This window comes from Zingiber officinale, chromosome 7A (assembly GCF_018446385.1).
Source record: "Zingiber officinale cultivar Zhangliang chromosome 7A, Zo_v1.1, whole genome shotgun sequence".
In the NCBI taxonomy this organism is placed as follows: Eukaryota; Viridiplantae; Streptophyta; class Magnoliopsida; order Zingiberales; family Zingiberaceae; genus Zingiber; species Zingiber officinale.
This window is the reverse complement of record NC_055998.1, coordinates 85188846-85260934: the sequence shown is the minus strand read 5'-3', so window position 1 is coordinate 85260934 and position 72089 is coordinate 85188846. Positions and strand designations below refer to the sequence as shown.

The window sequence follows — 72089 nt, the reverse complement described above, 5'->3', positions numbered from 1 at the left end:
GGAATGATAGGTCAAAATCACATCTATATTAACTCTCGATAGCCAAAGCTAACTCGAGTTTTAATATAAATGCGGATATTGATTTTATAAACAAGAGTTGCATAGAGATGTAATTGGTAATCGTTACCTACCGATCATACTAAGCCTTGGGCGTATTAGCCAAAGCTAACTCAAGGGTTAGTATGATGTGGATCTTGTCCCACAAGAATTATAGAATTCAGTGGGAGCATCATTTAATTAAAGGCCTAATTAAATGATTTTAAAAGAATATGATATTTATTTCTGCAAGTTTTCTATTGGAGATAACCATGACGTCGAATACGAACTCTTTCTCCCAGCGTTCTGTCCTTAAGAAGGACAAGCTGGTACAGGAACCTGAGAATAGTTCTCACTCAGGAACGTAAACTGTACGTTCTGGAGCAGCCCATTCCGGAGGCTCCTCCTGCCACTGCCACGCGAGCTGACCGGGATGCTTACAAGAAGCATCAAGATGACGCATTAGATGTGTCTTGTCTTATGCTCACAACCATGAACTCTGAGCTTCAGAAGCAACATGAGTTGATGAGCGCTTACGATATGGTTAAACATCTTTGTCACCTATATCAAGGACAAGCAAGGCACTGGAAGAGGAACTCCAAAGAATACCTGGAAGATCTTACGAAGAAGAGAAATAAGATTTCTACTTCAAGTATACATGTTATAGAAGTCAACCTCTCTATTTCTTCATCGTGGGTATTAGATACCGGATGTGCTTCACACATTTGTACTAATGTACAAGCGCTGAGAAATAGCAGGGCATTGACGAAGGGTGAGATAGACCTACGAGTAGGCAATGGAGCATGAGTTGCTGCTATTGCTGTAGGAACTTATCATCTATCTCTTCCCTCTGGGCTTGTACTAGAATTAGATGATTGTTGTTATGTGCCTGCCTTGACTAAGAACATAATTTCAGTTTCTTGTTTGGACAAGAAAGGATTCTCGTTTATAATAAAGAACAAATGTTGTTCTGTCTATTTAAACGATATGTTTTATTGTAGTGCACCTCTAATAAACGGACTCTATATTCTAGACCTTGAGAGCCCTATCTATAACATAAATACCAAGAGGTTCAAGTCAAATGACATGAACCAAACCTACCTCTGGCACTGTCGCTTAGGTCATATAAATGACAAGCGCTTATCCCAGCTCCATAAAGATGGTATGCTGGACTCATTTGATTTTGAATCATATGAGGTATGCGAGTCATGCCTACGAGGCAAGATGACCAAGACTCGCTTTAGTGGGCACAGCGAGAGAGCGACTGATTTGTTAGGACTCATACATAGTGATGTATGTGGCCCTTTCAATGTCGCTGCTAGAGGCGGTTATAGGTACTTCATCACATTTACTGATGACTTCAGTAGATACGGTTATATGTACTTAATGACACATAAGTCCGAATCCTTTGAAAAGTTCAAAGAATTCAAGAATGAAGTACAGAACCAGCTTGGCAAGAGTATTAAGATACTTCGATTCGATCGAGGTGGAGAATACCTTAGCCATGAGTTCCGTGACTATCTAGCTGAGTGTGGGATTCTATCCCAACTCACTCCTCCTGGAACACCACAATGGAATGGTGTATCCGAACGGAGGAATCGTACCTTATTAGATATAGTATGATCTATGATGAGTCACACAGATCTTCCGACATATCTATGGGGATATGCTCTAGACACGGCAGCTTTCATACTCAACCGAGTTCCATCAAAGGCCGTGATAAAGACACCATATAGGATATGGACTGGGAGAGATGCCCAGGTGTCTTTCATGAGGATTTGGGGTTGTGAGGCTTACGTACGACGTCAAGTCTCAGACAAATTAGGACCCAAATCCGACAAGTGCTTTTTCATTGGATATCCCAAGGAAACTAAGGGATATTACTTCTACATTCCCAGTCAGCACAAGGTAGTTGTGGCAAAGACTGGGGTCTTTCTAGAAAGGGACTTTGTTTCTAGAAAGACTAATGGGAGCACGTTCGATCTTGAAGAAGTTCAAGATGCGAATACTAGCACTGAAGACTCGATGGAAGTTAAACTGGAGCCACAAAGTGTTGTGGATGATGTTCCACAAGGAGTTGAGGAACAACAACCGGTTCAAGTAGACATACCTCTTCGCAGGTCTGATAGGGTACGTCGTCAGCCTGAGAGATACTCATTTCTCTTGTCTGACCATGATGACGTTATGCTCATAGAGGATGAGCCTACCACCTATCAGGAAGCTGTGATGAGACCAGATTCCGAGAAATGGCTAGAGGCCATGAGATCCGAAATGGAATCCATGTACATCAACCAAGTATGGACTTTGGTTGATCCACCTGAAGGGGTAAAACCCATTGGGTGCAAGTGGGTCTTTAAGAGAAAGACTGACATGGATGGACTTATCTATAAGGGTCGCTTGGTAGCTAAAGGTTTCAAGCAGATTCATGGTATTGACTATGATGAAACCTTTTCTCCAGTAGCGATGTTTAAGTTCATTCGGATCATGCTTGCTATTGCAGCCTACCATGACTATGAGATATGGCAGATGGATGTCAAAACCGCGTTTCTGAATGGAAACCTGCTCGAGGATGTGTACATGACACAACCTGAGGGTTTTGTAGATCCACAGCATACTAGCAGAGTATGCAAGCTGCATAGGTCCATTTATGGACTAAAGTAAGCTTCTCGGAGCTGGAATCTTCGTTTCGATGATGCAATCAAACAGTTTGGTTTCATCAAGAACGAAGATGAGCCTTGTGTCTACAAGAAGGTTGTAGGAGATATAGTTGTCTTCGTTATATTGTATGTGGATGACATACTACTCATTGGGAAGGACATCCCTATGCTTCAGTCTGTCAAGACCTGGCTAGGGAGTTGCTTCTCAATGAAGGACTTAGGTGAGGCATCCCGCATTCTAGGGATACTGTAACGCCCGAAAATTCTCAAACTTGCATTAGAATTATTCTATGATTTTTCTGGAATTTTTAGATATTTTTCCGGAATTTTTCCGAGTAGCGGAAGTAGCAAAAATAATTAGAACCGCAAAATATCTTAGGCGGGAATCGAACCCGAGACCTATGGTGTAAGGGATAATGCTAGTAACCAGTTGAACCCAGCAGGGCCATGCTGAAAGAAGAGGGAATCAATTATATTTATAATTTATTTTTGGATGAATTAATTAGTAAATATAAATAAGGATTTAAGTGAGAAGTTTTAGATTATTTCTCACCGTAGTTTTTCCTCACCCGAAACCTAAAACCGCCGCACCTCTCTTCTTAGCTTCTCCTCTTCCTCACGCACGGCACACCAAGCCAAGGGGCAAGGGAACATCTTCCAGCGACGACTCCAACACGAAAAAGGTTCTTCTCCGCGAGAGGAACGCGAGGACGTAAGCGGTTCGTCGAACGGAGCAGTTTTCCAGAAAACCTAGCGGATAGAATCGTAAGAAAACCTTGCGATTGAGGTAAGAAACCCCTCACCTGCAGTATAATTGCTCTCGCTTGTTAGTTTTGGCGTTAGTTCAGTAGTTCTACAGTTTTCAGTTTTAGGGTGTGCTTTTAGTGCACACCAAGCATTCGGTAGAATGCCCAGTTCAGAAGGATGCACCAGTAGGCGTCCCAACAGCATGTAAAATGTATTAGAAACATTTTATTCAGCTTATTACCAGTTATTACAGCTATATGGATCAGATATCCATTGGGTGGGCTCCCACAGTAGCCTCTAGGTTCAGATAACCTAGCTCTATGTTTAGATAACCTAGAACAGCAAAGTAAAATAAAACAGTATTCAGTATTTTACTTTTATTCAGTTGGCACTGTACTTGGATCAGATATCCATGGGCTGGACTCCCACAGTCGTCCCTAGGTTCAGATAACCTAGTAACCCTGCTGGATTCGGAACTTGCAATCCCGGGTCTCGTAGGGATGCGCGCACAGTAAGTACAGTTGCCAGGGCCCCAGCAGCATGTCTAGTATTTTCATCTATTATTATATATAGTTTTTCAAATATGTAATCAGTGATGGAAACACTAACTTAGTTCAGTTTCAGTTAATTATCTCAGTTAAGTTTCATGATTTGAGTTCATGACCAGTTAGATGTATATGCATGATCAGTTCAGTATTCATGCTTAGTTTCAGATATCGTATGCTATGCTCAGCTTGTTTGTATGCCATGAACAGTTCAGTACTTGTTTGTATGTCATGCCATGTTGCCATGCTCAGTTCTGTTTTCAAACAGCATGTTTTAAAAACATAATCGCATCGTTGCATGTTTTTGTGAGGTAGATGGTTTCTTACTAAGCTCTTTAGCTTACAGGTACTACTTTTCTTATACTGCAGATACAGGTAAAAGAAAAGTGGACTAGCGGAGGCTGGAGGACAATGCTATGGAGGTGTGTGTGCAAGGGGTTTGGAATAAAGATCCTAGGGGTCTAAACAGCTTAATTCCAGCATTTACGTTGTTAGTTTACTTATGGTTTAGTCCTTAGCTTGTTAAATGTTTTAATCCAGTAGAACTATGCACTATTCAGTTTGTCCAGTTTGGGATGCATGTAGGTTAATGTTAGAATGTTTTTCATGTATCTAGAACCTATGTCTATGAGTTGTGGCACGTTCCAGTGCTTGAAAGTTCTGAAATCAGGAACTCTGATTTCATATCAGAGTTGGATCGGTCTGCCGACCGATCCGTTGTAGTATCAGGGTCCTGGATCGGTCAGCCGACCGATCCAGAGGCATACAGTATGCTACTGTATGCTATCTGATCGGTCGTCCGACCGATCCAGCATCGAACAGAGGGCATCCCAGCGTCTCCAGGTGCCTGGATCGGTCTGCAGACCGATCCAGACAAACCTGGATCGGTCATGCCGACCGATCCAGCCTCTGCTGGATCGGTCCGCAGACCGATCCAGCAGGGCACAGAATCGTAGCAAGTTTGATCAATCCGTGGATCGATCAATAGCTAGCTGGGAAGTTAGATTTGAGTTCCTAGCTCAGATGGGAGGTCAAGTATCCTCCTTAGCACATGTACACCAACCGGAAAGGGCCCTGAATCCTTCCTTATAACAGCATGGGTGTATCAGTTGTCAGATCAACAGAGTCAGTTAGTGAAATTTTTATTTTACCCAGTTTTCCGCACAGTACGGCACAGTAGCTTCAGTAGTTAATGTAGCGATCCGGCTCACAGCTTAGTACCCAGGAGTCGGGTCGTTACAGATACAGATCTATAGGGATAGATCTAAGAGATTGCTTGGCCTAAGTCAGAGTACATACATTGACAAGGTACTCCTTCGGTTTGCCATGCAGAACTCCAAGAAGGGATTTCTGCAGATGTCACATGGCGTGAGTCTTTCGAAGACTCAAGGTCCCTCTTCTAGAGAGGAGAGAGACCGTATGGATCAGATCCCTTATGCCTCAGCCATAGGATCGATCATGTACGCCATGCTATGTACTCAACCTGATGTCTTGTATGCTTTGAGCATGACGAGCAGATACCAGTCAAATCCAGGTGAAAGTCACTGGATAGCAGTCAAGAATATTCTTAAGTACTTAAGAAGGACTAAAGAATATTTCTTGATATATAGAGGCAATGATGAGCTAGCTGTAAAGGGTTACAGTGATGCTAGCTTCCAGACCGACCAGGATGACTATAGATCGCAGTCGGGGTTCGTGTTTTTCTTAAATGGTGGTGCTGTGAGCTGGAAGAGTTCGAAGCAGGACACAGTAGCTGATTCTACAACAGAGGCCGAGTATATTGCTGCATCAGAGGCAGCAAAGGAGGCAGTTTGGATCCGCAAGTTCATCACTAAACTTGGGGTGGTTCCTAGCATCGCTGACCCAGTTGAGCTCTATTGTGACAACAATTGAGCTATAGCACAGGCGAAGGAACCTCGCTCACACCAGCGGACCAAGCACATACTACGGCGCTTCCATCTCATTCGAGAGATTATCGATAGAGGAGATGTGAAGATTTACAGAGTACCTACAGAGGCTAACATCGCAGATCCCTTGACCAAGGCTTTGGCACAGAGGAAGCATGATGGTCACACTAGATCATTAGGCCTTAGAGCCTATACTGATTGGCACTAGTGCTAGTGGGAGATTGTTAGTTAGAGCCCTAGAACCAATCATTTGATGATTGTATGGACTCATTGTATCATATTCTTGTATATTAATAAAGGCATTTGTTTGGTTATTATACTTATTTGTATTAGTGCCAAATATACTAAGTATAATAGCGTCCTTGAGTAGAAGGTTCATACCTATATCAATCGATTAGTTGAATCGATAGTGAGATGATATAGGGAACACTACTCTAAATCATTCCTAGTCGAGTATTAACATTCAGGGATAATGGTAATACAATAAGACTAGCATGTAGGTCAGCTCGATGACTTGATCTCACAAGTCATGGATATAGAGATATCAAGCTGACACATGGGTATGCATTAGAGAATGTATACTGAATGACCCGCCATGAGAAAGTATCATAGATCGTTATATGAGTGTCATATACTTTCTCATGTGGCTATTAGTATTACTATTAGTCCTTAGACCTGAAGTCACCATGGATCCCTACATAAGGAGTTATGTACTTTGGTTTCGTCAAACGTCACCCGTAACTGGGTGGACTATAAAGGCGATTACTGGGTATGTAACGAATTATGCAGAGGGATGTGAGTGATGTAGATGGGATCTATCCCTCCTATATGACAGGAGTGACATCGATATTCTTGATAGAGTGAGACCACGAAGTGTATGGCCATACTCAAATGAGTCAATATGAGATATTGAGCTCATTTGATTGAGTGAGTCTACTTGGAGTTCAAGATTTAGATTGGTCAGAGGATGACACGGTCTATGCCTCACATTGATCAATCTAGATGTCTAGGATAGAAGGACACTTGTCATATATTGTGAGGAGTCACAATTAATAGTCACAAGGTGATGTTGGATCTCAGCATTCTTGTAACTTGGGTAGCAATGATGTATTGCTAAATGCCGCTCATTGCTTATGTTTCTAAAGGAGTTTAGAAACATTGCCAACGTTACAAGAACCTATTGGGTCACACACAAAGAACAAGTGGATGGAGATTGGGTTCATATGATGAACCAATTGGATTTAAATTAGACTTATTGAGTTAGACTCAATTAGATTCAATTGTTGAATGAGTCTAATTTAGATTTGATTCATTGAGTCAATTTATATTAATGAATTGAGATTCATTAAATTAAAATTGACTTGAGTCAAAGGTTGGATTTAACTCAACAAGGAAGACAATTGGTCAAGTTTGACTTGACCAAGTAGAAGTTGAAACATCAAGTTTGACTTGATGTATTACCACATCATAAGGTTGACTCATCCTACATGGCATGACTAACCTTGCCACATCATCTCCACCTCATGAGGTGTGCCACCTCATGGAGGTTACAACACCTCCCATTCCATTTAATGTGGCCGGCCACATTAAATGAGGGAGTTATGAGTGTGTGGCCGGCCACACTAAAGGATGAGAAGGTTTTCATTTAGTGTAATTGATGAGTGGTAATTATTCCATCTTCTTCCTAGCTTCTTCCTCCTCTTCTCTTGTGGTTGTCGTGGGTTCCAAGGGAAGATGAAGGTGGTTGAGTGAGTTCCAAGAGCAAAGGATGAGTGAAGGTCACAAAGGAGGGATACTACTTCTTGAGTGTAAGATATTCCTTTTGCATCCTTTCTTTTCTTCCTTTTAAATCCTACCCGAGAGCCCTAGAAAGTGCTAGCACACTTAGGGCTCTCTTCTCCATCCTTTGAGTGTGAGAGACACTCCTTGTTCGTGTGGATATCACTAGAGAAGTATCTACCTTGATACTTTGGAGATCCGACACATACCTTGGACGAGCGGGAATTTTGCGAGGGCACGCATCAAAGGTATAAAGTGTTTTCCTTTGTAGATCTACTGTAGATCGTAGTTTATAACTCGTACTCGTGTTTTCAAAATTTTTCCTTGCACAGATCCTACGGCTTTGGGTGATTCGGGGTTTCCGCGACGCGAAAAGCGGTTTTCGCGGCCCGAAGAACCCAACACCAGGAAGGACACCTGATCTAACCAAAATTCACATTTTGTGAACTTGGCGTACAACTGGTTCTGCTGAAGGGTCTGCAATACTGTGTTCAGGTGCTCTGTGTGTTCTTCCTGAGTTCTCGAATAGATAAGAATGTCATCGATAAACACAATAACAAATCTATCTAAGTAGTCCCTGAATACTCTATTTATGAGGTCCATGAAAGTAGCTGGAGCATTTGTCACGCCAAAGGGCATGACTACGAACTCGTAATGTCCGTACCTAGTCCTGAATGTTGTCTTGGGTATATCCCCTTCTTTAACTTTCACCTGATGATAACCTGATCTGAGGTCTATCTTCAAGAACACTGCTGCTCCCTTTAGCTGATCGAACAGGTCATCTATTCTGGGAAGAGGATACCTGTTTTTGATCGTGACTTGGTTCAGTGCCCGGTAATCTATACACAGGCGCATGCTCCCGTCCTTCTTCTTCACGAACAATACAGGCGCTCCCCATGGTGAGTGACTAAGACGTATGAAGCCCTTGTCAAGCAGCTCCTGTAGTTGCTCATAAAGTTCCTTCAGTTCTGCTGGAGCCATGCGGTAAGGTGCTTTGGAGATAGGATTTGTACCGGGAATGAGTTCTATCTCAAATTCAATCTCCCTGTCTGGTGCTAGGCCTGGTAATTCTTCAGGAAAGACTGCTGGATAGTCACATACTACTCGGACCTCTTCTAGCTGTTGGCCCTTGTTCTGACTGGTATTAACTACATGTGCTAGAAATCCCGTACATCCTGAATCCATTAATTTTTGTGCTTTTAGAGCTGAGAGAAACTTCTTGGCCTTTCTCTTTGGTTCTCCGATGTACTCGAACTGCATTTCTGCTTCAGGTTGGAATACGACTTTCTGTTTACGGCACTCTATAGAGGCACCGTATCTGATCAGGAAGTCCATCCCAAAGATAACATCATAATCCGTCATATCTAGCACTATCAGATCACAAAAGAGTTCTCTGTCTGCTATAATGACTGGCACTGCTCTGAGCCAGTGCGTGGATGCCATAATTTCTCCTGAAGGTAATGTCGTCAGAAGCTGACTACTGAGTACCTCTGGGGGTATCGCTAACTTCTCGACAAATGCCCTGGATACATAAGAATAGGTTGCCCCAGTATCGAATAAGACAGTTGTACTTTGCTGTAAAATACTAATCTGACCTGAAACAACTGTCAAGGCATTCGCTACGTCCTCTCTGGTGAGTGAGTAGATCCTCGCATTGGTCGTAGCTGGAGGGGCTTCCAGTCTGCCCTGGCTGATCTGTGGACCATCTAAAGCAGCCTGCATCTGGTGCAACTGTGCTGGCTTGACTTCATACTGAATCGGCTGTGGTGGAGGAAAGCTGGTCTTGTTTGGGCACTGTTTAGCCATATGCCCTTCCTGTCCACACTCAAAGCATCCTCGTGTGCCCTTACGACAAACTCCAGGGTGGAATTTCCCACAAGTAGCACACTTGGGATAACTGGGTTGTTTACTAGCTGGTCCTCCTTTTGGATAACTCCCTGGTTTACGCTTTTTGCTGGAGTTCCCTTTCCAGTTAGAGTCGTGGGCGTTGTGGCCCTGGTGTTTCTGAGTACCTGAGCCTCCTTGGCCTTTGGACTCTGAGAGAACTTGCTTCTGTTGCTTGATACTATTCTGATAATGCTCGGTGGTCAGAGCGCTGCTCACTAGTTCTTCTGTGGTTTGCGACCTACGGACACCGCTGGCCACATTCATTGCTATTTCCGGCCTTAACATCTTGAGCATCAACCGGACTCGTTCCCTTTCAGTGCTGACTAGTTTTGGGCATAGACGAGCCAATCTATTGAATTTCCTCACGGCCTCCTCAACTGAAAGGTTGCCCTGATGAAATTCAGTGAACTCGTCGTAGTGGCAGTTTGTGACCTGCATGTGAAAGAACTCCTCAAAGAACTCTTTCTCGAAGTCAGCCCATGTCATCTGGTTTACTGGGCGCTTCACTTTGATTTTCTCCCACCACATACGTGCGTCTCCTGTCAAGCAGAAAAAGGCGCATTTCACCTTCTCATGTTCTGGCCAGTCTAAAAGCTCCATCGTACTCTCCAGTGTTTTGAACCAGGCTTGAGCATCCCATGGTTCACTGGTGCCTGAGAAATTCTCTGGCTTGACCTTCTGTCACTGGATCAGATAAGCTTCTCTCTGTGTCCCTGCTGCTGGGGCCACTGGTGCTGCAGGTTGGACTGGTAGAACCTCCATCATGACTGGAGTTGCCAAGTTAGGCTCTGGGGTGACAGTGGGAGTATTCTGCTGATTAGCCCTTAAGGTAGCTATTTCCTGTTGCTGTTCAGCTAATTGCTGCTATAACTGAGCCACTACTACTGTAAGGTCTGGAGGAGGCACTGAACTGCCTGCCTCGTGCTGAGGCTCAGTAGCTGGTGCCCTCCTAGCTGGGCATCCTCGTGCCATTTCTAAAGACATAGAGGACATACATAACTGATACAATCATAATTGCATAACTATTGTTTTCATGTTAGATACTATCATAAATAGACATGCTTTTAGTTATCTCTAAACCTGGAAACAAGAAACATAAATAAAGTGAGAGATATTCTTACTTGGAAGCTGCAGGTTCAATGTTGATGTGTGTGTAGGAAGTATGGAAACTGCTCTGATACCACTCTGTAACGACCTGCCTTCTACTGGCTAAGCTATAAGGCCGGACCGTCACATTATGCTGTGCTACGCTATATTATAGGGTGCGGAAACATGAACTAATTTAAAATTTACTAAACGCATGCCAATTGCTACTAAATCTGAATTGATGCTTAAGGGTACCTTTTTAAATGTTGTACCTTTACCCCAAGAGGAGATCATGCCTTCACATGTGATTGAGGACTTAACTTAAGTACTTCTTGCTGAAACAGGCATTTCAATCGATCGGCTGATCGATTGAGATGTTCGGATCGATTCAGCTTGCTACTGCGATCCAGCAAGCTACTGTATGCGAAAACTTTGATTGGATCGATCGGTTGATCGATCCAGACTTGTTGATCGATCCATCGATCGATTCAGCTCGCTACTGTGCACAGGGTAAATTCTGGATCGATCGGCTGATCGATCTAGGCTTGCTAATCAATCTAGGGATCGATTCCAAGGCTCTCTGTTCGCGAGGCAAATTCCCCGATCGATCCAGTGATCGATTCCTAAGCTTACTATTCGCGAAATCAAGCTCCCCAATCGATCGGCTGATCGATTGGGAACCCTTGAATCGATCGGCTGATCGATCAGGGTTACTGATTTCGTATCAGGAGTCTGATTTCAGCACTATTTCGTGCTCAAATCACATACACAAACTCTATAAGCAAAAACGAAGCTAATAGGTCTATCATTACTCATGACGAGCTAACTGAGATCATGACAACTAACAATCTAGGCATATTTTTCATAATCCAAGACACTAAAATAACTAGAAGTGTAGAAAAGAAACACTATAAGGAAATACTAAGTTTTTAGTTGCTAGTTTCTCCAAAGATCTCTATTCCAAATTCCATCCACACACATCTTCATCGCATTGTCCTCCAGCCTCCGCTAGTCCATCTTTCCTTTACCTTTATCTGCAGTATAAGGAAAAGTATCTGTAAGCTTTCGCTTAGTAAGAAACCATCTACCTCACAAAACATGCATACGATGCTATTTATGCTTTGAAAACATGCTATTTGAAATACATACTGAATATGCTAAGCATGGCATGACATACAACACATAGAAATCAAAACTGATCATGGCAATAAAGCTAATCATAACTATCACATTGTATCAATAAGGAACTAAACTGTTACAAAAGCTGAGCTAAGCTAATACTAATCTAATGCTAAAGCTGCATTGAATTCACATAACTATTCTGGTGAAGTTTTGAAAACTATTATCATAAGTAGATTAAAATACATATTCATGCTGCTGTTGGGCCCGGCATCTGCACTTGTTATGCGTGCATCCCTAACTAGATCCGGGGTTGCAAATTCCGAATATAGTAGAGGGTACTAGGTTATCTAAACCTAGGGACGACTATGGGAGCTCAGCCCAATGGACATCTAGTACAGTACAGTGCCACTGCTGAAAATAAAATACTGGTTATAGCTGAATTTTCTTATCTTGTTATTTCTAGGTTATCTGAACCTAGAGCTAGGTTGTCTGAACCTAGAGGCGACTGTGGGAGCCCACCCATAGGACCGTAGTCCCATAAGAACTGTAATAAAACTGAACATGCTATAACAATGCTTCTATCGCATTTACTGAGCTATTAGAATGCCTATGGTGGCATCTAACTGAGCTACACATTTTATCAAACATATGGGGTGCACTAGTTCACACCCTACATGCTAAATTCTGCATACGACTAAACTAATGCGTAAAACCTCAAAAAAAAGTTACTTATACTGTAGGTGAGGGGTTTCTTACCTCCTGCGCTAGATTTCTTACGATTCTAGTCGCTAGTTTTCTGGTGGAGAAAATCCCTTCGACGATCTCTTCGCGTCTACGTGTTCCTCTCGTGGTGGAGAACGTCCTCGCGCCGGAGTTCTCGACGGGAGACGTTCCTATGGCCCTAGGGATGGAACCCTCGGTGTGCTTGTGGTTGGCGCCGAGAGAAGAAGAGGAGAAGGGGGCGGCGTGTAAGGGTGAGGAGAAGAGGTAGGTCACGATAAAAATAAAACTCCTCACTTAATTCCCTAATTATATTAAGGGATTAATTCGCCCAACTCTAACTTAAATAAAATTGCTCCCCTTTCCTTTCAGCACGGCCCTGCTGGGTTCACTTGGTTACTAGAGTTCACCTTAAGTCGTAGGACTCAATAGGTCTCGGGTTCAATACCCGCCTAGACCATTTTACGATTCTATTTTTTTTTTTTTTTTGCTACTTCCGCTACTCTAAAAATTTGATAAAAATATCCTAAAATTCCAAGAAATTACTAAGATATTTCTAATAATTATTTTGAGAATTTTCGGGCGTTACAGAATGGCTTAGAGGCGCCTTAGAGTAGATAGAATTTGAAGATACAGCTTCAACCTTGGATATTAGATTGATTATTCAATTATTATACTAAGTCATATAAATAAAAATTTATATCCATACGTTATATAAATTTTTATATACATACTAAGTCATATAAATTTTTATACACATAATAAAAATTCATATCCATGGGTTATAAAAATTTTTATATACTTACTAAGTCATATAATATTTTTATATACATATTTGGATATAATAAAAATTTGCATATATGAGACATATAAATATATAAAAAAAATTCAGATTATATATATATTTATCTCATAAATATACATGTATATATCTTAATTAAATTTCTTCTATAAAATTTATATGTAATAAATTTTATACAAATTTATGTCCATATAAATTTTTATATATATAAAAAAAATTCAGATTTTATATATATTTATCTCATAAATATACATGTATATATCTTAATTAAATTTCTTCTATAAAATTTATATGTAATAAATTTTATACAAATTTATGTCCATATAAATTTTTATATATACACTAAGTCATATAATTTTTATTTAAAAATTTATCCACATTTGTTATATAAATTTTTACACTTACTAAGTCTTATAAATTATACACATATTTGGATATAAAATAAACTTTATACATATTTAGGTTCCACCATTTTTTTAGTATAATTTACCAATCCAAATTCCATAAATGTGAGCTAACTTAATTAATTAAATCCAACTAAATCTATCTATTTAAATTATTCAAATCTTAATTAAATCTGAATTAATCAAATATATCTTCTTAATTAAATCAATTTAGTTTTGGACACTACAGGGATATTCAATTATTAATTGAAGAAGAATTAATTAACAAGATTGATTAATTAAGTCATAGATCAATTTACTGATTTACAAGTCTTTATTCAAACTAAGGATTTGCGATAATAAGATTAAGAAAATTAGACCGCTACAAAAGGAGAATAAATGATTAACTTATATGTTTATTTATGGATATTAGAATTTCACTAGTATTTAGTTTTGCATACCCTGTACTTGTAGGATTTGAGATCTAGGTAGACTCGCGGACTTGAAGTTAGGATAATCTATGATAGAGGTGGGTAGTTTATGCTTATCTTCTTTAGATTTTTGACTGTGTATGATTTTGTTATTTGCATTAATTAAGTAATAATTATTTTACCTTGATATATATTCTAGGTTACTTCTTGAGCTTGACCTTTTATTGCTTGAGAATATATTTTGATCTATTTTGATATCTATGCAGTCTCCTTTATTTTTGTGCATGTATTATTTGAGTATGTATGATATTAATAGACCATAGTATAGTTACAGATTGATAGTTGCGCATTTAGATCCTATTCTAGTTATACACTTAGGCTTGTACCTACATATATTCATGCGGGTGTATATATGTCAACGAGACTATTCCTACCTATACATGATAGATAGCATATCCTAGCAGAGGGATAGAGTATTCCACTGGGTTATTTTCTTTGTATTGGCATCCATAACTAGATTTTGAACCTGATGGTTTACAACATTCATGATGATACCAGAGAGTTAAATGAGATATTATGACTAGATAACTAAGATTTCCTTGATTGAGATTATTACTATTGTACTTGTTATTGTTATACTTAGATACATGTTGTTAGAATTGATACTTATTGCATTTTTATGTATATGAAATGCCCATGAGACCAGATAGTGGTATTGAGTTATCACATGTAGATCGTAGATCGATAGCTGAGTATCCCTGTAGTGTCCAAAACTAAATTGATTTAATTAAGAAGATATATTTGATTAATTCAGATTTAATTAAGATTTGAATAATTTAAATAGATAGATTTAGTTGGATTTAATTAATTAAGTTAGCTCACATTTATGGAATTTGGATTGGTAAATTATACTAAAAAAATGGTGGAACCTAAATATGTATAAAGTTTATTTTATATCCAAATATGTGTATAATTTATAAGACTTAGTAAGTGTAAAAATTTATATAACAAATGTGGATAAATTTTTAAATAAAAATTATATGACTTAGTGTATATATAAAAATTTATATGGACATAAATTTGTATAAAATTTATTACATATAAATTTTATAGAAGAAATTTAATTAAGATATATACATGTATATTTATGAGATAAATATATATAAAATCTGAATTTTTTTTATATATATAAAAATTTATATGGACATAAATTTGTATAAAATTTATTACATATAAATTTTATAGAAGAAATTTAATTAAGATATATACATGTATATTTATGAGATAAATATATATATAATCTGAATTTTTTTTATATATTTATATGTCTCATATATGCAAATTTTTATTATATCCAAATATGTATATAAAAATATTATATGACTTAGTAAGTATATAAAAATTTTTATAACCCATGGATATGAATTTTTATTATGTGTATAAAAATTTATATGACTTAGTATGTATATAAAAATTTATATAACGTATGGATATAAATTTTTATTTATATGACTTAGTATAATAAAAATTCATATGACTTAGTATATATAAAATTTATATGACTTAGTAAGTATATAAAACTTTACATAACCACGTGTATAAATTTTTATATAAACTTATATAACTTAATAAGTATATAATATTTTATATAACCCATATGTATAAATTTTTATATAAAAAGTTATAAGACTTAGTATGTATATAAAAAAGTATATAACGTATGGATATAAATTTTTATTTATATGACTTAGTATATATAAAATTTATATGACTTAGTAAGTATATAAAAATTTATATAACCCATGTGTATAAATTTATTGTATGTATATAAAAATTATATAATGTATGGATATAAATTTTTATTTATATGGCTTAGTATAATAAAAATTCATTTGAATTAGTATATATAAAATGTATATGACTTAGTAAATATAAAAATTTATATAACCCATGTGTATAAATTTTTATATAAATTTATATATGACTTAGTCAGTATATAAAAATTTATATAACTCATGTGTATAAATTTTTATAAAAAGTTATAAAACTTAGTATGTATATAAAAATTTATATAACATATGGATATAAATTTTTATATATAAAAAAATTTGTATGACTTAGTACATATATAAAAATTTATATGACTTAGTCAAATTTATAAGACTAAGTAATTAGGGTGGAAACATTCAAAGTTGAGGCTAGACCTATATAATGTACTCCCATCAAAGTGATGGGATTTTTTCGCTACCTCCCAAAGCTTGAAGCCATCAGCCCTAGATCTCCATCTTCTCCCAATTCTGCCAACCCTAAAGATCCACTCTCCCCATTGTTTCTTCCACTGGCTCTAGAACTACAAGAAAAGGTCAAGAAGATGGAGTTGGTAGCTAAAATATTGAAGGATGTTCTCTACTTGATTTATACTTTAGTTAGTTCTATAATTAGTGAAATTTGGACCCTATAGTTTGATGCTCTTGGCTATTTTTGGGAGAGTGATACCCTAGTTTAGGTTCTTTTCCTAAGATCTAAATGGGTTTGTATAGATGGAGGATTTTGTATTTCTTGAAGGGATAGTTTCCTCACTAAATTTTAAAGCTCGACCATGTTCTTGCTTTACAAGTTTGTTCATGTTCACTACCTTGCTTAATGTTATATTAGTTCCTCTAATTGTTAGGTTTTGGATTTTATAGATTCTCAAGCTCTTTTGTTTTAGAAGATGATACCATATTAGTTCCTATAATTTGTAGGTTTCGGATTTTATAGATGCTTATGCTCTATTGTGTTTTAAGAAGATGATGCCATGTTAGCTCCTATAAATTTGTAAGTTTCGGATTTTATAGATTCTTAAGCTCTTTTGTTCTTAGAAGACGATACATATTAGATCCTATAACTTCTAGGTTTCAGGTTTTATAGATTCCTATGCTCTTTTGTTTATTAGAAGATGATACCATGTTAGCTCCTATAATTTGTAAGTTTTAGAATTAGCTTGGTGTGCTTGTGTTTACTCTTGCTTCACATCATGGTAATTTAGTAGGCTATATGTATGATTTCAAAATTTGGTTTGGTATGTTTTTGGTTACTCTTGCTTTACATCATGGCAATTTAAGTGGGCTATATATATATATATATATATATATATATATATATGATTTTGGAATTGTAGTTAGTGAGTTATGTTAGTACACCGAGGTAGTTTTGATGTGGTCAGCCGAATTAGAGTTAGGTCCTGTTGTGTTTTGATGCCCTATGTTTAAGTGTGCAGGAATTTATGAGCACAAGAGGTCGAGCGAAAGACGCAGCTAGCGAGAAGGATGGCACAGGAGAGAGCCGATGGATTCGGTGCGTCTGAGGGATGAGGTGTTGCAGAAGAGTACGCTGGCGGATAAGAAGAAGGCTGACAACGTTTCTGAGGGACGAGAAGCTAAGATGGAAGACTGCTCGATAAGGCCGGAAAATGAGTTTGGGTGAGCTCTATTCCAGATGATCAAAATCACCCAAGTGAGCGGAACTGGAGCGGAAGACTCAAATGAAAAGTCAACTTCAGGCTAATTGGAGTCCGGACACCCATACCAGTTTGGTCCAGCAGGGGCGCCTTGACGAGGTGCCCCAGTGCGAAAGTGGTTTGGGTGCCTGGAACCCTTCGGAGCACCCGAACCAGGAAACTTATCGAAACACGCGCTGTCATGATCCGGTGTGACGCAGATAAAATTCTATCCATGTCTAGGCGTTTGGAACCCTTCTAGGCGCCCCGAACAGGGCTATAAATATAGCCCTGATCCTAGTAGTTGAAAATCACTTATACACAAGTTTCTTTAATTGTTCTACTACTTTGTGTGCTTTCAACGCTTGTAAGAGGCTTCTCCACCTACGATGAAAGGAGAATTTGATTAGTGCTTCAAAGTCTTGGATTAACAACCTTCCCGGATGTAACCAAGTAAAATCGGTAGGTTCTTTCTTTTTTAGTTTATCAATTCTTTTTTATAGAAGTGCTTTAATATTTCAAAAGATCGAGAAACGTTTCGTTTTCTTTTTGAAGGGTAATTCACCCCTTCTTGTTGACCGCACGGATCCTAACAAGTGGTATTAGAGCCAGACACACTTTAGAAGGACTAACCACCATCTGAAGCAAAAGAAATGGCCAAATCTAGCATCTATCCGCCGAAATTTGAGGGAGACTTCGCAATGTGGAAGAATTGCATGGAGGTTTTTTTTTTTTAAATGACTTTAAAATTCTTTTAATTATAAAATGTGATTTTGTAGCTCCTACAGATCAACACGGAGGCGAGAAAAAAGAGTACACATAGATGAAGAAGGAGCAAGCCGACTTTGTGGCTAATGGAAAAGCAGAGTTTCATCTACTTAGCGTTCTTCGGCCCCAGGAGGTCAACCTGATCGGAAGCTACAACTCTGCCAAAGATCTCTGGGAGAAATGCCTGGAGCTCCAGGAAGGTACTTCGGAAGCTAAACTGACAAAGTGGGATATCCTCCGAAGCCAACTGACGAACCTCCGAATGGACAAGGGAGAGAAGGTAGCCCAACTCCAGGCAAGGATCAAAGACCTGATCACCCAGCTCAACAACCTTGGAGAAAAGGTAACAAATCATGACTCCTTAAGGTACGCACTTAACTCTTTTTCAAGAACTCAAGAGTGGTCAGCCTTAGTAGATGCTTACTACATCTTTAAAGACCTCGAGGTATGTACTCTTGAAAACTTAATTTCAACCTTTGAACTTCACAAGTCTCGCTGTATAGATTTTTAGGAAATAGAGAAATCAAATAATATTGTTTTAAAAGCAAAGAAGGACAAATCAGACACCGACACCTCCTTCGATGATGATGAAACAACATATATGGTAAGGAAATTCATATAGTCGACTCCACGTAGTGTGAAAAGACTTGGTTATTGTTGTAATTATTAAATCTAATAAATGAGAAACCATTAATTGTTACTAATTAATCATTTAAGTAGCCAACAAATCAAAATTTAATTAATTAATTACTTAAATTCATTAATAACGAATATCCTAAGTCAGATTAATCTCCTACCAGCATTATTAATTAATTGATTAATCTATTAAATGGACAATCACAACTTTAATTAATCAATTTCATTAATTACATCAAATCAATTAAGTAATTGCAAGCGCATCCGAGAATGTTGGCTATCAAGATGGGTCTTCATGAGCAATTCTCTGAGTTACCCAGATGACTAATGGAGAACTTTTGTGAGACCGGACTGGTCACTTAGATTAATTAAACTGAAGGCTTGGATACTAAAAAAATAAATAATTATCAATTTAATTACTACTGTAATTAATCTTAGTCAATCGACACTATAATAAAAAAATCATTTAATTAACGAAAATCAACAATTAGATTTTTACCTTGCTGGTGATGCATCCATGAGGGATTATTTTCACGGCTGAGAAGGAAGGGCAGTTGTAAGATCGCCGGCGGCTACGACAACGACTATGAAAACATGGTGTTGAGGGCATAGTGGCAAAAAGAAGGTGGCCACGGGACATGATGGTTTGGTCGAGGTCGCCGTTGGAGATTTTTGGTGGCGGCCAGCAAAAGCAGAACACAGCTGCTCAGACACGACAGCCAGTGGTGGCGATAGGGGAGAAGAGGAAGGAGGAGCATGACACCAGCATCCGCTGTACATGAGCAGCGACCGATACCAGGTTAGACGTGCGATGGAATGACACCGCGAACACCTGGGGTGAGGGAAGAGACGCGGAGGGATAAAAGGAAACTTAAGTTTAGGAATTTAAACTTAATTTAACTGAATCAATTAATTCAGATTTCAAATAGGATATAAACCCAAATTTATCTCAATGAAATATTCAAAAAATCATATAAAATATAGAAAATTTTCACTAATTATTTTAATTCATATAAATATATTTCCTTTAAATTATCCCTTATATTATATTATTTTTGTTAAATAATTTTATAACACTACATATTAGAATGTCGTGATAGAAAGGAGTCTTATAGAGGCAGAGTCTTAGAGGCTTGACTTTTCAGATCGGTCAATTTGTCCGTATTTTCTGATATGTTACTAACAAATGATTTTGTTGATATTGGATCAATGAAATAGAGAGAATTTTTTATTATGAGGAAATACCCCATCAAGTAAAATTCATTTATTTTTTAATGTGTATTAACATCTTATAGACGAGTACACTATCAACAATCAAAATGAAAGCACGCGAGTCATTATTAACCTTCGCTAACACTCTCAATAGTTGGATATGGAACTCGAATGAACTTAATATAAAATTCCAAACACCTCCTGGTATTTAGAAATAACATGTAATGTTAATTTGTATCATTTCAAAGAGATAAAGAAAATTATATTAAATCAAACTAGTCCTAATCAATTAAATTGTCTAGTTAAATCATTGAAAAAAAAAATAAATGCACATTTCCTTTCAATGAAATTCCATGACTTATGACCATAAATATAAATATGAATGCTCAACTTAGCACTTCATATTACATAATACACGCTTATTAGGGTTTAGATAAGTCGATACATTTTTTCTCTATAATAGTCAATTCCATTTTTTCTAGATCATGTCCAACCAAAATATCTTGCTGCATAATATTCCCAAAGATCTGTATACCATCCCTTCCCATTATCACCATGCATTTCACATTCCGTCTATACCACCTAAACAAGTTTTCAGGGCTCACCCTGAAGTTCCCCAATGTCCCATCAAACGAGAACCACAACCCCGGCAGCCTCTCCTCTGCCTCTGTCGAGAACACCGTGAAGCACAATTTGAATGAGTCAATCTTCACAATCTGCAAGTTAACGTAATCCGTCAATTCCCTCACCAATTGGTCCACCACTACAGTGTCCAGCATGGTCATGACGGTGCCAGAGTCGAAGATGATGTTTCCGGCGCTCAACTTGGACCTCGTAGTAAGGAAGATGTTAAACTCATCCGGGATTGAGATGGCGTTAAGTTGCACGGCGTAGAAGTTGTCTTGCGTCTTGAGCGGCGTGACGATCCTATTTCCGGCGACCGTCGGTTTGCCGCGTCCCAAGAAGAGCCTACTACTGAATCCCTCATCGAGCATGTCCAGGCAGTAGGAGAAGTACTTGCTAATGTACTTAGGGGCAAGCTGGTGGATCAGAGATGGAGGCTTGGGGCGCAATCCAATGATGCCGCCGAGGTTGGCAATTCCATTGTTCATAGACCGGAAGTTGCAACCGAATGTCATATTTGGAATTAAGAATAATTGGAACGGATCTAATGAGGCTAAATGCAAGGTTTCTGAGGATAAAATTCCGTCGACGTTGGAACCATCGCCATAGGCGGCATGGTACTGGCACATCGCATCATCAGTGCAATGACCCATGCTCAAGCTCTTGCACTCATCGGAAAAGCAAGATAACTTCTTGTAGGAGAGGGATGCATTAGGATTGAATAGGGTGGTGTTCCTATTGGAGCATTGGCAGCCATCACAGTTAACCCAGTTTAGTTCGCTGCCGGTGTCGATGATGCCCCACACAGATTGCGAGTTTGGCATGCCCATGCTAATCAGCATCAAGAATTCCCCTTCATTATAGCGCAAGCCGATCTCCATGTCAGCGGAGGTCTTCATGGTGATGCGCTTGTCCAAGTAGCTAGCTCGGTTGACCGAGCGAACAGTGGCGGCCTGTAGGCGATCAAAGGGTGTCATCGAGCTGTTGTACAGTGGCGACTTGGGGGAGTCGCGGTGGACCAACTCAATGTCAAAGACAGTGTCCTGTGGGACAAGAGCCGGCACGAAGGAGATCAGTAAGAGGAGGCGGAAGAAGGTAACGATGGCCGCCATTGCGATAATTAATGAAGATATATACTTTTTCAACTGGTGAGTGAATATAATTTATAGAGAGATTCAACAGGAGAATAAAGAAGTTTAATTAACGGGAATTAATGATAAGATTAATTGAATAAAATTTGGAAGGAAGTGAGATTTGGAAACACATTTAAATTTTGAGAGGAATTGGAAATTAATTAATGGAACCTAGGCATCTCATCAATTCGATTAATGGTCCAAATCAAGCTTGAAATGGCAAAAATCTATCTTTAATTGTTATTATATAATTAATTGATTCTGAAAGGATCCATAGGTGTAAGTTTCCTTTTACTCCTCCTGACTAATTTATATTTATTTAGAAGGAACTTTGCTCCCATTCCAAGTTTAGTTATATTATTTTAATCGTATTGGATGCATTTAGAATGAGTGTGTCTCCACGTTATTTTTTTCACTACCAATAATGGAACTTTCTCCGATAATGTGGATTGGCCTGATACTTACTGGATGTCTACCGACCAACCTCCAGCATCGACAACGATGCTCCTATATAGATCAATATGAATTAAAGAGAAAGACCATTGTTTTTGTGATAACAGACGAGAGAAGATAAGGAAGAAGAAGCAAATTAAAGAGGAGAGTTTTACCTTCTTTGTTACCTACCTCAACCAGCTTCGGTGAGCCCGGTAATGATTAAAGAGAGCAAATCAAGACAAAATAGGGCTATTCTTATGGTGCCAAACAAAATCCTAAAAAACATGAGAAGAGGTAGAAGATACAAGGGTTGCACATGTTGCTAGAAGAGGGTAGCAGCTGATGTTACGTTTCTTACTTTCTAGAGAAGAGAAAGGAGAAGAAAAGAAAACTCTTGTGCTTGAGAAGAGGAGAGGTAAAAGCTGCAGGTTATTGCTATTAGAGAAGAGAAAGTGAAGAAGGAAATGAGGAAGAAGACGAAAATAAAAATAAAAGAGAGAGATGGGCAAAGACATAACGGTGGTGTACAACATGACGGGGGCATCTAGTAGGAAGACATGGTGGGTCAGACCTCAAGTAAGTATGCAAATGGTAAGTGACGGGAAATAACTAGAAGAGAGAGATCTAGTGAGAACAAGTCCAATGGGATTGTAAGCACAGGTTAACTTAGATCCATTTTAGAAATCTAAGTTAAGACCAAGACTAAATCCTAATCTTGGTAAAATAAGATCTAATTCATAAATTAATTTATGCATTTGTGCTAAATCTATTTTGCAAGTAATTTTTTTTTTTATGTAGGATTGTAAAGCGCTAGAGAGGGGGGGGTGAATAACACTTGTGGTTTTCACTTTCGTTTTTAAGATAATTGAGTAATCGCAGCGGAAAATAAAGATCAATACACAAATATCAAGATTTTACTTGATTTGGAGCCTGTGGCGACTTCTACTCCAAGGCCCGCATGTAAGGGTGCTTTCGATGGGCAATCACTATAGTTTCAAAATATTTACAAATCAAAGTACACTTTAAATGCCATAAATAACAATATACCGATAAGTAAGAAATAAGAGTTGAAGGCTTCCGATTGTCGGAGTCAAGTTACAGTTTTGTCGGATCGTCATTTGAGCAGTGCGCAGTAGAAAGGTTGCTGAAATCAAGTGTATATTAGCTTCTGCTTGAACCATGCCTCCATCCTCCATAGGAGGCGCCTCCAGCCCTGAGTCATCCACGTTGATCAGCTCCACAATGTTCACTGCTTATCCACCCGAAGGCGCCTCCAAGATCTATGGAGGGAACCCTCCATGCAGCGTTCAAGGCACCTCCAGCAGCCTTAGAATGCGCCTTCGCACCTTGCTATTGTTGGTTAAACCTAGGAAAACGTACTGGTTCCACTGTACAAAAATTTTTGTACAAGTGTCGAACCTTTCTTTAAATAACCTATTGTGTTCTTTAGAAGTTGAATTAGGAATCACAGATGGAACTTAACATTATTGATTCCAAATTTAACTTATCTGTTCGTAATGGTTTAGATTTGAATCGCAAGCGGAACTTAACACTATTGATTAGAGCCGTTGATTTAGGCTGGGCCCGTCGGGTTGACCCGCCCTGCCAAACAATTTAAGCGGGTTGGGTTGGAATTTTATCAACCCAAGTCCGCCGTGGGGCGACCCGCCTTGTTTGGGAGGGAGGGAAGCTTCATTAACGTAACATGTGTTACCTTGTTTGGGAGAAAAGTGAGGGTAATGAAGGTTAAATATATAAAGTTACAAAATTACCCTCACTTTTATTAAAGACTTAAGCATTCAAAAACCCAGTGCATCTTGCATACATTCGTTGGTTAAGACTTACGCATTCAAATAATTGTAACTCATTTGTTAAAGTCGGCATCGACATCGTCGTCGACATCGAACTCGATGTCGGTGTCGAAGTTGGCATTGGCATCAAAGTCGGCGTCGGCATCGAAGTCATCAGCTGCGTAAAGTTAGAGTCTGCGTCAAAGTCGGAGTCGTTGTCGGTGTCGACATCGACATCAAAGTCGGTGTCAGCATTGACGGAGTGTGAGCGTTGAGTGGTGCCAGTTGGGCGATGCAAGTGTTTTTCGTCGTGATGCAAAGAATACCTAAAACAATGATTTTTAGAATTAATATAATTAATAAGACAGCGATAAAATTGGAATATAATTTTTTTTTAATTCCATATACCCTTCCTTACACCCCAAATCGGGGTGTAAGAAATTCTTTTGTTTCATGGGTAAGGAAGGTTAAAGCTTACCCTTCCTTACCTTTCCTTTCCGTAGCTCACTTCTTCCCAAACAGGGTTTCAAGTTTCCCTTCCCCTTCTTTACCCTTCCCTCTCCTTCCCTCACTTCCTCCCAAACAGTGCGTTACTCGTGATTTTCTTCCTCGCGACGCAACTAGGGCACGCGAAGCTCCCCCCACAGTGTTTTCTCCTTTCTTCTTCTTCTCTCCGGCCGACGACACATCTTCTTATCTTCACTACCGCCGCCCAGCCCTCCACATCCTTTCTCCATTCCTCCGTGATCTGCTCCAATCTGCAATGGACGACGCAGCTCCAACAACTCCTGTGAGCTGCAGTGATTTCATCAAGAGGAAGGTGTTCCTGTCTCCATTCTTTTCGCTGTGGAGATCCCTTGCAGACGGCGTTCTGAAAGCAGAGACTTCACAGAGGAAGTCGGTCGATTCATCTTCTCCGGTGGAAGCCTCTCTAGATCCATTCTTTCTATTGTGGAGTCTTCACCTGTGGATGACATTCCGGAAGCAATGAAGATCCACCTCAGTGGTGTATCCAACTCTGGCAGAAGCGCATCATCATCATGCCCATCCTCTATTCTTCAATTCCGGCAAAACTTACTAAAGCAAATCCAAGGCTGACGTTGTGGTGAACTCCTGTGGACGACGTTCCGAAGGTAGGAATTCCAGCAACCTCAGTCTCAGTGGTGTATACAATTCTGGCAGAGCAAATTCTCTTTTGATTTCTGTTCAGTTTTTGTTGATTCTGCAATTTATTTCCTATTTCATCTAAACTATCAACTTTGTGCCATCGGGAGCTGTAGATCAGCATTCATTCGTTGAGTTGCTATTCACTGGGGCTGGCGTTCCAAATTTGGGCCCTTTGTGTGACGACGAAGGGTAGTTGAATTGGTGTCTGATCGCAGAGGAGTGGATGTGGTTGATTAGCTTAGTTAGTTTTCATGTTTAATTTGTTTAATCTTTGTTCTTATGCATTTTGAATATTGTAGTTAATGTTTTGATTCATGCTACTTAGTTGTTAGTTTACCTTCATGTTAATTGTTTAAGTCTAATGTAGTTTATTTTCTTGCTTGATTAGGTTGTTATGTTTGTTATTGCTTTTTAGATTGATAGTTTGCATTTTGTTTAGTTTCATATTCTGTTTAATTCCATTTATGTATGATTGTTGATCTTGTATCATAGGGTGATAATGTGGTACAAGTTTAGCTGTTATACATAATTAGGTTTGGTTTAATTCCTACAAAGTTGTTTAGTTAATTGTCTTTGTTTGTTTCTTGCTTTCTTTATGCATGTTTGAGTTCTTTGTTATGTTTCATGTTATTTCCATTGATAGATTTTCTTGTATCATAGCGTCGCAATGCGGTGTGGGAAAATCTTTAATGGTTAGATAGGATAGTTGGTTAATTTTTTTATGCATGTTTCTTTTGTAGAAGGGAACATCACAGTGTAGAGTGACACTGCGCTGTGAGTTCATATTTGTTGGTTAGTTCGGATTTCCTTATTTGCATTAGGTGTAGAAATTCCAAAACAAAATCCCATTATTCTATTTCGTCTGAGAGCAAACGTCCTATCACTGTTTCCATGTGAGAGACGACCTGGTCCTCTACTATACTACTTAGTGTAGGTTAAGGGGATCGGTAGATTAGGAATGAATTAATTTGATGTGAGCGAGTGACAGTCGCGAACACGTCAAATTTTGGCGCTGTTGCGGGGGATTCTAGTGGTGTTCATTTGTTTTTAGACTGTACATAGTTTTATCTTTATCTTGTTCTTGCTTTTTTGATTTGTTATTTTATTTTTCTTTCAATGTCACTATTAGTATCTCTCTCTTGCTCTGGAATTTTGCAGGTTGAAGGAAAGGGGTAAGGGGAGAATACTAGCAGTTACAACGTGAATAAAGACCAATTTTGGTCAATTTCATCATTTAGGCCACCATTTCAGTTTTTCTATATTTTGCATTTCATTTTTTTTTTCAACTTTATTCTCTCTTATTTCTATTTCTTTGGTGGTTGCAAAAATTCAAAAATGTTGTTAGAGCTTCATTATTCATTGCTTGTATGCATGTATGTTATCTTGTATATTTCTTGTGTCTTTTGATTTTATTTGCATAAGTGTTTTAGGTTAGACCAGGAAATCTCTTTTGTGTGTTATCAGTATTTTCAGAGTTTCAGTGTGTTTAGTTCAGGACCTCAGATTTGTCATGCAATATGGAGAACAACACTGAAAAGACTCTCAAAGATTTTTGAGCACCAGACTTGTCAGATGATTCCTTTTGCATCAGATATTCTGATTTCGAGGCCGACTTCGAGTTATGGAAAATTATTCATCTAATACCGAAGTTTCATGGACTTTCTGGTGAAGATCCCAATAGACATCTGCAAGAATTGGATATGGTGTGCTCTTCATGGAATCCACATGGCATGTCAAATGAAGATGTCAGACTTAAAGCATTTCCATTCTCACTGGCGAATTCAGCAAAGGATTGGTTGTACATCTTCCACCTGATTCTATCACCAGCTAGTTTCAAATGAAGAGAATATTTCTGGCGAGGTTCTTTCTTGCTTTTAGGATTGCAACTATTCAGAGGAGTGTTTGTGGAATCTAACAATTTACAAGAGAACCGTTTCAAGATTATTGGGAGACATTTAAAAGACTTGTTGCTAGTTGCCCTCAGCACCAGATAAGCGATCAATTACTAATTATATACTTCTATGAGGGATTATGTCTCATGGACAGGAGTATGGTTGATGCAGCTAGTGGAGGGGCTCTAGTTAACAAGACATCTGCTCAAGCTAAAGAACTTAACGAGATTAAGGCTACAAATTATCAGCAATATGGGACTAGACCAACAATTACCAAGGATGTTCATTCCTTTGCCAATGCACTCCTTACCAGGATCCAGTATTTTCAGCTTGATCCTCAGTCTTATTAGATCCATCAGCAGGACAGGTATAATTTCATTGCAGGATTCAGGTATGGGAACACACAACAAGGGAATTCTGATTGGTCCCAACATTATCAGTCATATCTTCAGCATCAGCCTGAGCAGCATTTTTGGGAGCAGTCACAACAACTTGTACAACATCAAGAAACACAATTTCAGCCAAGAACACATTCATTGACACAGATACAGTTGCTATCAGATGAACCTACTACATCAATTCCCCAGGAGATGGATTGTAGAATTTGTGATTTTCCTGATCTTAATTCTACTTCTCTACATAACTCTTCTATCTTTTTACATTGTGATGCTATAGTTGATTCTGATAATGTTATTGTTGATGATATTTTGGTTCCAGATATCCTTGATGTTGTAGGTGTTATTGATGATGATGGAAGTATAGGGGAAACTCAAGAATCACTTCCTTTGATTATTCTACATCCAGTTGAGCCAGTGGAGCCTGCTTTTGTTATTAGAGACGATGGAAGTGTAGGGGAAACTCAAGAATCACTTTCGTTTATTGTACCTGATCGAGAGCTAGAGTCTTCACTAGTCCAAGAGAATGCTACATTCACTATACTAGAGCCTCCAGGTATCTTTCAGGATGGTAAGGTTGCTATTTCTTCTGAATCTTTAGAAAATACCATGGAGGTAGTTCATTTTGATTGTATTAGATGTGATACATCTTGTGATTCAAGCTCTGTTGATTGTGTTAATATTTCTAGTCCTTCTCACATAGCATGCGTGCAGGGAATGCATCCTTTTATTTTTAGTGTGCAGGATTTCTACAGATATTTTATTTGCAGTAAATCATGTAAGGATGCATTCTACCACTTGAAGAAAGCTCTAACTCTTTATGCAATAATGAAGCTTCTGGAGTGGACATTCCAACTAAACTGTCGTCGACCACCAGAGAAAATTTTTAAGGAGGCGATGGTGAAGGGAGAGAGCCTCAGTTCACCTACATTCATTTCACTTCCAGATTGACTTCTGGAACTGAATCGACTCCGACCACCGAAATTTTAGGGGAGTTGGTTCCATCTCACTTTTACTTTTCCTTTCTGCTTGTATATATTTCTTTACTTTGGTTGCTTTATTTGCTTGGTTTACTTTTGCTAGGTAGTTCATTTTTAATTTGTCTAGTCAGCTTTCATAATAAATTTCCTATGTGTTCTTTTTATCATCTTAGAAATTGTGAAAGCCAGTTAAATTTGATTGTCGAGTTTGATGATTTATTGTCATGATTGGATTCTTGGATTGCATGTGATTACAACTTGATGATGGATTTCATGTTGGTAGATTGAGATGATAATTTTTTATATACCTAGTGAGGATATTTTTAAGCCTATTATTCCTATTGATGTATGATGCACTTGTGGTTAATGCTACTCTAGAACTTTCTTAATTCGTTTAAGACCACATTATCATAAGTTTGCATGATTTTTATGAAGGTTATCCCATTTGCTTGTATTCATTCCTTTTGTTATCACATGTTTCTTGAATAAAATCCATATCATCCATCATGTCATTCTTTTCTCTCTTCCATTTATTTCACTCTCTTACTCACTTGGGATGTGGATATTTTTGGATGTTACATGATGAGTGTTTTGCCCGAGACAAACAAAAATTTAAGTTGGGGGGGGGGGGGGAGAGAGAGAGAGAGAAATAGCTTAGTGGAATTTAGGGGAAGCATAGGTGAACCATGCTATCTATCTTTTTATTTGAGCTATTGATGATGTTATATAATGATGCACAATATGTGGGAACAAATTGAAAAAAAAAAATCGAAAAAAAGGAAAAAATAGAAATGAAAAAAAAACAGAAGTGAAAAAAAATTGAAAAAAAGTGCTTTAACATGTTGTGCTATTTTGTATCTTTGTGATAGAACTTTTTGTTAGAGACAATCTTTATTGTAGCAACATATAGATTTTATTGTCTATCACGAGTAGTATTTTATTGAAAAGCTATAATAGAAGTTGTCCACATATTTATTGGATTTGTAGCTTGGTGCTTTGACATATTGTGTCATTTCATATGCCTTTGTGGTAGAATTTTTTGTGAGTAATAATCTTTATTGTAGCGACATTGAGATTTTATTGTATATCATGTGTAGATATTTATTGAAATGCTATCGTAAAGATTGTTCACATTTTTATTGAGTTTTTAGAGCTAGCTTGGAAGTTGGATGAGATATTTTTGGGCATTGTTTTCTTGTACTCATCTATGTAATATTCCAAAATATTCATGTCTTCTACTATTATCTTACTTTATCTTCTTCATCTCTTTCCTTATCCTATCATTTGCTTTGATTCATGTTTCCCTTATATTTCAAATAATGCCTTCATTATTTTATTGTGCACTCTTATGTATATAGTGGTGGAGATTAGAAGAAAAGCAAGCATATGGTAGTGCATAATTCATGAGTAGCTTGAGTGAGCTCCACTATTACATGTATACGAGAGAAAAGTCACTATCACTTGCCTTGTGAGGTTTATTTTAGTATCATTCTCAATTTATTCATTATGTATTGAAGTTATCTTGATTGTTAATCAAAGTATGAATTGAATCCATGATTGCTTTAGTCATTTGAATTTGACAATTTTAGGTAATTTTCTTTTCACAATTTTCTAAGAATGATTAAGAATTACTAGGGGAATATATTTTGTTATTTTCTTCTTTTGTTTACTTGCTCGAGACGCTCAAGAATAAGTGTTGGAGAGTTGATAAGTAGTATTTTTATGTGATATTTTAGCTCTTATACTTAATATTTTTATCCTCTCATTCATTTAAATCTTGCTTAATATCATAATTCATGAGTTAGGATATATTTGTGAGCTTATTATAATTTCTCTCTATTTTTAGTATTATTTCATGATTTTTGTAGGGAATTAAAGAGGAGTCATAGACACGAGTCGAGTCAAACCAATTGGTTTAAAGTAATAGATCCAAACCTGGTTCAATTTGAGAACATTTGGCTCAAGTCTAATGGAGAGTTGGGCTTATCTATTTCAATCAAGATGGAGATCATCTTCTAATAATTTTAACCTTAAATCTATTCCTGAAGCCTACACTTCTAAGCCCAATTATAAAAGCCCAATTTCAATCCCTACTCATATAATATGATTCAGATTCCTCTCCTTAACCAAAAACTCGAACCCGTTAAGAAACCCTTCTCCTTACCTTCACGCGATGCACAGAAGCGCTTCCCCATCTTTTGCTCGCGATTTTCTTCCTCGCGACGCAGCTAGGGCACGCGAAGCTCCCCCACAGCGTTTTCTCCTTTCTTCTTCTTCTCTCCGGCCGGCGGCACATCTTCTTCTCTTCACTGCCGCCGGCCGGCCCTCCACATCCTTTCTCCTTTCCTCCGTGATCTGCTCCAATCTGCAACGGACGGTGCAGCTCCGACGACTCCTGTGAGCTGCAGTGATTTCATCAAGAGGAAGGCGTTCCTTTCTCCATTCTTTCCGCTGTGGAGATCCCTTGCAGACGGCGTTCCGAAAGCAGAGACTTCACAGAGGAAGTCGGCCGATTCATCTTCTCCGGTGGAAGCCTCTCTAGATCCATTCTTTTTGTTGTGGAGTCTTCACCTGTGGACGGCGTTCCGGAAGCAGTGAAGATCCACCTTAGTGGTGTATCCAACTCTGGCAGAATTTCATCATCTTCAAGCTCAGCCTCTGTTCTTCAATTCCGGCAAAACTTACTAAAGCAAATCCAAGACTGATGCTGCGGTAAACTCCCGTGGACGGCGTTTCGAAGGCAGGAATTCCAGCAACCTCAGTCTCAGTGGTGTATGCAATTCCGGCAGAGCAAATTCTCTTTTGATTTCTGTTCAGTTTTTGTTGATTCTGCAATTTATTTCCTATTTCATCTAAACTATCAACTTTGTGCCATCGGGAGCTATAGATCAGCATTCAGTCATTGAGTTGCTGTTCACCAGGGCTGGCGTTCCAAATCTGGGCCCTTTGTGTGACGCCGAAGGGTAGTTGAATTGGTGTATGATAGTAGAGGAGTGGATGTGGTTGATTAGCTTAGTTAGTTTTCATGTTTGATTTGTTTATTCTTTGTTCTTATGCATTTTGAATATTGTAGTTAATGTTTTGATTCATGCTGCTTAGTTGTTAGTTTACCTTCATCTTAATTGTTTAAGTCTAATGTAATTTATTTTCTTGCTTGATTAGGTTGTTATGTTTGTTATTGCTTCTTAGATTGATAGTTTGCATTTTGTTTAGTTTCATATTCTGTTTAATTCCATTTATATATGATTGTTGATCTTGTATCATATGGTGACAATGTGGTACAAGTTTAGCTTTTATGCATAATTAGGTTTTGTTTAATTCCTACAAAGTTGTTTAGTTAATTGTCTTTGTTTGATTGTTGCTTTCTTTATGCATGTTTGAGTTCTTTGTTATGTTTCATGTTATTTCCATTGATAGATTTTCTTGTATCATAATGTGACAATGCGATGTGGGAAAATCTTTAATGGTTAGATAGGATAGTTGGTTAATTTCTTTATGCATGTTTCTTCTGTAGAAGGGATCCTCACAGCATAGAGTGATATTCCGCTGTGAGTTCATATTTGTTGGTTAGTTAGGATTTCCTTATTTGCATTAGGTGTAGAAATTTCAAAACAAACCCCCATTATTCGATTTCGTCTGAGAGCAAACGTCCTATCACTATTTCCATGTGAGAGACGATCCGGTCCTCTACTATACTACTTAGTGTAGGTTAAGGGGTTCGGTAGATTAGAAATGAATTAATTTGATGTGAGCGAGTGGCAGTCGCGACCACACATCAACGCCCCAAGAAGGAAGACAGCCGGATGGACTCCGGCGACATACGGAGGGGAAGGACAGACTCGACCGTCGGTTGTCACACAATGCTAGCACGAATGGGGTTATTGGAGATGCAACAAACAGAGGTGTCGAGGAGAGAAGAGAGAAATCGCGAGTGAGGGGAGAAAAGAAGGGAATAATTGGCGTATATAGCTAGGTTTAACTTAATTAAATCCTAAGTTAATTTCTCAAATCACTCCCACTTCAATTGGGTATCTAAGCTCAATCAATTCATCCCCTTAAACATCTCATACGAATTTCATTTAAATCCTGAAAATTTTCTAAAAATTCCTGAAAAATCTAATAAAATTATTTCTCCAATAACAATTATTATTTATTTACTGTGTCTTACACTTTATCTTTAAAAAGAGTTTTTTTAAAATGTTATCTTTTTAAAAAAAGATAATATTTAAAAAAAAATGTTTTTAAAGTTAGCAAATGAGAAGTATTTTTGAAAAATAAATAATCATTTTGAAAATATATACTTCCTAAAAAATGATTATTTTAAAAAATCTATTAAATTTTTTTTAAAAAAAATATATTATTATCTTGAAAATATTTTTGAAATGCATATTTTTGGAAAATATTTTGCACTCTTTGAAAATACATTATTAACTTGGAAACATACGTCATTTATTTACAATTTGCTTTAAAAATTATAAACAATAGTTTTTTTTTATGTGTGTCAAAGGTGGAGAAGTGAGAAATGAGGGTTAAAAAGTTAATGTTTGAAATCTTTTGTGTATGTTCTTAAAATGGATGTTAAACTTAGGGGGAGAGTTTAATTTGTTGGGGAGATATTTTTACGATTATTATATTTTCATTGTTATTATTTAATTTAACTTTGAACCAAGTTATCAAATATTAAAAAGGAAGAGATTATTGGTATAAGGAGCATCAGAATCAAACCTATATTTTGATATTGTCAAAGTTTCAAAGTGAAGCCATGTTGTATTCTAATTTATTTACTAAGTGTGTAGGTTGAAAGACTTGATAGACATAGAGGACCTGACATCAAGTAGAAGTCTAGTTAGGTTAGGAGGACCATATAACTTATAGAAAACCTAGATAGGTTAGAGAAGACTTGATATCTTGCAAGAAGTCCAGTTGGGTCTGTAAGACCTAACAACTAATTGAAATCCATATGAGGTATCTAGCAAGAAGACCTAGTAGATCAAATGTCAAGTAAGTCTACAAATGGTAAGTGGAGGTAAACAACTGGAGGAGAGAGATCTAGTGAGAACAAGTCCCAATGGGATTACAGACATTATTCTAACTTAGATCCATTTTGGAAATCTATGTTGAGACCAAAACTAGATCCTAGTCTTGGTAAGACATGATCTCATGTATAAATTAATTTTTGCATATGTGCTAACTCTATTTTGTTGGTAATTTTGTTATTTAGACTAACATGTTTTTGCAGGAGTTTAAAATAAAAAATCAACTTTGAATGAATAGTACACCCAGCACCCTGAGTGATGGAGGGCATTCTAAGTAAAAGGTTTGAGATACCTTGAATGGCTTAGAGGCGCCTTAGAGTAGATAGAATTTGAAGATACAACTTCAACCTTGGAGGCACCTCGGGTGACTTGGAGACACCGGATTAGCATTGAAGGCACCCCCTAGAGGATAGACAACAACATTCTCAAATCATATCAAAGCTCATGGAGGATCTCCAAATGAATCAAGGCATCCCCAATGCAGTATAAAAGGAGTCTACGACCAACACTCAAAACATCGATTCGATATAAGCCTTCAAGCTCATTCTGCTACGCCATCTTTTTGATACTACTGTACTCCGACTCTATGACACCGACCTCGAGCTATGATATATATATATATATAGTAGTTTGATTAAAATGATATATTAAGTACTATATATTATAGTAGTTTTATATCTAGAATAATGATTAAAATTCTAACTAAATGAATTATTATAGTTTGATTAGTGTGAAACAAATAATTATTTAATTATTATTTGGATTAAGGAATTAATAGATTATTATCAAGTTGAGTAATTATTAAATTCATTAATAATTAATCGAGTAATTAATAAGTTTATTAATTGATTCAATTATTAATTGAAGATGAATTAATTAACAAGATTGATTAATTAAGTCATAGATCAATTTACTGATTTACAAGTCTTTATTCAAACTAAGGATTTGCGATAATAAGATTAAGAAAATTAGACCGCTACAAAAGGAGAATAAATGATTAACTTATATGTTATTTATGGATATTAGAATTTCACTAGTATTTAGTTTTGCATACCCTGTACTTGTAGGATTTGAGATCGAGGTAGACTCGCTGACTTGATAGAGGTGGGTAGTTCATGCTTATCTTCTTTAGATTTTTGACCGTGTATGATTTTGTTATTTGCATTAATTAAGTAATAATTATTTTACCTTGATATATATTTTAGGTTACTTCTTGAGTTTGACCTTTTATTGCTTGAGCATATATTTTGATCTATTTTGATATCTATGCAGTCTCCTTTATTTTTGTACATGTATTGTTTGAGTATGTATGATATTACTAGACCATAGTATAGTTATAGATTGATACTTGCGCATTTAGATCCTATTCTAGTTATACACTTAGGCTTGTACCTACATATATTCATGCGGGTGTATATATGTCAACGAGACTATTCCTACCTATACATGATAGATAGCATATCCTAGCAGAGGGATATAGTATTCCACTGGGTTATTTTCTTTGTATTGGCATCCATAACTAGATTTTGAACCTGTTGGTTTACAACATTCATGATGATACTAGAGAGTTAAATGAGATATTATGACTAGATGACTAAGATTTCCTTGATTGAGATTATTACTATTGTAGTTGTTATTGTTAAACTTAGATACATGTTGTTAGAATTAATACTTATTGTATTTTTATGTATATGAATTGCCCATGAGATCAGATAGTGATATTGAGTTATCGCATGTAGATCGTAGATCGATAGCTGAGTATCCCCGTAGTGTCCACAACTAAATTGATTTAATTAAGAGGATATATTTGATTAATTTAGATTTAATTAAGAATTGAATAATTTAAATAGATAGATTTAGTTGGATTTAATTAATTAAGTTAGCTCACATTTATGGAATTTGGATTGGTCAATTATACTTTAAAAAAAAATGGTGGAACCTAAATATGTATAAAGTTTATTTTATATCCAAATATGTGTATAATTTATAAGACTTAGTAAGTGTAAAAAATTTATATAACAAATGTGGATAAATTTTTAAATAAAAATTATATGACTTAGTGTATATATAAAAATTTATATGGACATGAATTTGTATAAAATTTATTACATATAAATTTTATAGAAGAAATTTAATTAAGATATATACATGTATATTTATGAGATAAATATATATAAAATCTGAATTTTTTTATATATTTATATGTCTCATATATGCAAATTTTTACTATATCCAAATATGTATATAAAAATATTATATGACTGAGTAAGTATATCAAAATTTTTATAACCCATGGATATGAATTTTTATTATGTGTATAAAAATTTATATGACTTAGTATGTATATAAAAATTTATATAACGTATGGATATCAATTTTTATTTATATGACTTAGTATAATAAAAATTCATATGACTTAGTATATATAAAATTTATATGACTTAGTAAGTATATAAAACTTTACATAACTCATGTGTATAAATTTTTATATAAATTTATATAACTTAATAAGTATATAATAATTTATATAACCCATATGTATAAATTTTTATATAAAAAGTTATAAGACTTTGTATGTATATAAAAAAGTATATAACGTATGGATATAAATTTTTATTTATATGACTTAGTATAATAAAAATTCATATGACTTAGTATATATAAAATTTATATGTATATAAAAATTTATATAACCCATGTGTATAAATTTATTGTATGTATATAAAAATTATATAATGTATGGATATAAATTTTTATTTATATGACTTAGTATAATAAAAATTCATTTTACTTAGTATATATAAAATGTATATGACTTAGTAAATATAAAAATTTATATAACCCATGTGTATAAATTTTTATATGAATTTATATGACTTAGTAAGTATATAAAAATTTATATAACCCATGTGTATAAATTTTTATATAAATTTATATATGACTTAGTAAGTATATAAAAATTTATATAACTCATGTATATAAATTTTTATAAAAAGTTATAAAACTTAGTATGTATATAAAAATTTATATAACGTATGGATATAAATTTTTATATATAAAAAAAATTTATATGACTTAGTACATATATAAAAATTTATATGACTTAGTCAAATTTATAAGACTAAGTAATTAGGGTGGAAACATTCAAAGTTGAGGCTAGACCTATATAATGTACTCCCATCAAAGTGATGGGATTTTTTCGCCACCTCCCAAAGCTTGAAGCTATCAGCCCTAGATCTCCATCTTCTCCCAATTCTGCCAGCCCTAAAGATCCACTCTCCCCATTCTTTCTTCCACTGGCTCTAGAGCTACAAGAAAAGGTCAAGAAGATGGAGTTGGTAGCTAAAATATTGAAGGCATGTTCTCTACTTGATTTATACTTTAGTTAGTTCTATAATTAGTGAAATTTGGACCCTATAGTTTGATGCTCTTGGCTATTTTTGGGAGAATGATACTCTAGTTTAGGTTCTTTTCCTAAGATCTAAATGGTTTTGTATAGATGGAGGATTTTGTATTTCTTGAAGGGATAGTTTCCTCACTAAATTTTAATGCTTGACCATGTTCTTGCTTTACAAGTTTGTTCATGTTCTCTACCTTGCTTAATGCTATATTAGTTCCTCTAATTGGTAGGTTTTGGATTTTATAGATTCTCAAGCTCTTTTGTTTTAGAAGATGATACCATATTAGTTCCTATAATTTGTAGATTTCGGATTTTATAGATGCTTATGCTCTATTGTGTTTTAAGAAGATGATGTCATGTTAGCTTCTATAAATTTGTAAGGTTCGGATTTTATAGATTCTTAAGCTCTTTTGTTCTTAGAAGATGATACATATTAGATCCTATAACTTGTAGGTTTCAGGTTTTATAGATTCCTATGCTCTTTTGTTTATTAGAAGATGATACCATGTCAGCTCCTATAATTTGTAAGTTTCAGAATTAGCTTGGTGTGCTTGTGTTTACTCTTGCTTCACATCATGGTAATTTAGTAGGCTATATGCATGATTTCAAAATTTGGTTTGGTATGTTTTTGGTTACTCTTGCTTTACATCATGGCAATTTAAGTGGGCTATATATATATATATATATATGATTTTGGAATTGTAGTTAGTGAGTTATGTTAGTACACCGAGGTAGTTTTGATGTGGTCAGCCGAATTAGAGTTAGGTCCTGTTGTGTTTTGATGTCTTATGTCTGAGTGTGCAGGAATTTATGAGCACAAGAGGTCGAGCGAAAGACGCAGCTAGCGAGAAGGATAACACAGGAGAGAGTCGATGAGTTCGGTGCGTCTGAGAGATGATGTGCTGCAGAAGAGTACGCTGGCGGACAAGAAGAAGGCTGACAAAGTTTCTGAGGGACGAGAAGTTGAGGTGGAAGACTGCTCGAGAAGGCCGGAAAATGAGTTCGGGTGAGCTCTATTCCAGATGAACAAAATCACCCAAGTGAACAGAACTGGAGCGGAAGACTCAGATGAAAAGTCAACTTCAGGCTAATTAGAGTCCGGGCACCCAGACCAGTTTGGTCCAGTAGGGCGCCTTGACGAGGTGCCTAGTGCGAAAGTGGTTCGGGCGCCTGGAACCCTTCCGAGCACTCGAACCAAGAAACTTATCGAAATACGCGCTGTCACGATCCGGTGTGATGCAAATAAAATTCTATCCATGTCTAGGCGTTTGGAACCCTTCTAGACGCCCCGAACAGGGCTATAAATATAGCCCTGATCCTAGTAGTTGAAAATCACTTATACACAAGTTTCTTTAATTGTTCTACTACTTTGTGTGCTTTCAACGCTTGTAAGAGGCTTCTCCGCCTACGATGAAAGGAGAATTTGATTAGTGCTTCAAAGTCTTGGATTAACAACCTTCCCGGATGTAGCCAAGTAAAATCGGTAGGTTCTTTCTTTTTTAATTTATCAATTCTTTTTTATAGAAGTGCTTTAATATTTCAAAAGATCGAGAAACGTTTCATTTTCTTTTTGAAGGGTAATTCACCCCCTTTTGTTGGCCGCACGGATCCTAGCAAGTGGTATTAGAGCCAGACACACTTTAGAAGGACTAACCACCATCTGAAGCAAAAGAAATAGCCAAATCTAGCATCTATCCGTCGAAATTTGAGGGAGACTTCGCAATGTGGAAGAAGTGCATGGAGGTTTTTTTTTAAAATGACTTTGAAATTCTTTTAATTATAAAATGTGATTTTGTAGCACCTACAGATCAACACGGAGCCGAGAAAAAAGAGTACACATAGATGAAGAAGGAGCAAGCCGACTTTGTGGCTAATGGAAAAGCAGAGTTTCATCTACTTAGCGTTCTTCGACCCCAAGAGGTCAACCTGATTAGAAGCTACGACTCTGCCAAAGGTCTCTGGGAGAAATGCCTGGAGCTCCAGGAAGGTACTTCGGAAGCTAAACTGACAAAGTGGGACATCCTCCGAAGCCAACTGACGAACCTCCGAATGGACAAGGGAGAGAAGGTAGTCCAACTTCAGGCAAGGATCAAAAACCTGATCACCTAGCTCAACAACCTCGGAGAAAAGGTAACAAATCATGACTCCTTAAGGTACACACTTAACTCTTTTTCAAGAACTCAAGAGTGGTCAGCCTTAGTAGATGCTTACTACATCTTTAAGAACCTCGAGGTATGTACTCTTGAAAACTTAATTTCAACCTTTGAACTTCACAAGCCTCGCTGTATAGATTCTTAGGAAATATAGAAATCAAATAATATTGCTTTAAAAGCCAAGAAGGACGAATCAGACGTCGGCACCTCCTTCGATAATGATGAAACAACATATATGGTAAGGAAATTCATATAGTCGACTCCACGTAGTGTGAAAAGACTTGGTTGTTGTTGTAATTATTAAATCTAATAAATGATAAACCATTAATTGTTACTAATTAATCATTTAAGTAGCCAACAAATCAAAATTTAATTAATTAATTACTTAAATTCATTAATAACGATTAATCCTAAGTCAGATTAATCTCCTACCAGCATTATTAATTAATTGATTAATCTATTAAACGGACAATCACAACTTTAATTAATCAATTTCATTAATTACATCAAATCAATTAAGTAATTGTAAGCACAAGATGGATCTTCATGAGCAATTATCTGAGTTACTCAGATGACTAATGGAGAACTTCTGTGAGACCATAATTAAACTGAAGGCTTGGATACTAAAAAAAAATAATTATCAATTTAATTACTACTGTAATTAGTCTTAGTCAATCAACACTATAATCAATAAATCATTTAATTAATGAAAATCAACAATTAGTTTTTTACCTTGCTGGAGATGCATCCATGAGGGATTATTTTCACGGCTGAGAAGGAAGGGCAGTTGTAAGATCGCCGGTGGCTACGACAACGACTATGAAAACATGGTGTTGAGGGCATAGTGGCAAAAAGGTGGCCACGGGACATGATGATTTGGTTGAGTTCGTCGTCGGAGATTTTTGGTGGCGGCCAGCAAAAGCAGAATGTAGCTGCTCAGACACGACAACCAGTGGTGGCGATAGGGGAGAAGAGGAAGGAGGAGCATGACACCGGCATCAGCTGTACATGAGCAGCGACCGGTACCAGGTTAGACGTGCGATGAAATGACACCGCGAACACTTGGGGTGTGGGAAGAGACGCGAAGGGATAAAAGGGAAACTTAAGTTAATTAGGAATTTAAACTTAATTTAACTGAATCAATTAATTCAGATTTCAAATAGGATATAAACCCAAATTTATCTCAATGAAATATTAAAAAATTCATATAAAATATAGAAAATTTTCAATAATTTATTTTAATTCATATAAATATATTTCCTTTAAATTATCCCTTATATTATATTATTTTTGTTAAATAATTTTATAACACTACATATTGGAATGTCGTGTAGGAAGGAGTCTTATAGAGGCAGAGTCTTATAAAGGCTTGACTTTTTAGATCAATTTGTCCATATTTTCTAGTACATTACTAACAAATATAACTTTGTTGATATTGGATCAACGAAATAGAGAGAACATTTTATTATGAAGAAATACCCCATCAAATAAAATTCATTTATTTTTTCTTGTGCATTAACATCTTATAGACGAGTACACTATCAATAATCAAAATGAAAGCGTGAGTCATTATTCATCCTCGCTAACACTTTCAATAGTTGGATATGGAACTCGAATGAACTTAATATAAAATTCCAAACACCTCCTTGTATTTAGAAATAACATGTAATGTTAATTTGAAATAACATGTAATGTTAATTTGTATCATTTCAAAGAGAGAAAGAAAATTATATTCAATCAAACTACTTCTAATCAATTAAATTGTCTAGTTAAATCATTGAAAAAAAATAAATGCACATTTCCTTTCAATGAAATTCCATGACTTATGACCATAAATATAAATATGAATGCTCAACTTAGCATTTCATATTACATAACACATGCTTATTAGGGTTTATATAAGTCGCTACATTTTTTCTCTATAATAGTCAATTCCATTTTTTCTAGATCATGTCCAACCAAAATATCTTGCTGCATAATATTCCCAAAGATTTGTATACCATCCCTTCCCAATATCACCATGCATTTCACATTCCGTCTAAACCACCTAAACAAGTTTTCAGGGCTCACCCTGAAGTTCCCCAATGTCCCATCAAACGAGAACGACAACCCCGGCAGCCTCTCCTCTACCTCTGTCGAGAACACCGTGAAGCACAATTTGAATGAGTCAATCCTCACAGTCTGCAAGTTAACGTAATCCATCAATTTCCTCACCAATTGGTCCACCACTTCATTGTCCAGCATGGTCATGACGGTGCCAGAGTCGAAGATGATGTTTCCGGCGCTCAACTTGGACCTCGTAGTAAGGAAGATGTCAAACTCATCCGGGATCGAGATGGTGTTAAGTTGCACAGCGTAGAAGTTGTCTTGCGTCTTGAGCGGCGTGACGATCTTATTTCCGACGACCGTCGGTTTGCCGCGTCCCAAGAAGAGCCTACTACTGAATCCCCCATCGAGCATGTCCAGGCAATAGGAGAAGTACTTGCTAATGTACTTAGGGGCAAGCTGGTGGATCAGAGATGGAGGCTTGGGGCGCAACCCAATGATGCCGCTAGGGTTGGCAATTCCAGTCTTCACAGACCGGAAGTTGCAACCGAATGTCATATTTGGAATTAAGAATAATTGGAACGGATCTAATGAGGCTAAATGCAAGGTTTCTGAGGATAAAATTCCGTCGACGTTGGAGCCACCGCCATAGGCGGCATGGTACTGGCACATCTCATCATCATTGCAACGACCCATGCTCAAGCTCCTACACTCATCGGAAAAGCAAGATAACTTCTTGTAGGAGAGGGATGCATTAGGATTGAATAGGGTGGTGTTCCTATTGGAGCATTGGCAGCCATCACAGTCAACCCAATTTAGTTCGCTGCCGGTGTCGATGATGCCCCACACAGATTGCGAGTTTGGCATGCCCATGCTAATCAGCATAAAGAATTCCCCTTCAATATAGCGCAAGCCGATCTCCATGTCAGCGGAGGTCTTCATGGTGATGCGCTTGTCCAAGTAGCTAGCTCGGTTGACTGAGCGAATAGTGGCGGCCTGTAGGCGATCAAAGGGTGTCATCGAGCTATTGTACAGTGGCGACTTGGGGGAGTCGCGGTGGACCAACTCAATGTCAAAGACAGTGTCCTGTGGGACAAGAGCCGGCACGAAGCAGATCAGTAAGAGGAGGCGGAAGAAGGTAACGATGGCTGCCATTGCGATAATTAATGAAGATATATATTTTTTTCAACTGGTGCGTGAATATAATTTATAGAGAAATTCAACAAGAGAATAAAGAAATTTAATTAATGGGAATTAATGATAAGATTAATTGAATAAAATTTGGAAGGAAGTGAGATTTGGAAACACATTTAAATTCTGAGAGGAATTGGAAATTAATGGGAGTTAAGCATCTCATCAATTCGATTAATGGTCCAAATCAAGCTTGAAATGGCAAAAATATATCTTTAATTGTTATAATATAATTAATTGATTCCGAAAGGATCCATAGGTGTAAGTTTCCTTCTACTCCTCCTGACTAATTTATATTTATTTAGAAGGAACTTTGCTCTCATTCCAAGTTTAGTTATATTGTTTTAATCGTATTGGATGCATTCAGAATGAGTGTCTCCACGTTATTTTTTTCACTACCAATAATGAAACTTTCTCCGATAATGTGGATTGGCCTGATACTTAGTGGATGTCTACCGACCAAACTCCAGCATAGACAACGATGCTCCTATATAGATCAATATGAATTGATGTAGCCAAAATTTTCAACCAGGAGCCGAATTCAATAAATTTAAAAAATTAATACAATATAAAATCAGATTATCCAACTCTTAAAAACTAAAAAATATTTTTAAAATATAAGTTGAAATTTTTAAAAATTTGGTAGGTCAATTTTCACAATCCAAAACTTTAAATTTCAAATTTAAGGAGATAAAAACAAACTTAAATTTGAAAATATCAACCTTAGCCTTTGATTAAGTCTAATTGAAACAATCGAGGATCCTCGTAACTTATCTATAACTCAAAGTCAAAGAATTTCTACATATGAGACCTCATTACAATTTAAATAATCATCCTAACTAACAACCTAATAAAAAATAAATTTTATACTTTACAACTCTTCTTCAATTAATGAAACATGAAAGAAGAAAGGAATAACTTACTCCTCTTGTTCTTACTATGGTTAAATAAAGCAAAAAAGAGCTGCTTGCAAAAAAAAATAAAAGGAAGACCATTGTTTTTGTGATAACAGAGGAGAGAAGATAAGGAAGAAGAAGTAAATTAAAGAGGAAAGTTTTACCTTCTTTGTTACCTACCTCAACTAGCTTTGGTGAGCTCGGTAATGATTAAAGAGAGCAAATCAAGACAAAATAGGGCTATTCTTATGGTGCCAAACAAAATCCTAAAAAATATGAGAAGAGGTAGAAGATACAAAGGTTGCACATGTTGCTAGAAGATGGTAGCAGCTGATGTTACATTTCTTACTTTCTAGAGAAGAGAAAGGAGAAGAAACAAAAGCTCTTATGCTTGAGAAGAGGAGAGGTAAAAACTGTAGGTTATTGCTATTAGAGAAGAGAAAGTGAAGAAGGAAATGAGGAAGAAGACGAAAATAAAAATAAAAGAGAGAGATGGGCAAAGGCATAACGGTGGTGTACAACATGACGGGGGCATCTAGTAGGAAGACATGGTGGGTCAGACGTCAAGTAAATATGCAAATGGTAAGTGACGGGAAACAACTAGAAGAGAGAGATCTAGTGAGGATAAGTCCAATGGGATTGTAGGCACATGTTAACTTAGATCCATTTTAGAAATCTAAGTTAAGACCAAGACTAAATCCTAATCTTGGTAAAATAAGATCTAATTCATAAATTAATTTATGCATATGTGCTAAATCTATTTTGCAAGTAATTTTGTTTTTTATGTAGGATCGTAAAGTGCTAGAGGGGGGAGTGAATAGCGTTCGTGGCTTTCACTTTCATTTTTAAGATAATTGAGTAATCGTAGTAGAAAATAAAGATCAATACACAAACACCAAGATTTTACTTGGTTTGGAGCATGTGGCGACTCCTAATCCAAGGCTCGCATGTAAGAGTGCTTTCGATGGGAAATCACTATAGTTTCAAAATATTTACAAATCAAAGTACACTTTAAATGCCATAAATAACAATGTACCGACAAGTAAGAAATGAGAGTTGAAGGCTTCCGGTTGTCGGAGTCAAGTTACAGCTTTGTCGGATCGTCCTTTGAGCAGTGCGCGGTAGAAAGGTTGCTGAAATCAAGTGTATATTAGCTTCTACTCGAACCGCGCCTCCAACCTCCATAGGAGGCGCCTCCAGCCCTGAGTCAGCCACGTTGATTAGCTCCACAACGCTCGCTGCTTATCCACCCGAAGGTGACTCCAAGCTCCATGGAGGGCACCCTCCATGTAGCGTTCAAGGCACCTCCAGCAGCCTTGGAATGCGCCTTCACGCCTTGCTATGCGAGTCTTCGACCAATGCACCTGAGGCATCTCTAAGCTCCATGGAGGGTGCCTCGAATACTGTTCATCCGAGGCTTCTCTTGTGCAACTTTCTTCCTGCAATGCATATTAGTTCACAAACAAAGTACACCTTGCAAAACAAAGTTTAGCACGATAAAATAAGATATAATAAGTTATTTTGACAGTCTCCGGACTATCTGGTTCTGACTTCAGATTTCACAAAAACCTTAGGTCGAACTGATGCCTACTATTCCCTCTTCGGGGAACGCGTCTTCACCTACTCCTCTCAGGAGAAGTTACCTGTTTGCCAGATTGATCCTCCAGATCAACTGGACTTTTGCTCAGCGTCCGAAGCTTCTGGTCTTCATGTTGGACATTCGCTCCACGACCCGTCCAGGCTTCCACCCGGTTTGCGACACTAGGATTTCAACCTAGAGCCCCCGACTCTTGGATTTTTGCCCGAAGTCTCCGACCCGCCAAGACTTTCCACCTAGGATTACCACCCCCTAGGACTTAGGGTTACCACCCCATAGGGGTTCCCACCTTCCTAACCACAGCTAGGGCTTTTGCCTAAGAACACTTAGGACTTTCCTACAATCTCATTTAAACTCATTAGGCAACAAATAACCTTAACTTTAAATCCTTTGCCATTATCAAAACTCAGGTTTGATCGTCTGATGCTTCCCTCACCAACAATCTCCCCCTTTTTGATTATGACAACAAAATTCAAAGTTAAGTAAAACATACTGCAATGAAAAAGAACATGAATGGCATGTTAAGAAATGTAAAATTGCAACATTTATAACAACACTCCTTGTTATAGCTTCGCCTTAATCACTTAATTTAATTTTAACTTTAGAATTTTCTAGCTTCTCTCCCCCTTTGACATATATCAAAAATTGGATACTTCATCTTTTAAGTATGAAAAGAATTTATGAAACTTTGTTAGTAATAATCAAGACTTTAGCTTTAGCTTTTAAAAGATATAGAGGTAAGCACTTAGCATGAGTATGGATAGAAACATATTTAAGCACTTGGCTAAATTAAAATGTGTTTGAAAATACTTAGCTAAATTAAAATGTGTTTGAAAATACTTAGCTGTTTAAAACTTAGTCGAATAAATGTTTTTTTTAAAAAAAATACTTAGCTAAAAAAAATTTAGCTAAATTAGAAATACTTTTAAAAATTACTTAGCAAAAAAAAAACTTAACTAAATCAGAAATGCTTTTGATAAATACCTAGCAAAAAATTTCTGATAAATACTTAGCCTAAAAAATATTTTAATAAATACTTAACTTAAAAAAAACCGTCTTCTCAAAAGTGAATAAATTTTTAATAAAAAACTGAGATTTCCTAAAAAAAACTTTTAAGCTTTTAATTGAGAAAGAAAATTTAACATTGAAATTTTTGAAAAATAATACTTTAACTTTCAAAAGATATTTAACCCTTAACTTGGTCTCTTCCCCCTTGATTAATGCCAAAAAATTTCTTTAAGTTTTGGAGTCCTAGAGTCCAAACATGAGTGTTAAAAAGAAATTCTACATAAACATATTTCTTTAACAAATGTCTAACCTTTAGCTACTAGCTGTTTACCATGAGATAATAGCTTTCGCTTGGTTAGTCAAATTAAGTAGTTACTCCAGTTAGTTTGACTGAGCATGGATAACTTAACTTGATTAATTTGATTTTGATATTTATTACCCAGACTTATGTTGATGCACAGACATAAGCATTCTGAAATCCAGGCAGTACCCTATACATCTCACACCATTTTAAGTGTTTTTTCGTACACAAGTAAGGTAATCCTAGTGTGCTTGTGAGATGCTCTGCTGAGACTGTCATGCCCCGAGGAGTCCCTGCTAGACGAAAATCCGGCAGCATCTCCCCTGTACCGGTGACAATATGAATCACAAGATACATATATCAACATACTCGACCCACAGGACCGGAACAATATACCAAACAGAATGAGAAAACAATCCACGTAGTTTTATAATGCAGCCTCCGACTGACAACAAATATTACTAAATGTAACGCCCCGGTCAGGGTGGGCCCCACCCGAACTGAACCGGGCACGCCACGAGAATTGCCCATCGGGTTGACGACTAGCTCCATAAACCAACGAAGGTCCTTTCAGCGTGCTTTGTCCTCACTCGCACGCACCCTGGGAAACTTCCCTAGAGGTCACCCATCCTAAGATTTCTCCAAGCCAAACACGTTTAACTTTAGAGTTCTTAAGTTTGGACTGCCGAAAAAGAAGGTGCACCTTGGTGATATGGATAGTACCATCTAACCTTTTAAGTCATACTTAACCAGAATCTCAGAAATCTAGTGAAAAGGATGGATTAAAAGAAGGTGCACCTGGTTTTGAGATTCTGATTAAGTATGACATAAAAGGTTAGATGATACTATCCATATCACCAAAGTGCACCTTCCTGTTCGGAAGCCCAAACTTAAAGAACTCCAAAGTTAAGCATGCTTGGCTTGGAAAAATCTAAGGATGGGTGATCTCTTGGGAAGTTTCCCACGGTGCGTGTGAGTGAAGACAAAGCACGCTAAAAGGACCTCCGGTAGTTTGTGGAGCTAGTCGTTAACCCGATGGACAATTCTGGTGGCGTGCCTGGTTCGATTCGGGGTGGAGCCCGCCCGAGCCGGAGCATTTATAGATGATATCAGAGCGACCTTGCAACCGTGAGTGCTCCTGTGGCAGGAGCACCCCGGGCACCACCTAGTGAGGGAGATTCTGGGATTTGTTTGTGGTGTGATTCGTGGTTACACAATGAGGGCATTGTGTCTTTAAGTGGGGGTGATTGTAATACCCAGATTCTGAGATTCTAGTTAAGTATGGCTTAAAAGGTTAGATGGTACTATCCATATCACCAAGGTGCACTTTCCTTTTCGGAAGCCTAAACTTAAAGAACTCCAAAGTTAAGCATGCTTGGCTTGGAGAAATCTAAGTATGAGTGACCTCTTGGGAAGTTTTCTAGGGTGCATGTGAGTGAGGACAAAACACGTTGAAAAGACCTCCGGTGGTCTGTGGAGCTAGTCGTCAACCCGATGGGCAATTCTGGTAGTGTTCCCGATTCGATTCGGGTGGGGCCCGCCCGGGCCGGGGCATTACACTAAAAGAAAAGACGATATAGAAAACATCGCAGATATATGTAAATCCTACTCCACTACAACGAAGAAAACACAATCCACGAAGTACTGATAATACCGCAGTGGAAAACAAGAGTAGCGAACTCAAATGCTCGACATAAAGTCCACCAGTACAAAACACACAGTCCATAATATAACAAAACACAACAAGGTGTAGGGACTTTCGGGCTGCAAAAACCGCCTCTTTACGTTCCGGAAACCCCGAAGTCTTGTCACCGGATCTGTGTGAAGATTAAAATTTTACATGTTCAAGTTTTCAAATCCTAGATCTACACTAGATCTACATGGTAGAGAAGTTATACCTTTGATGCGAAGCTCTTCGCTTATCCCGCTCGTCCATGGTTCGCCGGATCTCAAGGGTGTCAAGTGAACACCCCTCTATGTGTATCCCCACGATCAAAAAGGTGGAGAAGAAACCTTAAAGTGTGCTAGCACTCTTGAAGGTTTCGGCCAAGGTGGAGGAGAGGGAGAGAGGAAGATGAGAGGAGAAAGAAGGAGTGAATAGCACACAAATGCAATAACCCACTCATTCAAGTGGCCAGCCACTTCAAAGAAGGGGTTTTAAACCTCCATGGGATATCAAGAGTCACAACTCTTGATCTCCCTCATGATGTGGCACACACATAAGCCAACCTTGATGATGTGGAACATCATCATTGGCCCATCTTATGTCAACTCACAAATGAGATAGCAAATGGTCAAGTCAAACTTGACCCTTCATCTTCCCTCTCAAGTCAAGTCAAACTTGATCACTTATCTCCCATGGTTGATCAAATCTAACCATTTGATTCACACCAATTTAATTTAATGAATCTACATTCATTGAATTAAATTGACTCAATGAATCATAATCTAATTAGACTCATTGGACACATGAATCAAATTGAGTCCAAATCAATTAGTCTAATTTGGATTACTCTTAATCCAATTTGGTCCATCACATGAACCTAATCCTCTTGGTTCATCATATGAACATAATCTCCATCTAATTTCCCTTTGTGTGTGACCCTATAAGTTCTTGTAACGTTGGCAATGCTCCTAAACCCATTTAGAAACATAAGTAATGAGTGGTATCTAGCAACACATCATTACTACCCAAGTTACAAGAATGTTGAGATCCAACATCACCTTGTGACTACTAATTGTGACTCTTCACAATATATGACATTGTCCTTCTATCCTTAACATCTAGATTGATCAATTTGAGTCATAGACCATGTCATCCTCTAATCAATCTAAATCTTGAACTCCAAGTAGACTCACTATAATCAAATGAGCTCAATATCTCATATTGACTCATTTGGGCATGGTCATGCACTTAGTGGTCTCACTCTATCAAGAATAACGATGTCACTCCCGTTATATAGGAGGGATGGATCCCATCTACATCACTCACATCCCTCCGCATAATTTGTTACATACCCAGTAATTGCCTTTATAGTCCACCCAATTACGGGTGACGTTTGACGAAGCCAAAGTATGCAACTTCTTATATAGGGAACCATGGTGACTTCAGGTCCAAGAACTAATAGTTATACTAATATCCACATGAGAAAATATATGGCACTCATATAACGATCCATGATACTTTCTCATAACAGGTCATTCAGTATACATTCTCCAATGCATACCCATGTGTCAACTTGATATCTCTATATCCATGACTTATGAGATCAAGTCATCGAGTTGACCTACATGCTAGTCTCATTGCATTAACATTATCCCTGAATGTTAATACTTGACTAGGAATGATTAAGAGTAGTGGTCCCTATATCATCTCACTATCGATTCAACCAATCGATTGATAAATGTAAGAACCTTCTACTCAAGGACGCTATTATACTTAGTTATTTGGCACCAATACAAGTAAATATAATAACCAAAACAAATGTCTTTATATACATAGGAATATGATACAATGAGTTCATACAACAATCATCATATGATTGACTCTAAGGTTCTAACTAACAATCTCCCACTAGCACTAGTGCCAATCAATGTAGGCTCTAAGGCCCAATGACCTAGTGTGACCATCATGCTTTCTCTGTGCCAAAGCCTTGGTCAAGGGATCAGCGATGTTAGCCTCTGTGAGTACTCTGCAAATTTTCACATCGCCTCTATCGATGATCTCTCGAATGAGATAGAAGCGTCGTAGTATGTGTTTGGTCCGCTGGTGTGAGCAAGGTTCCTTTGCCTGTGCAATTACTCCATTGTTGTCACAATAGAGCTCTATTGGATCGGCTATGCTAGGAACCACCCTAAGCTCAGTAATAAACTTGCAGATCCAAACTGCCTCCTTTGCTACTTCTGATGCAGCAATATACTCAGCCTCTGTTGTAGAATCAGTGACTGTGTCTTGCTTCGAACTTTTCCAGCTCACATCACCACCATTTATGTGAAACACGAACCCAGACTGCGATCGATAATCATCCTGATCAGTTTGGAAGCTAGCATCACTATAACCCTTTACAGCTAGCTCGTCATTGCCTCCATATATCAAGAAATATTTTTTAGTCCTTCTCAAATACTTAAGAATATTCTTGACCGCTATCCAGTGACTTTCACCTGGATCTGACTGGTATCTGCTCGTCATGCTCAAAGCATACGAAACATCAGGACGAGTACATAGTATTACGTACATAATAGATCTTATGGCTGAAGCATAAGGGATCTTATCCATGCGGTCTCTCTCCTCTCTAGAAGAGGGACCTTGAGTCTTTGAAAGTCTCATACTATGTGACATTGGCAGAAATCCTTTCTTGGAATTCTGCATGCCAAACCGTAGTAATACCTTGTTAATATATGTACTCTGACTTAGGCCAAGCAATCTCTTAGATCTATCTCTATAGATCTTTATGCCTAGAATATGGGCTGCTTCACCTAAGTCCTTCATTGAGAAACAATTCCCTAGCCAAGTATTTACAGACTGCAGCAAAGGGATGTTGTTCCCAATGAGTAGTATGTTATCCACATACAATACAAGGAAGACAACTGTGCTCCCAACAACCTTCTTGTAGACACAGGGTTCATCTTCAATCTTGATGAAACCAAACTGTTTGATTGCATCATCGAATCGACGATTCCAGCTCCGAGAAGCTTGCTATAGTCCATAAATGGACTTATGCAGGTTGCATACTCTACCAGTATGCTGTGGATCTACAAAACCCTCAGGTTATGTCATATACACATCCTCGAGCAGGTTTCCATTCAGAAACACGATTTTGACATCCATCTGTCAGATCTCAAAATCGTTGTATGCTACAATAGCAAGCATGATCTGAATGGACTTAAACATCGCTACTGGAGAAAAAGTTTCATCATAGTCAATACCATGAATTTTCTTGAAACCTTTTGCTACCAGATGACCCTTATAGATAAGTCCATCCATGTCAGTCTTTCTCTTAAAGACTCACTTACACCCAATGGGTTTAACCCCTTCAGGTGGATCAACCAAAGTCCATACTTGGTTGGTGTACATGGATTCCATCTCGGATCTCATGGCCTCTAGCCATTTCTCAGAATCTGGGCTCATCACAGCTTCCTGATAGGAGGTAGGCTCATTCTCAATGAGCATAGCGTCATCATGGTCAGACAAGAAAAATGAGTATCTCTCAGGCTGACGACGTACCCTATCAGACCTGCAAAGAGGTAGGTCTACTTGAACTGGATGTTGTTCCTCAACTCCTTGTGGAGCAATCTCATCATCCACAACACTTTGTGGTTCCAGTTCAACTTTCATCAAGGTTTCAGTGCTATGGTCCATATCCTGAACTTCTTCAAGATTGAACGTACTCCTACTAGTTTTTCTAGAAACAAAGTCTCTTTATAGAAAAACCCCAGTTTTAGCCACAACTACTTTGTGTTGACTGAGAATGTAGAAGTAATATCCCTTCGTTTCCTTGGGATATCCTATAAAATAGCACTTATCGGATTTGGGTCCCAATTTGTCCGTGACTTGACGTCGAACGTAAGCCTCACAATCCCAAATCCTCATAAAAGACATCTAGGCATCTCTCCTAATCCATATCCTATATGGTGTCTTTATCACAGTCTTGGATGGAACTCGGTTGAGTATGAAGGCTGCTGTGTCTAGAGCATAGCCCCAAAGAGACATAGAAAGATCTGTGTGACTCATCATAGATCGCACCATATCTAATAGGGTATGATTCCTCCTTTCGGATACACCATTCCACTGTGGTGTTCCAGGACGAGTGAGTTGAGATAGAATCCCACACTCAGCTAAATAGTCACTAAACTCATGGCTAAGGTATTCTCCACCTCGATCTGATCGAAGTATCTTAATACTCTTGCCAAGATGGTTTTGTACTTCATTCTTGAATTCTTTGAACTTTTTAAAGGAATTTGACTTATGTGTCATCAGATACACATAACCATATTTACTGAAGTCATCAGTAAACGTAATGAAGTACCTATAGCCACCTCTAGCAGCAACATTGAAAGGGTCACATACATCACTATGTATAAGTCCTAACAAGTCAGTCTCTCTTTCGCTATGTCCACTAAAGGGAGTCTTGGTCATCTTGCCCAGTAGGCATGACTCGCATGTCTCATATGATTCGAAATCAAATGAGTCCAGCAAACCATCTTTATGGAGCTAGGATAAGCGTTTGTCATTTATATGACCTAAGCGACAGTCCCAGAGATAGGTTTGGTTCATTTCATTTCATTTGAACCTTTTGGTATTTATGTTATAGATGAGGTTCTCTAAGTCTAGAATAGAGTCCGTTCATCAGAGGTGCACTACAATAGAACATATCATTTAAATAAACTGAACAACATTTGTTCTTTATTATAAATGAAAAACCTTTCTTGTCCAAACAAGAAACTGAAATTATGTTCTTAGTCAAAGCAGGCACATAACAACAATCATCCAACTCTAGTACAAGCTCAGAGGGCAGAGATAGGAAATAAGTCCCTACAGCAACAGCAGCAACCCATGCTCTATTGCCTACTCGTAGGTCCACCTCGCCCTTTGTCAATGCCCTACTATTTCTCAGCGCCTGCACATTAGTACAAATATAAGAAACACATCTGGTATCTAATACCTATGACGAAGAAATAGATAGATTGACTTCTATAACATTTATACCTGAAGTTGAAGTCTCACTTCTCTTCTTCTTAAGATCTTCCAGGTACACTTTGCAGTTCCTCTTCCAGTGCCCGGTCTGACCGCAATGGAAGCAGGTAGCATCCTTGACAACCCCTCCTTTGGGTTTCAGTTTCTTGCCTTTTCCCTTGGCTTAGGACTTTCCCTTACCTTTAGGCTTGCCCTTGCCTTTGTGCCTTTGCACCATCAAAATGGAGTTGGGCTTAACCTTCTTAAGGTTGAGCTCAGCAGTTCTCAACATACTCAGAAGCTCAGACAGTGGCTTATCAATTTCATTCATGTTGTAATTCATGACAAATTGATTGTAGCTTTCTGGCAAGGATTGCAAGATCAAGTCAGTGGCCAGCTCTTGGCCAAGTGGGAATCCCAACCTCTGTAGGTTCTCTATGTACCCAATTATCTTGAGTACATATGGGCCTACGGGAGTCCCGTCTTGCATCTTGCACTGAAATAGTGCCTTAGAGATCTCGAATCTCTCATGCCTTGCTTGTCCTTGATATAGTTGACAAAGATGTTCAACCATATCATAAGCACCCATCAACTCGTGTTGCTTCTGAAGCTCAGAGTTCATAGTTGCGAGCATGAGACATGACACATCTAATGTGTCATCTTGATGCTTCTTGTAAGCATCTTTGTCTGCTCGCGTGGCAGTGGCAGGAGGTGCCTCGGGAATGGGCTACTCCAGGACGTATAGTTTTTGTTCCTGTGTGAGAACAATTCTCAGGTTCTTGTACCAGTCCAGGAAGTTAGCTCCATTGAGCTTGTCCTTATCAAGGACAGAACGCAGGGAGAAGGTGTTCGTGTTTGACGACATGACAATCTACAACAGAAAATGTAGAAAATAAATATCATATTCCACTAATCATTTAATTAGGCCTTTAACTAAATGATGCTCCCACTGAATTATAGAACTTTTGTAGAATCAAGTCATGGATGTGGTCAAACCACACCTACTAGATTCTAACCAACTAGCTATAATTCTTGCGGGACAAGATCCACATCATACTATACCTTGAGTTAGCTTTGGCTAAATCGCCCAAGACTTAGTATGATCGGTAGGTAACTAATTACCAATTACATCTCTATGCAACTCTTGTTTATAGGATCAAGATCCGCATGTATATTAAAACTTGAGTTAGCTTTGGCTAAATCGCCCAAGAGTTAATATAAATGTGATTTTGACCTATCTACCAACCATTGAAAAATTTCTATAGTCATACCCAATCCAATTGAGTTAACTAGTTATACTCAATCTGATTGAGTTGTACTCACCCAGGCGTTGATAGGCGAGACCAAGATTGTCTCTCCGCACCCTACCAAGATAATATGTGTTGCTCTGCTTTGGCAGATTCAACAACAACATGTGATCGAGGTAGTGATGGGTATCATGGCATGGTAGGCATTTTGAATTGACGCAATTAAGATCTAATCTAATCGTTGATGTGTATCATATACTCGATTAAGATCTAATCTAATCGTTAAGACACTAATTAATTACTCTACTCTAGCATGCATCACATACACACACAAGCAATTAATTAAATTTATTAGGTCATGGCCCTACTACGATCTTCTCAAGCCAATGAGAAAATCGGACTGTCAACCTAGGGTCAACAGCTTCTCCAAGCTCCTCCCTTTGACCGCCACGTGTTGCTCGCACCCTCCTCGTAACTCCTCCTCGAGTGGACCTTCCATCGCTCTATTTTGTACATTACAAAGATGAAACTCAAGTTACATTCAAGTCTAAACTATTTTACAATAGGAAATAAAATAGAAAGGCACGACGCGCAGGTCGCGTATCACATATACAACACGCACAATCACACAAAAATGGCGCACAGACCATATTATGAATTACAACACATGTAACCAATCCAATTGGGGTTTTTTGGGTCATGACCATCACAAATCATACAAAATTCTAAATTATGTATTTTATATAAATTTATGAATTTTATTACTATTTTTATGATTTTATGAGTCGCAACTTCTCGGCGGTCCCGTTTAGCGATTTTTGGGCGCGATCGCGGGACAATGCCCCTTGCGGGGTTAGGGGCAGCACCTCTTCTTGCGAAATGAATCTCACGAGTGTCCCACGACGATCTTACAGTGCCTTTAGCCGCTGTCCCAAAACATTTTGGGCGAGACCTTGCCGTTACGGAAGGTGTTTCTCGGTAGTCGAAGCCTACAAGTGTCCAAAACACTTGTTGTTTCACTTCTACGAGAAAAATACTCTTAAAAACCATAAAATTAATAAAATCACAGAAACTTACAGAACTATGATTTTTCATAAAATTAAAATAAAAATAAGTACATGTTCGCGCGTGGCTCTGATACCACTGTTGGGACTTTCGAGCCGCAAAACCCGCCTTTTTGCAATGCGGAAACCCTGAAGTCTTGTCACCGGATCTGTGCGAAGATTAAAATTTTACATGTACAAGTTTTCTAATCCTAGATCTACACTAGATCAACATGGTAGAGAAGTTATACCTTTGATGCGAAGCCCTTCGCTTATCCCGCTCGTCTAAGGTTCGCCGGATCTCAAAGGTGTCAATTGAACACCCCTCTATGTGTATCCACACGAACAAAACGGTAGAGAAGAAACTTTAGAGTGTGCTAGCACTCTTGAAGGTTTCGGCCAAGGTGGAGGAGAGGGAGAGAAGAAGATGAGAGGAGAAAGAAGGAGTGAATAGCACACAAATGCAATAACCCACTCATTCAAGTGGCCGACCACTTCAAAGAAGGGGTTTTAAACCTCCATGGGATATCAAGAGTCACAACTCTTGATCTCCCTCATGATATGGTACACACATAAGCCAACCTTGATGATGTGGAACATCATCATTGGCCCTTCTATGTCAACTCACAAATGAGATAGCAAATGGTCAAGTCAAACTTGACCCTTCATCTTCTCTCTCAAGTCAAGTCAAACTTGATCACTTATCTCCCATGGTTGATCAAATCTAACCATTTGATTCACACCAATTTAATTTAATGAATCTACATTCATTGAATTAAATTGACTCAATGAATCATAATCTAATTAGACTCATTGGACACATGAATCAAATTGAATCCAAATCAATTAGTCTAATTTGAATTACTCTTAATCCAATTTAGTCCATCACATGAACCTAATTGTCTTGGTTCATCATATGAACCTAATCTCCATCTAATTTCCCTTTGTGTGTGACCCTATAGGTTCTTGTAACGTTGGCAATGCTCCTAAACCCATTTAGAAACATAAGTAATGAGTGGTATCTAGCAACACATCATTACTACCCAAGTTACAAGAATGTTGAGATCCAACATCACCTTGTGACTACTAATTGTGACTCTTCACAATATATGACATTGTCCTTCTATCCTTAACATCTAGATTGATCAATTTGAGGCATAGACCGTGTCATCCTCTAATCAATCTTAATCTTGAACTCCAAGTAGACTCACTATAATCAAATGAGCTCAATATCTCATATTGACTCATTTGGGCATGGCCATGCACTTAGTGGTCTCACTCTATCAAGAATAACGATGTCACTCCCGTTATATAGGAGGGATGGATCTCATCTATATCACTCACATCCCTCCGCATATTTGTTACATACCCAGTAATCGCCTTTATAGTCCACCCAGTTACGGGTGACGTTTGACGAAGCCAAAGTATGCAACTCCTTATGTAGGGAACCATGGTGACTTCAGGTCCAAGGACTAATAGTCATACTAATAGCCACATGAGAAATTATATGACACTCATATAACGATCCATGATACTTTCTCATGGCAGGTAATTCAGTATACATTCTCCAATGCATACCTATGTGTTAAATTGATATCTCTATATCCATGACTTGTGAGATCAAGTCATCGAGTTGACCTAGATGCTAGTCTCATCGCATTAACATTGTCCCTTAATGTTGATACTTGACTAGGAATTATTAAGAGTAGTGTTCCCTATATCATCTCACTATCGATTCAACCAATCGATTGATATATGTAAGAACCTTCTACTCAAGGACGCTATTATACTTAGTTATTTGGCACCAATACAAGTATAATGACAAAAAAAAATACCTTTATATACATAGGAATATGATACAATGAGTTCATACAACAATCATCATATGATTGGCTCTAGGGCTCTAACTAACACAAGGAACTAAAAAGTCAAAAAAAAAAAATCTAGAATTTGTCACAACAAGGGAACTAGCGACTGGATCCTCCTGACAGTCTCAACCTGAAATAGAAAAAAAATATCCACGGGGTGAGTTCAATGAACTCTGCAGGTAACCAGTAGATATGTACAATTACATATACCTACCAGCAATAAACATATAATTTAGTCTCCTAAACAATATAGAGAAATGGATATCTGAATAAACTGTACTCACCAGCAATAAGTATGTAATACTATCTCCTGAACAACAATAAGAAATGCATAACTGAAATAAACTGTACTCACCAGGAAGTCTTATCTGAGCATAACAATGTGAATATACAACAGGTAAAGGTAGTCAGACCAAATAAGAAATGTATCGTGTATGCATATCAATCATATGCAGTCATCAAAATGCAGCATCCAATATGCAACAATCAAATACAATAAATGTAATCTCTACATATGATGCAATATGACATGATCACCCTTGACGCCAGTCAGCCATCTCACACGCGATGGTGAGACCGAGTGGGTAGGGCTATGACAATCATGCACTCTGTCATCACTGCTCCTGAGTGACCGAATGGGCGGGATGTTGTCGGAGTATACCTATCCTCCTACCCCAAACATAGTGGGGGAGCTGAAAGTCTCATCTCCCAGTATGATGTCATGGGGAGGGATCCCTGCTCGCTACCACGCTGTAGTCACACTACCCATGAGCGGACCAGTGAAGCTTGATAGAGAAAACTGCCATACACCCTGCCTAATGTGCTACTAACCCATGAGTGACTGTGTATGCAGATCATGTAACTGGTGTAGGATTGGTGGCATCGATAGAGGGGGGGTGAATATCGACTTTTCACTTCGATTTTGTACGTTCGTTCTTTCTATCAAAGTGTTAGTCGCAGCGAAATATAATAAAAACTTAAAGGAAAGAATACTCGCGGGATTTCCTTGGTTCCCAACCTCCCAGGGTCAGTACGTCCAAGGCGTACGCACTCATGCACGAGTCCACTAGTGATCTCCTTTCCAGAGGTTTTTTGAAGGTGGAGAAACCTGTATTACAATTTATCAAGTACAAACATAAAGGAATGATAAAGTAAATACAGCTTGTAGTAAATGATATACAAACAAAAACTTTGCTGAGCTGATCCGGAAGTCCTGAGCGTCGCGCACCCTTCCTATAGCTTCCTCGATAGCAAAGCTTTGCTTCGTAGCCTTCTTTTTGAGCACACAGAATATGAGTTGTAGAAGAATCAATATCTTGAACATAGAGCCTTCATCTCCTTTTATAGAGTTGGATCAGATCCTTATTTGGATAACTCTTATCTAGATGAAGTTATATCTAGATGAAGCTTATCTGGATAAAGTCATATATGGATCAAGTATTATCTCTATCCACTTTATCTGGCTTATCCTTATCCTCATCCAAATCATAAAGATAAACCAGATCTTTTACCACATCATCATTCATATCAATATTTTACAACTCAACAATTTGGACTAAGCCCAGTCAGTCTACCAAACAGCTTGTTCTGTCTATTGAACCGGTTTGGGTCCGGTTTGACCCGAGTCAAGTCCAATTCACCCATTTGTGTTTGTCTTCTCTCTGTTTTGCTTTCAGCTCATGGTTCCTACAAAACAACCAAACATACACAAACAAGCAACCTTAGCCTTAATCCTGTAAGTCTACTTGACCTATTAGGCTTACCTTTTGCTTAGAGGTCCCTCCTCCAAGTCTACCACCTAAGGGTCAATCCCTTAGGATCAAGCCACATTCCTGTAAGTATACCCGACCTACTAGACTTACCTTTTGCTTAGAGGGCCCTCCTCCAAGTCTACCATCTAAGGGTCCATCCCTTAGAATTAAGCATCACTCCTATAAGTCTACCCGACCTACTAGGCTTCATGCTTGGATTATATCCAAGAATTTACCATTACCTAGGGTTACCCCCCTAGGATTTCCACTGCCTAGCTTCACTTACCAGGACTTCCACCACCTAAGGTTACCTCTCTCTAGGATTTTCATCACCTAGCTTATAAAATACATAGCCAAATAATAATTATAAAATAAGATTATTGGAGAAATAATCTTATTAGCTTTTTCAGGAATTTTTAGAAATTTTTCAGGGTTTAAACGGAGTTCATATGACTCATTTTTAAGCGGATGAATCGGTGGGGCTAAGCGAAGCCTGTTTGGGATACCCAATTAACTTGGGACTTGATTAAGGAGTTAACTTAGGATTTAATTAAGTTAACCTAAGTATTTAATTAAAACCTTAATCCCTAAATTCCCTCCTCTTTTCCCCCATTCCTTATCTCTTCTCTTCCCGATCTTTTCTCCTCTGCCGAGCATTTCTTCTACTGATTTCTCTCCCAGCGATGCCGAGCCATAGCATTGCAGGCTTTTCTGATCGAGTCGACACCGCTTAGCCCACTACCAGCCAGCCAAGCCTCCCTTCTTCCTCTCTCTCTCTCTCTCTCTCGGATGACCCGACACACCCGACGCCAACGGAGATGATTTCTTGCTCGACGATTTTGTTCTCTACGCGTCGCTTGAGGAACATCGCTGGATCTACATCACCGGATCTTGAAGGTATTGTCGTGTCCGAGCTATCTCCGACGGAGCGATCGTTTCCTCTGCCATTTCTTGCTCGCGATCGACGGGGTATCCACTCTAGGGCACGGGGAGGGATTTGAATCGCGTCGCCCCCAGCCGGTTGAACTCCTTGTTCCTCCTCTGTGATCTGGTTGCTAGAGAGTGGTCCGTATCTGTAACGCCCCGCCCCTTCCTGCTAAGGCGACGGGGGTTACTTAAGACACATACATACTTAACACAGCGGAAGTCTTGCTTAGAGAATTTAAAAAACCCTTTTCTTACTTAAAAATCACCATAAACATAAAGGAACCACATGACATACTTATCATAATTTTTGGGCCTTAATACCCAACACATACTTAAGGTCATGGAGTCATAAAGTAAAAACATCAACATGACAAATTTCTTATTAAACAAAAGCAGGTCTTTTCTTTTAGCCAGTCCACTACAGCACACATCCTTCTAGCCCCTCCTGCTGCTCCTCTAGTACATCCATTCCTTGCCTTTATCTGTGGTACAAGAAAGTAAGTTGTGAGCACTCATGGCTCAGTAAGTTCCTTTCCTACTCACAAAAACCGTAAAGCATATTAAAAACACAAGTCATAAGGCATAAAGACAAATGTATCATGTCAAGAGCATATCACGGCATATTGTAACATAACATAAAGTAACATGACATAACATAACATGATCATCAAACATATCCTGTCATAGCATAACATCATCATAACTATCATGGCATAATCATAACGTATGAGCAAGGTAAATTCCTAACATATATCATGCAACATATGCAACATGTCTTTTGAAAACTGATACAATACATATTTAAACATAATCTCAACATGATTAGGGCCCCGGCTTGTACCACATACATAAATGCGCGCGTCCTATGTAGGTCCAAGGTAGCAAGTCTTGAACCCTACAAGGCATACATACTAGGCCCGTTTCTTAGTCCATCGACCTAGGGGCACTTAGGAGCCCATCCCTAACGAGGCACGTTTCTTAGTACATCGACCCCGGGGCGCTTATGGAGCCCACCCTTGGTACAAGCCATACATAAAGTAAAATAGCATGTCATACTTATCATAGTTCTTATCCTTTCATGCATATCATGTTTCTTAACATATCATAAATCATGCATATTTGGGCACACAATACATGCATGAATCATAGCATACATCATGAACATATCACTTATCATATCATGAAGCATACATATCTGGGCACACAGCACATGTATGAATCATAAGCTTGCATAATGAATATATCATCTTATCATATCATAAAGCATGCATAATTGAGCACATAGCATACACATGAATCATAAGCTTGCATAACGAACGTATCATTTTATCATGTCATAAAGTAAGTATGTTTGAGCACATAGCACATACATGGGTCATAAACATACATGAAAGAACATATCACATATCACATATCATAAAAAGACATAACCATTCATGGAATCATTAAATATCATCTCTTGATTCATTCATAGCATGTGAGGTATATCTAGGTCACTAAACCCATATGGCCGAAAGTCATGAGTAGAGGCATGATCTCTAGACAACATACAAACATAAAAAATCTCATGATATCTTCACATACTAACATAAGAAAGGTCATAAGCATGTTAACCTAAATTTTTAAGCCCTCCTAGGTTTCTAATTCTTTCATGGCCGAAACCTTTCATGAAGAGAAATCAAGTTCTAAGCAACATGCAACATGTAAACCCTAAACTCATATCATATCATATTTCATAAGGAACTACTTAAGCATTTTTAGTTTGGGTTCTAAGTTTCTTAAGTTCCTAATCTTATCATGGCCGAACCCTAGCATGTCTCATTCTAGGTTACAAGTAGCATGGAAGTGTTGAACCTTAAGCCAATATCTTATACATTTTCATGAGGAACAACATAAGCATATTTGTTTTAAATTTCAAACTTCCTAGACCCCTTAACTCAAGGTGGCCGAAACCTATAACTCATGGAACTAGGTTTTTAGTGGCATAAGAGCATGGTAACCACAACTACATTTCATAGTACTTATCACAAGAAACATCATGAACATATGTAAGTTGGTTTCAAAATTTCTCTAGGCCTTTACTCTAGTCTTGGCCGAAACCTATCAAGCATGAAACTAAGTTTCTAGTGGCATAAGAGCATGGAAAACACAACTACCTTTCATAGTACTTACCACAAGAAACATCATGAACACATATAAGTTGGGTTCTAAGTTTTCCTAGGACTTTAATCCAAAGGTGGCCGAAACATATGAGCTTGGTCTTGTTTTTCATATGACCTAAAAGCATGGAAACCCTACACAATTTTCATGGCATCATAACAAGGAACAACATGAGTAAACTTAGTTAAAAAAAATCTACACATCCTAGCTTTAAAACTTGGTGTGGCCGAAAGTTATATATAACCAAAATTCTATGTAACAAGCAACCATAAAATCATCAACTAATTTCATATTATTTTATCAAGAAGTCATGAGCCTCCTAGCTTTGGTTTAAGCTTTCCTAGACTTCAAATCTCATCATAACCGAACCTTCATAAGCATGAAACAAGATTCATAACTAACATAAAATCATGTCATAACATTTTAGCTTCATATCTTGTCTTAGGAAAAATCTTAGCATGCTTAGTCTTAGGTTTAAAACTCTTCTAGGCCTTTACTTCTTATATGGTCGAATATTCATGAGCTTGGAAATGGAGTTTCAAACAACATACAAGTAAGAGAAAAACTTAACAACCTCATTATCATAGGGTACATAACAAAAGAATAAGGAAACATGCTTAGTTGAGTCTTAACTTACCTAGTCCTCTTGTTCATGCTTGGCCGAGAGCCTAAGGCTTATGGATCTAGTTTTTTTTCATTATTTGTTCTAGCATGGAAACCTTAGATTAACCTCTTACATAAAATACATGTCACAAGAAAAATAGTAGGCATAACCAATTACCACTTTCTTAGACTCTTCTTCTTGTTTTTTGGCCGAATTTTCTCAAAGCAAGTCCTAGGTTTTTAAGCGATCTATCTCCATGGAAAAACCGTTTAAACTATTGTACCACAGGTGAGGGAAAGCTTACCTAGTGTTCACTTGTTAATCTTTAAAGAATTGGTACCCTTGGTGAAGAGGAAGAAGGGAGCTTCTTCTTCTAGCACTCCTCTTGATTTTTCTCTTGCTTGGAAGGGTACACCTTGAAGGCTCCTTCTTGTAGTTTAGTTTTCTCTTAGAGAGAAACCTAAACTTGGCTTGTGGAGATGAGGAAGCAGGCTTCTAGTCTCGGCAAGGGTGAGGGAGAAGGAAAAAAATGAAATCCTTTAGTTCCTTTCCTTCTTATGCTAAGTGGGTGGAAGTTACAAAGGTGAACTTTGCTTCCTTTCCTCCTTAATGCATGCATGTATTTTTTTTCTAATGAGAATATGTCTTCATTCCTTCCCCTTAACTCTTCTCTTCATTATCCCCTTAAACCCCACGAAAATAGAGAAAGAAAGGGAGAAGACAACTTGTCTTTTGTTACTCCATTTCTTAACCAAGAGGTAAACAAGAGGAAGAAAGCTACTTAATTTTCTCTTGTTTCCTTACTAAATTTTTATCTTTAATTTTAACTACAATTCCTATCATTTCCCATTCACATATTATTCATTATCCTAGTGGTTATCATACATAGTTTTATTTCTATCCTTTGTGAGAGGTTCAAGGTTCAAACCTTCACCTCTTCTTTTTATTTCTTCTTTTGATTCTTTTTTTTTTACCTCTATGTTCTAAAGTAACTAACACCCATATACCTATCTTATAATTTTGTGGGTGTTACAGTACCCCATACCTCATAAAAAGTTCATCCTCGAACTTAAAATAGCTTCGTCAGATGGTGCCGGACTTCCTGCTGAGTGCATCAGCTACCTTGTTTGCTTTACCAGGGTGGTAAAAGATCTTGCAATAATAGTCCTTGACTAGCTCGAGCCATCTGTGTTGTCTCATATTTAGGTCTTTCTGCGTGAAGAAATATTTTAGACTCTGGTGGTCTGTATAAATCCTGCACTGAGCCCCTTATAAGTAATGCCTCCATGTCTTTAGAGCGAAGACCACCGCTGCTAGCTCTAAATCATGAACGGGGTAATTCCTTTCATGTTCTTTGAGTTGTCTAGAGGCATAGGCAATAACTTTGCCATCTTGCATAAGTACAGCTCCGAGTCCTAGAAAGGAAGCATCGCTATACATATCAAAATCCTTGTTGCTTTCCGGAAGAGTAAGAATCGGAGCACTGGTCAGTCTCCGTTTCAGTTCCGTAAAACTTTTCTCGCAGTCGTCCGTACATTCATACTTTTTATTCTTCTTGGTGAGAATGGTCATCGGGGCTGCTATTTTGGAGAAGTCCTCTACAAACTTCCTGTAGTAGCCCGCTAGCCCGAGAAAACTTTTGACTTCACTGGCGTTCTTTGGCCTATTCCAGTTGCTTACAGCCTCAATCTTATTCGGATCTACCATTACTCCGTCCTTGGAGATAATATGACCCAAGAATGATATTTGATCGAGCCAGAACTCACATTTGGAGAATTTCGCATATAGTTGTTTTTTCTCGAAGGATCTGCAATACTGTATTCAGGTGTTCGGCATGCTCTTCTTGAGTTCTCGAATAGATGAGAATATCGTCAATGAAGACAATCACGAATTTGTCGAGATATGCCGCAAATACCCGATTCATCAAATCCATGAACACAGCAGGGGCATTTGTCACTCCGAAGGGCATGACTACAAACTCATAATGCCCGTATCTTGTTCGAAAGGATGTCTTTGGTATGTCCTCTTATTTCACTTTCACTTGATGATAGTCGGACCTTAAGTCAATCTTTGAGAAGACAGTTGCTCCCTTCGATTGGTCAAACAGATCATTGATCCGCGGAAGGGGGTATCTGTTCTTGATTGTCGCGTTGTTTAGTGCTCGGTAATCTATACACATTCGCATAGACCCATCCTTCTTTTTCACAAACAATACCGGAGCTCCCCATGGAGAGTGACTAGGGCGAATAAGTCCCTTGTCAAGTGATTCCCGTAGCTGTTCTTGAAGTTCCTTCAACTCAGTTGGTGCCATCCGGTAGGGTGCTTTAGAAATTGGTTTAGTACTCGGAACTACTTCAATCGTAAATTCTATTTCTCTATCAGGTGCTAGTCCCGGTAGTTCATCAGGAAATACTTCCGGATAGTCGCATACTACTCTGACCTCTTCTAGTTTCTGGCTTCCGGATCGTCTTGTATCAACCATGTGTGCTAGAAATCCATTACAACCTTTGTCTACCATACTTTGTGCCTTTACCGCTGATAAGAATCTTTCAGTTTCTTTCCCAGATTCCCCAATAAATTCAAACATCGGTTCAGCTTCAGGTCGGAAGACTACCTTCTTATTATGACACTCAATTGAGGCGACATACTTGCTCAAGAAGTCCATGCCCAGTATAATGTCAAAATCCTGCATGTCAAGTACTATCAGATTGCAGTAGAGTTCTCTGTCTGCGATTCGGATAGGTACGACCCGCAGCATTTGATCCGATGGCATAACTTCCCCGGATGGTAGGGTTGTTAAGAATGTACCATTTAGGGTTTAAGGTGGTATGTCTAATTTCTTTGTAAATGGTGTTGAGACGAATGAGTGTGTCACCCCATATCAAATAATACTAAAGCATGCTGATTAAAAATAGGCAGCTGACCTGTAACGACGGTAGAGGCGTTCGCTGCATCTTCACTAGTAATCGCAAAAACCCTGGCATTCATCATCGCCGGCGGGGCTTCCAATCTCCCTTAGCTGATCGAAGTCCCTTCTATAGCGGTTTGCATCTGGTGTAGCTGTGAAGGGGCACCCCTGTTCTGGTTGTTCTGCTGGAATGGTGCCTGTATCTGAGTAGGACAGTCTCTGGCCAAATGTCCTTCCTGTCCACAATTATAGCACTTTCTTGTACCTTTGTGACACAATCCGAAATGCAGCTTCCCACAAATAGAGCACTGGGGGTATCTCGGTTGCTTATTTACTGACCCACTTTTTGCATTGTCCCACTGCTTTCTTTTTCCGGTAGAAGTTCCTTTCCAGCCTGTTTTGGTGTTCTGGGGTTTCTGTCCCTCGGCTCGTGTCTGACCTTTATTCTCCTTCATTGCTTTCTGATAATGCTCCGTAATCAGTGCACTATTGACTAATTCCTCTGTAGTCTGCGGTCTATTAACTCCGCCAGCCACATTCAGTGCTATCTCGGGTCGGATCATCTTCAGCATCAGTCTGACCCTTTCTCTCTCGGTACGCACTAATTCGGGACAAAGGCGTGCTAGACGGTTGAAGCGTTTTACTGCTTCGTTCACTGATAAGTCACCTTGCCGGAACTCGGTGAACTCGTCGTATTGCCGGTTCATCACTTGCGTATGAAAGAATTCTTCGAAGAACTCTGTCTCGAAGTCTGTCCAATTCATCAGATTGATTTGCCTCTTCGCTTTAACTCTTTCCCACCACATTCTCGCATCTCCGGAGAAGCAGAAAGATACACATTTGATTTTCTCTGATTCAGGCCAGTCCAAAAGTTCCACTGTGCTTTCTACTATCTTGAACCAGGCCTGGGCATCCCACGGCTCGCAAGTACCTGAGAAGTTCTCCGGCTTCAGTCTCAACCACTGAATCAAATAGGTCTCCTGTCGAACCACTGGGGCAGGGGCTACCGGTGGTACTGGTGCAACTATTGGCACGACGGGTACTGCGTTCTGAACTACTGGTGGGGTGGTAGGGGTTCCTTGTTGACCCATCAAGGTCGTGATCAACTGTTGTTGTTCCGTGATCTGACGTTGAAGGTCGGTGACTACCTGAGTCAGATCTGGTGGAGTGATTGCCTCGTCTGCTCGGGTAGTACGTCTCCTAGCCATGCTTATCTTCATTAAACAATAACAAATTATCGTTATCCCTATTCGCTGTCATAAGGTTATTACTATTCCTATTCTACCATCATGCATACCTATCCTAATTCAAAGTATAAGTAAACATGCAGAATATTAGAGCATTAACAAAAGTTAAATTAAACTAAATCAAAGAATAAGTAAACATGCATTATATTAAAGCATCAAAAATTAAATTAACTAAATCAAGAATAAGTAAACATGCATAATACTAAAGCATCAAAAATTAAATTAACTAAATCAAGAATAAGTAAACATGCATAATATTAAAGCATCAAAAATCTAAAACTACATTAAGCATATAAAATCTTACTTGGAGCGGCATGATGGAGGCTTGACATGTGTGTAGTAGAATGGCTAACCTCGCTCTGATACCAAACTGTAACGCCCCGCCCCTTCCTGCTAAGGCGACGGGGGTTACTTAAGACACATTCATACTTAACACAGCGGAAGTCTTGCTTAGAGAATTTAAAAAACCCTTTTCTTACTTAAAAATCACCATAGACATAAAGGAACCACATGGCATGCTTAACATAATTTTTGGGCCTTAATACCCAACACATACTTAAGGTCATGGAGTCATAAAGTAAAAACATCAACATGGCAAATTTCTTATTAAACAAAAGCAGGTCTTTTCTTTTAGCCAGTCCACTACCGCACGCATCCTTCTAGCCTCTCCTGCTGCTCCCCTAGTACATCCATTCCTTGCCTTTATCTGTGGTACAAGAAAGTAAGCTGTGAGCACTCATGGCTCAGTAAGTTCCTTTCCTACTCACAAAAACCGTAAAGCATATTAAAAACACAAGTCATAAGGCATAAAGACAAATGTATCATGTCAAGAGCATATCATGGCATATTGTAACATAACATAAAGTAACATGACATAACATAACATGATCATCAAACATATCCTGTCATAGCATAACATCATCATAACTATCATGGCATAATCATAACGTATGAGCAAGGTAAATTCCTAACATATATCATGCAACATATGCAACATGTCTTTTAAAAACTTATACAATACATACTTAAACATAATCTCAACATGATTAGGGCCCCGGCTTGTACCACATACATAAATGCGCGCGTCCTATGTAGGTCCAAGGTAGCAAGTCTTGAACCCTACAAGGCATACATACTGGACCCGTTTCTTAGTCCATCGACCTAGGGGCACTTAGGAGCCCATCCCTAACGAGGCCCGTTTCTTAGTCCATCGACCCCGGGGCGCTTATGGAGCTCACCCTTGGTACAAGCCATACATAAAGTAAAATAGCATGTCATACTTATCATATTTCTTATCCTTTCATGCATATCATGTTTCTTAACATATCATAAATCATGCATATTTGGGCACACAGCACATGCATGAATCATAGCATACATCATGAACATATCACTTATCATATCATGAAGCATGCATATTTGGGCACACAGCACATGCATGAATCATAAGCTTGCATAATGAACATATCATCTTATCATATCATAAAGCATGCATAATTGAGCACATAGCATACACATGAATCATAAGCTTGCATAACGAACGTATCATTTTATCATGTCATAAAGTAAGTATGTTTGAGCACATAGCACATACATGGGTCATAAACATACATGAAAGAACATATCACATATCATAAAAAGACATAACCATTCATGGAATCATTAAATATCATCTCTTGATTCATTCATAGCATGTGAGGTATATCTAGGTCACTAAACCCATATGGCCGAAAGTCATGAGTAGAGGCATGATCTCTAGACAACATACAAACATAAAAATCTCATGATATCTTCACATACTAACATAAGAAAGGTCATAAGCATGTTAACCTAAATTTTTAAGCCCTCCTAGGTTTCTAATTCTTTCATGGACGAAACCTTTCATGAAGAGAAATCAAGTTCTAAGCAACATGCAACATGTAAACCCTAAACTCATATCATATCATATTTCATAAGGAACTACTTAAGCATTTTTAGTTTGGGTTCTAAGTTTCTTAAGTTCCTAATCTTATCATGGCCGAACCCTAGCATGTCTCATTCTAGGTTACAAGTAGCATGGAAGTGTTGAACCTTAAGCCAATATCTTATACATTTTCATGAGGAACAACATAAGCATATTTGTTTTAAATTTCAAACTTCCTAGACCCCTTAACTCAAGGTGGCCGAAACCTATAACTCATGGAACTAGGTTTTTAGTGGCATAAGAGCATGGTAACCACAACTACATTTCATAGTACTTATCACAAGAAACATCATGAACATATGTAAGTTGGTTTCAAAATTTCTCTAGGCCTTTACTCTAGTCTTGGCCGAAACCTATCAAGCATGAAACTAAGTTTCTAGTGGCATAAGAGCATGGAAAACACAACTACCTTTCATAGTACTTACCACAAGAAACATCATGAACATATATAAGTTGGGTTCTAAGTTTTCCTAGGCCTTTAATCCAAAGGTGGCCGAAACATATGAGCTTGGTCTTGTTTTTCATATGACCTAAAAGCATGGAAACCCTACATAATTTTCATGGCATCATAACAAGGAACAACATGAGTAAACTTAGTTAAAAAAAATCTGCACATCCTAGCTTTAAAACTTGGTGTGGCCGAAAGTTATATATAACCAAAATTCTATGTAACAAGCAACCATAAAATCATCAACTAATTTCATATTATTTTATCAAGAAGTCATGAGCCTCCTAGCTTTGGTTTAAGCTTTCCTAGACTTCAAATCTCATCATAACCGAACCTTCATAAGCATGAAACAAGATTCATAACTAACATAAAATCATGTCATAACATTTTAGCTTCATATCTTGTCTTAGGAAAAATCTTAGCATGCTTAGTCTTAGGTTTAAAACTCTTCTAGGCCTTTACTTCTTATATGGTCGAATATTCATGAGCTTGGAAATGGAGTTTCAAACAACATACAAGTAAGAGAAAAACTTAACAACCTCATTATCATAGGGTACATAACAAAAGAATAAGGAAACATGCTTAGTTGAGTCTTAACTTACCTAGTCCTCTTGTTCATGCTTGGCCGAAAGCCTAAGGCTTATGGATCTAGTTTTTTTTCATTATTTGTTCTAGCATGGAAACCTTAGATTAACCTCTTACATAAAATACATGTCACAAGAAAAATAGTAGGCATAACCAATTACCACTTTCTTAGACTCTTCTTCTTGTTTTTTGGCCGAATTTTCTCAAATCAAGTCCTAGGTTTTTAAGCGATCTATCTCCATGGAAAAACCATTTAAACTATTGTACCACAGGTGAGGGAAAGCTTACCTAGTGTTCACTTGTTAATCTTTAAAGAATTGGTACCCTTGGTGAAGAGGAAGAAGGGAGCTTCTTCTTCTAGCACTCCTCTTGATTTTTCTCTTGCTTGGAAGGGTACACCTTGAAGGCTCCTTCTTGTAGTTTAGTTTTCTCTTAGAGAGAAACCTAAACTTGGCTTGTGGAGAGGAGGAAGCAGGCTTCTAGTCTCGGCAAGGGTGAGGGAGAAGGAAAAAAAATGAAATCCTTTAGTTCCTTTCCTTCTTATGCTAAGTGGGTGGAAGTTACAAAGGTGAACTTTGCTTCCTTTCCTCCTTAATGCATGCATGTATTTTTTTTCTAATGAGAATATGTCTTCATTCCTTCCCCTTAACTCTTCTCTTCATTATCCCCTTAAACCCCACGAAAATAGAGAAGGAAAGGGAGAAGACAACTTGTCTTTTGTTACTCCATTTCTTAACCAAGAGGTAAACAAGAGGAAGAAAGCTACTTGATTTTCTCTTGTTTCCTTACTAAATTTTTATCTTTAATTTTAACTACAATTCCTATCATTTCCCATTCACATATTATTCATTATCCTAGTGGTTATCATACATAGTTTTATTTCTATCCTTTGTGAGAGGTTCAAGGTTCAAACCTTCACCTCTTCTTTTTATTTCTTCTTTTGATTCTTTTTTTTTTTACCTCTATGTTCTAAAGTAACTAACACCCATATACCTATCTTATAATTTTGTGGGTGTTACAGTACCCCATACCTCATAAAAAGTTCGTCCTCGAACTTAAAATAGCTTCGTCAGATGGTGCCGGACTTCCTGCTGAGTGCATCAGCTACCTTGTTTGCTTTACCAGGGTGGTAAAAGATCTTGCAATAATAGTCCTTGACTAGCTCGAGCCATCTGTGTTGTCTCATATTTAGGTCTTTCTGCGTGAAGAAATATTTTAGACTCTGGTGGTCTGTATAAATCCTGCACTGAGCCCCTTATAAGTAATGCCTCCATGTCTTTAGAGCGAAGACCACCGCTGCTAGCTCTAAATCATGAACGGGGTAATTCCTTTTATGTTCTTTGAGTTGTCTAGAGGCATAGGCAATAACTTTGCCATCTTGCATAAGTACAGCTCCGAGTCCTAGAAAGGAAGCATCGCTATACATATCAAAATCCTTGTTGCTTTTCGGAAGAGTAAGAATCGGAGCACTGGTCAGTCTCCGTTTCAGTTCCGTAAAACTTTTCTCGCAGTCGTCCGTACATTCATACTTTTTATTCTTCTTGGTGAGAATGGTCATCGGGGCTGCTATTTTGGAGAAGTCCTCTACAAACTTCCTGTAGTAGCCCGCTAGCCCGAGAAAACTTTTGACTTCACTGGCGTTCTTTGGCCTATTCCAGTTGCTTACAGCCTCAATCTTATTCGGATCTACCATTACTCCGTCCTTGGAGATAATATGACCCAAGAATGATATTTGATCGAGCCAGAACTCACATTTGGAGAATTTCGCATATAGTTGTTTTTTCTCGAAGGATCTGCAATACTGTATTCAGGTGTTCGGCATGCTCTTCTTGAGTTCTCGAATAGATGAGAATATCGTCAATGAAGACAATCACGAATTTGTCGAGATATGCCGCAAATACCCGATTCATCAAATCCATGAACACAGCAGGGGCATTTGTCACTCCGAAGGGCATGACTACAAACTCATAATGCCCGTATCTTGTTCGAAAGGATGTCTTTGGTATGTCCTCTTATTTCACTTTCACTTGATGATAGTCGGACCTTAAGTCAATCTTTGAGAAGACAGTTGCTCCCTTCGATTGGTCAAACAGATCATTGATCCGCGGAAGGGGGTATCTGTTCTTGATTGTCGCGTTGTTTAGTGCTCGGTAATCTATACACATTCGCATAGACCCATCCTTCTTTTTCACAAACAATACCGGAGCTCCCCATGGAGAGTGACTAGGGCGAATAAGTCCCTTGTCAAGTGATTCCCGTAGCTGTTCTTGAAGTTCCTTCAACTCAGTTGGTGCCATCCGGTAGGGTGCTTTAGAAATTGGTTTAGTACCCGGAACTACTTCAATCGTAGATTCTATTTCTCTATCAGGTGCTAATCCCGGTAGTTCATCAGGAAATACTTCCGGATAGTCGCATACTACTCTGA

The 72089-nt window shown here is 38.0% G+C and overlaps 2 protein-coding genes across 2 annotated transcripts; both read right to left on the bottom strand.

Moving 5' to 3' along the window:
• Positions 1 to 20618: 20618 nt before the first annotated feature.
• LOC121999489 (aspartic proteinase CDR1-like) lies at positions 20619 to 21932 on the bottom strand. Its single transcript, XM_042554166.1, has one exon. The coding sequence runs from the start codon at positions 21930 to 21932 to the stop codon at positions 20619 to 20621; it is 1314 nt and encodes a 437-aa protein (XP_042410100.1).
• Positions 21933 to 31219: 9287 nt separating this feature from the next.
• On the bottom strand, positions 31220 to 42402 carry LOC121999488 (aspartic proteinase CDR1-like). Its single transcript, XM_042554164.1, has 2 exons — positions 41272 to 42402; positions 31220 to 31441 (listed from the first exon to the last, which is right to left on the bottom strand). The coding sequence occupies exons 1-2, from the start codon at positions 42400 to 42402 to the stop codon at positions 31220 to 31222; spliced, it is 1353 nt and encodes a 450-aa protein (XP_042410098.1).
• Positions 42403 to 72089: the final 29687 nt, after the last annotated feature.

Excerpts from the sequence above, each read along its gene's own strand:
- LOC121999489 (XM_042554166.1), bottom strand. The coding sequence starts at position 21,932 with ATGGCGGCCATCGTTACCTTCTTCCGCCTCCTCTTACTGATCTCCTTC.
- LOC121999488 (XM_042554164.1), bottom strand. The coding sequence starts at position 42,402 with ATGGCAGCCATCGTTACCTTCTTCCGCCTCCTCTTACTGATCTGCTTC. Across the intron at positions 31,442-41,271 it reads GGACATTGGGGAACTTCAGG|AATCAACAAAAACTGAACAG; the intron begins GTGAGCCCTGAA and ends AATAAATTGCAG.